This window comes from Cavia porcellus, unplaced genomic scaffold (genome assembly GCF_034190915.1).
Source record: "Cavia porcellus strain 051 isolate PalLab524CR breed Dunkin Hartley unplaced genomic scaffold, mCavPor4.1 scaffold_8, whole genome shotgun sequence".
NCBI lineage: Eukaryota > Metazoa > Chordata > Mammalia > Rodentia > Caviidae > Cavia > Cavia porcellus.
Window position 1 is genome coordinate 39592983 of NW_026947491.1, and position 72089 is coordinate 39665071.

A 72089-nucleotide genomic window follows, 5' to 3' on the forward strand; every position below is an offset into this window, starting at 1 on the left:
AGAAATGGTCAGAATTTAAGTAGGAATCTATGCTAGTGACAGCCACAAAAACATGACTGGATAGGATAAGGCATGTAAGGCATGAAACTGCAAAAGACAGGCTCACAGAGAAGCACAGAGGTTTTTGAGAAGGTTTTATTTAGTTACACAGATCACTGTGAAATTGTCCTGGGTTTACAATCACTTCTTTAGACCATACATGAAGGATTAGGGATAAGAGAGAAAGAATTTAGTGATGTGAGTGAACGATATCATGGGATGTGCTTTGTAAGTAAAACGAGACAAAAAGGAACCTTCAAAAATGTTATATTTAGATTTTACAACACACATTCAGCAACAATATTTTAAATGTACAAACATGTTGAAATACTCTTGTTTCAGCATTGTATAATGCAGATGATGCTCAAATATTCCTGACTCTAAGACACTGTATTACTATATAGCTTGAACACCCAATTGCAGTCTAAGGCAATTGTTACCCTCAGGCTTTTTCTTTTTTCTCTCCTCTTTTTTATTTATACTCATGAATCTGGCATACAGCACTTCCTCTTGATAGCTTTGGTTATTGATTTTCACTTTTTCTGAAAACTTAATGGAAGAACTTCAGGGTCACCATGGAGGGGTAATGACCATATTTCATAGCATATTTCCTCAACCTGCTGCAACTCAACATCAATTACATCCTCTTATGGCTCTCAGTCTCTTCCTTTCCCAAAGCCAACACTCCTACTGATTGACTTTGCCACTAAGAAATAATGTCCTTAAGAGCAGGATCTGTTTTTTTCTTTAATTACTTTCTCTTTAGAGGCATGACTGCCTTTTCACTGGTTCTCAAATTGCATTGAATTGTGCTCGTCCATCCAGTCGTGAACTGTATTTCTAACAAAGGTTATGGAGGATGGGCTTGCTGGAAGTGAAGTCAGAGTCCAACTTTAAATATCAGGAAAAACATTCAGGCCCAAATCTGGTGCCCAGGAAGTTAAGAATTCTCTTTCCTGGAGTTTTTCAGCATTGGAGAGTTATGTAACTGGGAAAGAGGCGACTACCCTTCTCAAACCACAGGGGTGGTCATTTCTTCTCCAGGGGTTTCCTGCTAGACAGACTCTGCCTGGGCCACTGTGGTTCTCCTAAAGGCCCTCACCATGGCTCCTTTCATTTCCTTGTTACGCAAACTGTAGATGATGGGGTTGCACATGGGGGTGATGATGGTGTAGAGAAGTGAGAAAGGCTTGTCTTTCTCAGGCCCATGTGTGCTGCGGGGATTCATGTAAGAGAACATAGCGGAAGTGTAGAAAAAGATGACCACAGTCAGGTGGGAGGCGCAAGTAGAGAAGGTCTTGCCCCGACCTGAGGAGGAGGAGGTTCTGCCAAGGATGGAGGTCAGGATGCGGGCATAGGAGGTGACAATGAGGACCATGGGACTGAGCAGCACCACAATGGCATCAACAAAGATCACCATCAGACTAAACTGAGGGTCCCCACAAGAGAGATTGATCACAATAGGGGCCTCACAGAAGAAGTTTTCTATATGGTTGTCTCTGCAGAATGGGCCTCTAAATGTCATGTAATCAAGAAGAATACCATTGATCATTCCCAAAGCCCAGGCAGTACTCACTAATCTTACACAGATCTTCCAGCTCATGATCTGGGCATAGCTTAGTGGGTGACAAATAGCAGCATAACGGTCGTAGGCCATGAAAGCCAAGAGGATACACTCAGCCACACCCACACCAAAAACTAGGTACATTTGGGTCAAACAGGAGGCAAAAGATACAGTGTGGTTTGTGATTGCCAGGTGAACCAACATTTGTGGAATGGTGGTGGTGATGAAGCAGACGTCCAAGAAAGAAAGGTGGCCAAGGAAGAAGTATATGGGGCTGTTAAGCCTGGGGTCTGTCCAAGTGATGAAGATGATGAGGCCATTCATGGCCATGGCAAGGCTGTAGAGCGCGAGGAAGAGGGTGAAGAGCAGTGCTTGCGTGGAAGGAGAGCTCTGCTCAAAGCCCACAAGAATGAACTCTGTCACAGTGCTGCTGTTCCGTAGTTCTACTATGTGGGGGCCACTTGAGGAGGAAGGATAGAAAACACAGAGGTGAGCAAGCTGCACATAGCAGCTAACCTTGGCCAACTTATTCCGACAGAAACAGATGCACTCAGCATTAATTAAATGCACAAGACAATAAATGACAATCCAATGTGAGTAAGAAGTGTGAAAGGCAACAGAAAATTCTAGTGTTACTGTAGACTGAAATAGGGGAGCCATGCCACAAGCCAAGGAAGGTTTATCATACTTTGTGTTAAACAAGATTCACCTGAAATACTTTATTCAATTCTGGGCTCTTTTTAAATAGAATTCACTTTTTGGGTAGTTTTAAGTTCACAGTAAAATTGAGCAGAAAATACAGTTTTCATGTGCCCCTGTCCCAGTACATGTACTATCTCCATTACTATCAATATCCAATAGAATAGCACATTTATTCCAACTATTGAACTTACACTGATGTATCATGATCAACAACGTCCACCAATCACACTGGAGTTCAGCCTTGGTGTTGTGTATTCTAAGTATTTGGACAAATGTTCCCAAAGTAATTTCACTGACCTAAAAGTCTTTTGTGTCTGCATATTCATCTGTCTTCCCTCTTAATGTCCTGATTGATCTTGTTATTGATTCTATATGTTTTTTCAACTATGTACCTTACATGAATATCTATCAGTGGAGTTGTGTTTAAAGAAAAAGAGGATGGTGATGGTTCTAGGAACTATGTAACAATCCACTGAAAGAAAATTTAAAAGAAAGACTTAGAATCTGAGAGAGCACTTAAATGTTAATCAGTTTGCCAAGTGGAAGAAGGAATTTACTTTTTCTGTGTAGTCTTAATGAGAGGACCACAACCAGAGGGTGGATCAGATAAATAAATGGCTGTTTTTTAGGTAAAAATTGTCATTATCTTAACTATAATCACATTTGCTTATTTTGCCACATCTGGAAAATTCTGAAATGTAAAAATAAAAAAGGAGATAAAAATGATCATCTAAGAAAAAACACTTTAATGCTTCATTTCATGACTTTTAATTTTGTTTTCTGGTGTAAATACTCCCACCATGACCTATTTCAAACTACTACATAACACTACAAGTTGGGAAGAGAAATACATTAAGTCAGTATAATATTACTTTCCTATACAGATACAATAGATGTAAGTAAACTCGATAGCATAATAAAGTATCATAACAAAATTAACAAGTGATGAGTTTTGAATATTACCTACATTTCTAAGTATAACTTATTCAGCTGTAAATTGATATAATTTTAGAATAATGGCTGTTTAAAAAAATAGTTTTCAAAAATCCCTGAAAATTTGATAATTGACTGTTGAGATTGGGTACAACTGGCTTCAGTAAACATTGAAATGAAAATATATAGGCAAAATTACTGTTTGCAAGTAGCCCTTTTGGGCATAGAGTGCCTTTTTCTTTTTGTCTTTATGTTTCTGCTTCAGCCTGCAAGGAGGCTAGAATTTCTTTTTTTTTTTTTTGTCTTTTTCATTTTTATCGGTACCAGGGATCGAACTCACGACTGCCTGCTTGCAAAGCAGGCACTTATGCCGCTGAGCTAAATCCCCAACCCTGAGGCTAGAATTTCTACCTGAACTTCTCTAAGTAGCAGTGAATGCAAGGAAACAATTCTGACTGGATTGTTCATTTTGGCTCTAGAAATAATATAGTGTCCCTCAGTTTGGCACTCATTATATATGTCATGGTTCATACACAAAATGGGACAAATTTGCAGAAACCAAGTCTTACCTCATTCAGCTGCTATAACTGCAAATGGTACATCACAGAATCACTGCAACTGGTAAGAGACAATCTCGTGGAGTTTGAGGATGTGGTCAGGAAGGGCATCTAATGTTGGGATCCTGTCTGCAAAACAGAAGGTGCACTTAGTAATGTGCATAATCTCTCATATGAAATTCCTCAAACCATTCCAGATAAACATCTACTCAAATAAAAAGTTATTTACTCAAATAATTTGCAAAGTATATGTTATCCCACGTAACTCATAAAAATCCCATGAGACATATTCTATCTCCCTTTACAGAAGTTCAAAAATTGAAAATTATAACAACAGCTTTGGTGCTATATTTTTGGATGGAAAGAAGATTGGCAATGTGCATCAAAAGTCTGCAAAGTGTTCATTCCTTTTAATGAGAGTTCCTTTATAATCCAGGGAGTCCAATTTCTTCCACTTATCAAGTAGGCAAGAAATGTTACTTCATGTAGTTTCTCTACGGTAGACATGTTAGTGTAATGAAAAAAAAAGAGGTATCTAAAGAATGATCACATTGAGATATTTATATATAATGGACACAACTTGAGATCATGCTCATAAGCCAAATAAATCAGACTCACATGTATAAATACCATATAGTCTCCCTAGGGCAAGAAATGATGAGTACATAAGAATTTATGGTAATCATGATTCCCCATTACATTGCTTTGAAGCCTTATAATGTTTGCGTTCATTAGTTGGAATGATTTTATACTGGTTTGTTTGATTTTATTATCTGTGATAGTATGAACAGCTATTTTGAAGAAAACAAGACATTATATTAGCCAGTGCTGATGTAATATTATCTTACTCTGAAGTGCTACCATGCTTTTGTTCTTCTGTTTCTACACTTTAGCCTTGTCTCTAAAATAAGAATAATACTACAGCCTAATTGTTGGATTAATAGAAGTAAATTAATAATTCTCATGAAGTTCTTGGAATAGTGCCTGGCATATAGTGTTGCTGTAGAAATTTGCTAAGTGAATAGATTTACCCACTTTAAAAAATTTGCACTAAAACCCAAATTACCAGCTGAGAAAAAAGCTTTGTGTACAGAATTGTTCACTATAATATTTATGATGGCAAAAATTAGGAACTGTAATAGAAGAGTAGTTAATTGCAATACAAAATTAAATTAGTAAAATGTTATGCAGGTATTAAATTACATTTACAAACTCTGAAAAGATGTTGAAATATATTATAAATTAAAGTCAAGCAAAAAAAAATACCAGTATATTTAGTGTATTCATGATGACATGAATTTAAAAAAAACTTTCTTTGCACTGATGAAAGATTGGAAAGAAATTCACCAAAATGATGAGTGGCCACTTATAATTGGTTGAGTATGAAAGATGTATTTTTAATTCTCTTCTCGCTCTTCTACTTTTAAAACCTTAACATTTTTTCATTTGATACTTATGCATTTTTAATATAGAAAATGATGTGTGAAAAGATACAGAAAAAGTCATGTTATAGTTAACCATAATGCATCATATTTAATAACTATAAAAACTTCAGTTATATTGTAAGATGATTTCTTTAAACATTTAAATTAAGAGAAATAAAGATAAATCCTTAAGAAGATGCAAAACAGAGCTGAAGTATTCTAATTACCTACAAAAAGTTAGAAGTCAATAAATGTGAATTTTAGGTGAGCTTATCATGATGACAATTAATCACTAGGCTAATAGGAGGATTAGTTTCAGGATATTTGGCTGCCCTCTGTTAACCCATAATGGGAACATTTAAAAAACTTTTGAGATTGTTTATGGAACTAGAAGTGGTACCCCGTCAAATGCCTAGCAGGATCTGAACTATATCTCTTCTGATACTATTTATTTTGTACTGGCATCAGTAAAGATTAGGATTTATTTTTAAATTTTTCTTCACTATGTGGTAGTAAATTAAATATTTGCTAAATTTTAATAGTATTTTCTATTTTGTTAGCCTAGATCTTTCACAAGGCAAATGTGGTTCCTTTTCCTTTCATCTATCCATTCTACTTTCTATTCTCTCGTAGTAGGATCATCTATAAACACTTATCTCTGCCATGCAGGGCTCCAAACTATGCTTCACATTAAATGATTATCTGACTGGTGTGGGGCTTTTGCTTACATGCCAATGTTTTATTACTATTGAGAATATGAAAGCACAAGCTCTGTTCACAAGAAAACTTCTCTAGATCCATGCAAATGAGAGACAGCACAGATAACCTTATAGCGGGTCTTTTTTCAATCTATTTTCCTCATATTAGATGATTCTCATTTTCACTATTCTTCCCACTAAAATATTTGATAGTTGTTCTTCAGCTTCCCACCAGAGTCTGAATCTAAATTGCACATAAACCAAAAATAAAACAAACTAGAAAACTAGTTTTTATCTAAACAATAAATATCCTGGAAAATGTTTTAGACAATTTGGAAAAACAAGCCTCCCCAAATATACCATGGGACAGAGATAAACATAATTTGAAAAAATTACCAGTTATTTTACACATAAAATTTGACCTTCAATAAGGTTTGGTTTTTGTACAAGATGAGGTTGTAAGAAATTATACAGAAGGCTTCTGTTGATGATAGCAAGTCTGAACATTAGATTGGCTCTTTTAGGCAGTCTTAGCAATTATTATGGCTAAGTGCCATTTATGTTCTTTCAAGTAATTATATTGATAGTAAATAATCAGTATCACAAATGTAAGGGGATGAAATAATATCTAAAAATACAGGAGAAGTGACTAACTATGTAGAGTTGGAACAACAGAGAAAGGCTAGGTACCTCAAGAGGAAAAAACTGGTAGAGGTTAACAGAGCCAGTATCTGTGACATTTCCTCCATAGCCACTGAAACAGAGTCCTGGTGTGATCTGAACACAGGAATCAGGGAGTATTCATCTCAGGAAGTTCACAGAGGCAGGGTCAGCTTTCACTGAGAAATAAGCACATTAACTAACCTTGACCATGAACGTTAGCAAATGCTGGCGAGAACATTGGCTGTGCTGATCTCAGGTCCAGAGCAAAGGGTAAAATGAGTTCTGCTGCAAACAAATACATTATTTAGAGTTGTGAGCTCCCAGTTCTTTGTATGCACATACATACACACATGTGCACACACACAGATAACAATATAGAGGCTACTTCTCATTGATGAGTCGTGGAAAACGGACACATGATCAATCCCTTCTTGAAGTCTGTCTTAATTTGATGAGAATGCAGGAGTTTAATCAAAGTTGTAGGATCTCTAGGGAAACATGTTCACTGGCAAAGAGCCCTGGAATTTCTGAGTTAGTTTCAATTTCCCAGATAGAATCTTTTCCTCACTCAAGAGTGCTGTTCAGAAGAAGCACGGGTACTATTATTTCCATGTTTTCTGCCTTCTTTTGATCTCATTTCTGATGGAAGAACATACCTAAAACTTATCACCCTAACCTGTAACCCAACATGTTTAAGGAGATTTAGTCCAGTATGAGAAGCCAGAAAATGAAAAGGATAGTAGGTTTGGTATTACATCATTATGTAGTGCTTCAGTCACCTCTTTTGGATAGAAAGAGGAAACAGAGGCAGAGAAACGTGGAAGGCTGTGCTGTCTATATAATCCACACTAGCTCATTTACCTTACCAATAATTTGCTCTAGACAAACTTTCCTAACTGAGTGGAGCTACTAGAAACCTCAGAAGAAATTACTGATTAAACGTTGTTTTTCTCCATTTCTCTTACATATTTCTTGACAAGATTCAGAAAGATTAAGTAACTTGCTTAACATTACATACCTGAGTAGAAGTGCAACAAAGCATTGATTTCAGATGGAGCATGAGGTATGATCTTTGGACCAGGCCTAGCTAATATTCTATTTCTTCTCTGTTCAGAAGACTCCAGGAAAGAAGAATCCATGTCTCTGTGGAGCATTATTTTTCTATGTGCTACCTGAATTGTCTACATTGGAATCTAATAGTGATACTTGTTGAAAGAGAAGATTCTTTGGTCTAACTTCAGGACCAATTTAATTAGAATCTTTGAGACTATGCCAGGAAGAAAATGTCAGCAAATTTTTTAAGCAAGAATCAAGCATGTTACTTTTATTGAACACAGTGAAATACAGTCAAAACACATACACACATGACTTAAAAATAAACACTAGATGAATATGTTTATGGCATTAATTGTAGTGATGTTTCATGGAGGTATACGTATCTCCAAACTTATCAAGTATAAACGTTGAATATGTAGCATTTATTAGGTCAATCACACCTAAATAAAGTGGTTTAAAACAAATAGCAAAGATCCAAGCATATAAGACAAAAAGTTGTCACACTCACTCAGTTAGCTTTTTTTCACACGGTTAACTTAATGCTACTATAGAACAAGAACTTTAGAAGAAAAGCAATTTGTAAAAAATTTCACTATGAACATAGATTAAAATATGTCATCATTTAGTAGGTTTATTTCTAGAAATACAAAGATAAATAAACATTAGATAATACTTAAATATAATTAACAACCCACACAACACATACATGTGTATCTGTTCATGTTTGTATATATAGAGAGGAAAAGATAACTGAAGGCAAATGCCAGTGAATTGTAAAGTTCAGCTTGCTTGGGTGATAAAACCTCTTATCAGATCAGAAATGGAAATTTCTTTAGCTTGATAAAGAATATTTACTAAAAAAGAGGAAGATAATAAACTCTAGAGTACAAAACAATTTAACTAAAATTAGAAATAAGATAACCAAGACAAGAATGTCCATCAGAATGTTAATATTCAACTTTGTGTTTGAAGTGTTAAGCAATACAATAAGATCAAAGAAATATGTGGTACATAGATTAAGGAAATAAACTTTTTACCCTGAAAAAAGTGTGGAAATCAAATGAAATATGGAACTCAGTAGAATAATTAGATAGAATATCAATATTAAAATGCAATAGAGATAAACCAAACAAAAATAATAAAAAGAATCCCATTAAAATCAGGAATGTCATAAAATAAATATAATATTACAGAATGTATATGAATTATATGAAATAATCCATACAACCTTGTTTAAGAACACAAAGGACCTTCATAATGTAGAGCTATAGAATAGTTCTCCACAATATTAATAACTACAATTAAACACAATTAAAATGTCAACAACTATCTTTCTAGAACTTGATAATATAATTTTAATTGGACCTGGAAAAGTACGTGGGCAAACTGTTTAAAAGGTATACTTTAAAAGTATAGTTAGGGTTGGAGGAAAAACTCAGTGATAAGAGTGTTTGCTCAGCATCTATGAAGCTCTGAGTTTGATTCCCAGAAGCATTTTCACATCCTACTATTAAATCAAACATATCACAGTAAAAAACAGAGCAGCACTGACAAAGAGATAGAACAATGAACAGAATAAATTGCATAGAAACAGATCTTTGTATATGTAAGATATGATATACATATGGCATATGAGAATATAGCATTTCAGATCAACAGAGAAATAAACAATTAACTTAATAAATAATGCCAGAATGATTAGGCACCCAGTTAATCAGAAAAGTACAATTTCTACTACTTACAAGACAAATTCCAAGTGGATTAAAGAGCCAAACATAGGAATGAGGATGTGGCTTAGTGGCAGGGTGTGTTCCTATCCAGGCCCTGGGGTTGATACCCAGATTCCCAATTAAACCAAACCCATCAATCAATCAACCAAACAAGGAACACATAGCATAGGTTCTCTTAAAGTATTAGAAAAAATTAACATTGACATTGAAAAGCCATTTTAATTATTTTTTAAATTTTACTTACTTATTTTGTTTTTTTGGGACAGTCTCACTATGTAGTTGAGGCTAGCTCTGAACTCACTGTGTAGCCCAGGCCAGCTTTGAATTCATGGTAAGCCTCCTGCCAAAATTATGGATTTGATGAAATTACTATGCTTAGCCTTTTATCAAAAGGCACAACATTTCTAAAAAAACAATGAACAGAGTTTTAAAAAATTTTATTTTAAAGAGATTAAGACAAAAGAGGACAGAACAAAGCATATCAGAACAGAACAATGTAAGCAACACAACACTTCACAACAAGACAACTGGATATTAACAGTAGCTTCCTTAATGTCTCATTCTTTGAAACAGTTGAGCATATCTTCACATACAATAATATCAAACATAACAAAAAGTATAAAACCATTCAAGAGAATGAAAGTATTGCATTCAGAACCAAATAACAGAAAATGAACAATGGCTACTTTATTATCTCATTTTCCACATAAAATTTGTTTATACTATCACACATATTAAAATCCAGTAAGACACAACATGACAGAACCATTGGAAATAGAAGGACAAAACCATGGTAGGACTTCAAGACAAGATGATATTAAATCAGCAATGACTGCTATAATGTCTTGTTTTCTTCAAAGTATCTGTTCATACCATCACACATGATAAAATCAAACAAAACACAATAAAATCACTCGAACTAATGAATGAAAACATTATAAGGCTTCAAAGTAATATAATGGGGAATCATGATTACCATAAACTCTTCTGTACTCTTACCATTTCTCACACTATACGGTATTTATACATGTGAGTTTGATTTATTTCATTTATGAGTATGGTCTCAAGTTGCATCCATTTATTTATAAATATCTCAATGTGATCATTCTTTATAGCTGAGTAGTACTCCATTGTATGAAAATACAACAACTTTTTTTATCCATTCCTCAGTTGATGAACACTTAGGTTGCTTCCAAGATGTGGCTATTACAAATTGTGCTACTATAAACATGGGTGCACGTATATCACTGTGGTATGATGTTTCCAGTTCTTCTGGGACTATACCCAAAACTGGAATAACTGGGTCAAATGTCTTTTGAGGAATCTCCAGACTGAGCTCCACAGTCTTTGCACCAGTCTACACTCTCACCAACAGTGCGGAAGAGTTCTGTTTTCCCCACAGGCTCTCCAGCATTGGTTGTTGGTGGTTTTCTTTATACTGGCCATACTTTCTGGAGTGAGATGAAATCTCAGTGTGGTTTTAATCTGCATTTCTCTAATGACTAGTGATGATGAACATTTCTTCATGTATTTATTTACCATATGTATTTCTTCATCTGAGAAATGTGTATTCATCTAGGATGCCCATTTTTTGATTGGGTCTTTGAATTTTGGGGGTCTGATTTTTTAAAAATTCATTATATGTTTTATACAGAAGTCCTTTGTCTGAGGGACAGTTCACTAAGATTTTTTCCCAGTTTGTGAGTTTTCTTTTCACTATGCTGGAGATTTATTTTGACATGCAGAAACTCTTTAATAAAATGTGGTACCAGTTATTGATTCTGGGAAGTATTCCCTGTGCAGTTTGATTCCTGTTCATGAATTCTCTCCTACCCCTATGTCTTCAAGATTTTTGTCTACTTGGAGTGGAGTGAAGATGGCGGATAGATAACAGCTGGCTACAGAGGCTCTCTGAGATAGTCAACTTAGAATTAAACATAACACAGCGTGGGGAGCCCTGAACAGAGAGAGATGAATTCTCTTGTCCCAAGAAGAAACTAAGGTGAGAAGAACCAGTCATACAGTCCCAGTGCTATTATTAGAACAGCTAAAGGTTCAGTGCTCCTGCCGCAGCAGGCGACTTGCCAAGCCATCTAAGGTCCCACCACTTCTACTCACTGGAGGTGCAATAACACAGAGGTCAGGGGTCAGCCAGGCTGAATGGATTGCTGAGCTGGTGGGGAGCCTGCTTCGACCTGTGGTGAGTGATGGGAGTGGAGCCATCCCACAGAAAGGGGGGCTCCTGCAGACAACATTCTGGGACTGGGCAGAACTGGCAAGTACAAGGGGCAGCAGTGACTTCAGTCAGTTGTTCCCTTCCTGAATGGGATTGGTGGAGTGAGCTAGGCCTGGGTCACGTGATCTGGCTAAGACCCAATAGGTTATCTGAAATCAATTCCCTACAGTGGTGGCACACACTAATGCAGTGAAGCCTCAGAAGTTTGATTGACCTAGAAGGTCAGATTTTATTCAAAACTGGAAGGGAGGTGGTACACAGTAATACACTGCAGGTCTCAGCAGCTTGACTGATCCAGAGGGGAGGCGTCAGTATATGCTGCCCCTGTTTGCAACTCACTAGCACACTGCAATGGGAAGAGTCATCTAGCCAGTGTTCTTCAGAAGAATTGTAACCAACAAAGAAAGAAACTGGGACCTCCTGGAAGAAACAAAAAAGATATGAAGAGGAAGCAACAACAAAAAGTCCCCAGGTTCCAACCCTGAGAACATTGACCCAGGACAGGTAAATACAAAGGAGAATGAGAACAGCAAACATGCAATATAAGAAATGTTACCAGTGGACATAAAAAGATATCTTTGGGACCTCATAGATGAGTTCAAATGTGAAATATTTAGCCAAGTAAAGCAAAATATAAGAAGATTAGTAAAAGAGATGCTAAATACCCTTCAAGCAGATACAGATGGAAGAAGGGAGGAACTCAAACAAAGGAGAGAACCATTGGATGAAGAATATAAAAAAATATAGAATACATGAATTCAAAGAGATTCAAAGAGATCACAAGGAAATTAAAAACTCTATGGAAAGATGGCAAATCTGCTTGAAAGAAACTAAGGATAGGTTATCCAAACTGCAGGACAGTTTTACAATGTGGGATTATGGAAGGAAAAACTTTTTAAAAATAACAAGGAAAGAAGCAGTAAAAATACAAAGGCTAGAAGACAACAAAAGGATCTATAACTTGAGAATAAAGAATGTGAATGAAGAAGGAACTACAAAGGCTATTCACAGAAATAATTAATGAAAAATGCCCAAACATAGGAAAAGGAAATGTATGAGGCATACAGAACTCCAGCCACCTACAACCAAAATAGAGCTATACCCAGGAATATAATAATCAAGATCCCATAAATTCAATATAAGAATAGAATATTAAAAGCTGTTAGAGACAAGAAACAGATAACCTATAAAGGAAGGCCCATCAGAATAATGGCAGACTTCTTGACACAAACCACCAAGTCAAGAAGAGCCTGGAGCAAAATATTCCAAGCCCTGAAAGAAAATAACCTCCAACCCAAATTGATATACCCTGCTAAACTGTCTCTAGAAATTAATGGAGAAACAAGAGGCTCAAGACAAAGAGGAACTTGGGAAATTCACAGTCACCAATCCAACTCTACAGAGAATACTGCAGGGCATTCTAAAGAGAGAGAAAAATACTAGGATCCCAGGAACAGTGGCAGAGAAGCCTCAATGAATGGAGCAGAAAACATAATGAAGAAGACATGCAGACAACTTATGGCAAAAAAGGCATAACAGAAATGAGGCAGAATAGGTTGGTTATAATCTCTAATGTAGATGGTCTTGATACACAAAATTCAGGAAAAAAAGCACCACATTTGGGGTAGATCAGGAGGTAGGGTCCACTGAGATGCCTTTTATAGGAAATATAATTAACATGAAAAAGAGTACATGGACTGAAAATCAAACATGAGAAACAATGCTCTATGTGACAGAGAACTAGAGAGTAATAGGGGCAACTAGACCAGTATTTGTGGATAGGTTGGAAAGACAGGCTTTAATAGGTAAAGGAATACAATTAGAGATCAAGTCCAGGAGAGAGAAGATTCAGAACCACTTAGGTAAATAGTAGGTTGCCACCCTCCCCCATTTAAAACCAAATGTCTTGGTCAGACCCAAAAATGTACAGTGTACCCTAGGGAAGTGAAAGGGGAGGGAGAGTCTTAAAAAAGATGGCAGAAGATGTTGTTAATAGTGTATTAGGATTTAAAACCCACGTTACTCACATCACTCTGCTTAGGTAGATTTTATTCTTTTTTTGATAGATTTTACTCTGTCCCAGTTTGTCTACTTGCATTAGATTTGAGGCCACAGACAGCTATCCCAAAAACATCAGGATATAGCACAATAATCATCTTTAATTTCCTATTATCTTAATCTGGAATCCTGTATGACTTATACTGTTTTATCATGACTGATCTTAGTTGAATCTTGCTTGTTTGATTTCTGTTTGGTATCGACAGATTTTATTCAAAACTGATATGATGGATAGTATCAAGTATGAGAGTATAGGCAACTACACTGAAGATGACAAGACTCTACAATACATATTTTGGTTTGATAACTGCCTGTTTTTGAAGTTTTATACTATAGGCAAAGTTGTAGTTTTATTAATACTGTCATATACTGATATATTCAATTATACTGTGCCTGATGATATAGCCAATTCTACTGAAATAACAAGAGACAACACAGGAACTATAGTAGAACGCCTTGTACAATGGTCTTATATGTCTTTTTCATTTCATGTGTTTATAGGAATATGTTTTGTTTTGCCTTGCTTTGTTTTGTTTCTCCCTCTAATACAGAAAGGATAGAAATACATGTTAAGATTCATGCATGTGTAGAACCTATAAACAGTTTATGAGAAATGACCTTATGACACATGATGAAATGAACAGATACTTTGAAGAAAAAGAGACACTAAAGTACCCAGTGCCGATCCTGGAGTGTCATAGTGTGACACCCAGAAATAGTATTATTCTTTGTTCAGAGTGATATTAGCCTGCTTGGGTTTGTTCAATCTCAACATAATTGAAGATATGGATAATTGCATGTATCTTTAAGTGTATAGGATTGGTAACCATATTTCTAAGTTTTTTGGATAGTTGAACAGAATTGGTTGCAATCTTACTGTTTGAATCCCCACTTTATATGTTCTACTTTAGTATCTTGAATAACTATTTGTAAGAGGACAATCTGTAATCATCAACTGGTGATTCCTTACTGTTTATTTTCTTTGAAAGTATGTATTATTTCTACCCATTTTCTGTTTTGTTTAGTCTTTCTTTAAATAAAATTTTTAAAAAAGACACTAAAGTACCCAGTGCTAATCCCAGAGTGTTAGGATGTAAAATCCAGCAATACTGTTATTCTTTGTTCAGAATGACTTTAGCCTGCTTTAGTTTGTTTAATCTCAACATAAATGAAGATATGGATAACTGCATGTATGTTTAAGTGTATAGGATTGCAAACCATATTACTAAGTTTCTGTTGGATAGTTGAAGAGAACTGTTTGCAGTCTCGCTGTTTGAATTCCCACTTTATATGTTCCATTTTTGTATCTTGAACAACTATTTGTAAAAGGACAGTATGTAAACATTAACTAGCGATTTCTTACTGTTTATTTTTTCTCTGAACATATGTATTATTTCTATCAATTTTCTGCTTTGTTTAGTCTTCCTTTACATAAAAATTTAAAAAAGATTTTTGTCTTCCAACAGATTTAATGTTTCTGCTTTAATATTTAGATCATTGAGCCACTTAAATTTTAATTTAGTACATGGCGATAGGCATGGGTCTAGTTTTAGTTTTTGGCATATGGAGAGTCAATCTTTTTTAAAATTTATTTAAGGAGGAAAAAAAAAACAGAAAAAGGGTACAAGTTATACAGAATTTCAGAAAAAAAACCCAGTAGGAAATCAGTAGTTAATACATTACATGTTCTCATCTTAGAAATAGTTGTTCAAGTTACAAAATTGAAGCATATAAAGTGGACTTTCAAACAGTGAGAGTGCAAGCAGTTTTGTTCAATGATCCAACAAAACTCAGTAATATGGCTATCTATCTTATACACTTAAATATACACGCAGTTATATCATTTAGAGCACTTTCTTTTCCTCTCTTTTGTACAATGACAATTACACATTTTGGGTTTTATTAGTCACACAGTTCTTTTTAGTTTTTTTGAAGAGAATAAAGCCAAATGTGCCATAACAAAACAGAGTCAGTCAAATCAAAAGGATGGACATAATACATAATGTAAAAACAAAATATAAAGTGATCAACAATGGTTACCATAATGCCTCTTGCTATCTTAAAAAGAATGGCCTATATCATCAGTTATAATAAAATTGAACAAAACAGTAAAGAATAAAATCAATAAAACCAAAACATTGGAGACATTACAGGACTTCAAAAGAAGAAAATAGTCCAACCAGAATGGGCATCATAATGAATCTTATTGTCTTCACAGTTGTTGCCTATACTCTTGAACTTGGTATTATCAAGCAAAACAGAATAGAGGAAAACCAATCCAAACAAGATGGTGAGAGCAATACTGGGTTTCAAATCAAGTTAATAGGAAATCAAAGTGGGTTACTATAACATATCCTGCTATTTTTTATTTTTCCCTTAGTTAAAAAGATAAAAATAAAAAAGTAAATAATAAAAAAAGGAGATTGAGATAAAAGAGGACATAACAACAAACAGCACAGGTCAAAACATAACCATTTAAGCAAAATAGTGTTTTACCACAAAATATCCAACATAAAAGTAGTTACCATAGTATCTCTTTCCTTGAAATCTTTGAGTATAACTTCATATACTGTAGCATCAAACAGGATATTTAGAATCAACTAACAGAAAATGAACAATGGTTTCTGTATAACTTCCTTGTCTGTAAGTTTTTGTTTATATTATCACATATTATAAAATCCAATAAGATACAACATGCTAAGACCAATGGAGACAGAAGAGCAAAAGCTTGATGGAACTTCAAAACATGATGACATTAAATCAGCACTAGCTATTATGATGTCTTGTTTTCTCCAAAATAGCTGTTTCTACCATCCAATCTTCTCTGCTTCATTTCTGTTGAGCTCTTTTTCTGTCATTGGTTGTCAGTTTGTCTTCTTCATTTTGCTTTCTGCTCCATTCATTGTGGCCTCTCTGCCACTGTTTCTGAAATCTTGGTATTCTTCTTTTTTTAGAATGTCCTGCAGTATTCTCTGTAGAGTTGAATTGGTGGTTGCAGATTCTCCTAGTTCCTCTTTATCCTGGAAGCACCTTGTTTTTCCACCAATTTCTAGGGACAGTTGTGCAGGATATATCAATCTTGGCTGGAGGTTATTATCTTTCAAAGCTTGAATTATTTCCCCCCATGCTCTTTGTGATTTGATGGTTTGTGCTGAGAAGTCTGCTGTAATTCTTATGGGTGTTCCCTTGTAAGTGATCTGTTTCTTGTCTCTGAAGGCTTTTAATATTCTGTTCTTATATTGAATTTCTGGAATTTTGATTATTGTGTGCCTGGGTGTAGTTCTGTTTGGGTTGTAGATGGCTAGCATCCTGTATGCCTCATACATCTGAGTATCTTTATCTTTTGGCAAATTAGGGAAATTCTCCTGGATTATTTCTGTGAGTAGCTTTTGTAGTTCATTTGTTTGTGTCCCTACTTCTACTTTTACATTCTTAATTCTTAAGTTATAGATCCTCTGATCATCCTCTAGCCTTTGTATTATTGCTGTTTGTTTTCTTGTTATTTTAAAGAAGTTTTTCATTTGATGCTCCCACATTACAAATCTGTCCTCCAGTTCAGATAATCTATCCTTAGTTTCTTTCAAGTTGCTATGCCAGCTTTCAATAGAGTTGTTATTTCCTGGTAATCTCTTTGAACCTGCTTCATGTATTCTATGTTTTCTCTATTTTCTCCATCAAAGAATTCTCCCTTTTTTTCTGTTCTTCCATTCCACCATCTGTTTTTTCTTGGGCGATGCTTAGCATTTCTCTAATTATTCTACTTATATCTTCCTTTACTTCGTTAAATACTTCAGTTTTGAACTCGTTTATGAGGCTCCGGAGATATCACTTTATGTCTATTGGTTCCGTGTCTGATATTGCATATTTTCTGTCCTCATTTTCCTTTGCATTTACCTTTGCTGGATCAGTGTTCTCAGGATTGGGGGCCAAGGACCCTTTCTTGTTGCTCTTCCCATACTTTTTGTTCCTTCCGTACAAGCATATATAGGAGGCCCAGTTTCTTTCTTTGTCGGTTACAGTTTGTTTGAATTGTGCTGGCTATGTGTTCCTGCCCACTGTAGTGTACTAGGGAGACACAGACCTGGGCAGCCTCTGCTGGGCCCACCCCTCCAGATCAACCTACTGAAGGCTTCACTGCTAGGGTGCACCACCATGCGCTGGGACCTGGTTTGGGCTAGCCTACTGGGTCTTAGTCTGGGGCTTCACCCAGGCCAAGTGATCCCCACCAATCCCTCTTGAGAGAGCAATATGCGACTAAATTTACTGCAGCACCCTGTTCTGGATAGTCTGCCTGGTCCCAGAATGTCTTCTGTTGGAGCCTCCTAGACTATGGAAGGGTCCCCATTCCTCTCATTCACTGCAGGTCAATGCAGGGCTCCCTGCCAGTCCCGCTCTCAACTCTGTTCACCAATTCCTGCTCTCAGAGGTTTCGTGTCTCTGTCCCTGCTGTGCCAATTCAGACAGAGCAGTGGCAGCAGGAAATTCGAATTGTGGCTTTCAGAGACGCGGGTCCAGCTTTGGTGTTGAGATTTTGTCTGTTTTGGTTATAGCACTAGAATTGCATTTCCAGTTGGTTTCTCTCAGCTTAGTTTATTCCTGGGTCAGTGGGGTATATCTCCCCTTGCTTAAGACTCCTCACACTGCACCATTTCTGTTTTTTTTTTTAATCTTTTTTGTTTTTATCAGTACCAGGGATCGAACTCACGACTGCCTGCTTGCAAGGCAGGTGCTTATGACGCTGTGCTAAATCTCCAGCCCCTCACTGCACCATTTCTGGATTCAATGCTGGCTATCTCAGAGAGCTTCCATAGCTGCTGTTATCTATCTGTCACGTTCTCCCGTAAGTCTCTGGAGAGCCAATTTTTCCAGCACCATTTATTAAAGAGATTGTCATTTTTCCAGTGAACATGTTTGGCCCCTTTATCAAAGATAAGGTCAATGAACAGAGTTTAAGACAATATGTGACTGTAAAATTAAAAAACTTTCATATGACAAAGATATATTTAAAATATTAAAGAGATAATGTCTATATCCAAAAAAACTCCTTGTAATATAATTCGTGTAAAACTAATATCACAAATATCTATTAGTAAGAAGAAGCAACAATAAAATGGGCGGCAGAAGCTAAACAGAAAATTCATTCAAAGAAAATACATACAAGAAACAAGTATGTGAAAAGATGTTTATCCCAAAAGAAATCAAGGACATGTAAGTTAAAACAAGAAACAATATTTCACCCATCATCAGTTTGGAAAACTATAATGAATAATGATAGCAACATAGACCAGAGTCTCACACATTTTTTTGCTAGTGTAAATTGTAATGACCATTTTGGAGGGCAATTTGGCAGTATCTCCTTCTCAAGAAATACCTACACAAATGTGTAAAGAAGTATTTATAAGAATTTTTACTCAGAACTGTTTGTGACTGCTAAATATTAGAAGCCATTGAAATAGCCATTAAAGCTGAATGAATTAACCAATGTACTAAAAAATGTTCTGATAAAGAGGAACTGGGGGAATTTGCAACCACCAATTCAACTCTACAGAGAGTACTGCAGGATATTCTAAGAAAAGAAAAATACAAAGAATCCAGAAATAGTGGCGGGGAGGCCACAACGAATGGAGCAGAGAACAAAATGAAGAAGACAAACTGACAGCTAATGACAGAAAAAAAGCTCAACAGAAATGAGGCAGAGAAGATTGGATGATAGGAGCAGCTATTTTGGAGAAAATGACGTCTTAATAGGTAATATTGATTTAGTATTATCTTGTTTTGAAGTCTCAGCAAGCTTTTGTTCTTCTGTCTCCATTGGTCTAAACAGGTTGTATCTTACTGGATTTTATTATGTACGATAGTATAAGCAAAAACATTTAAAGACAAGGAGATTATACAGAAACCATTGTTCATTTTCTGTTAGTTGATTCTAAATACCCTGTAGTACTGTCATTCTCTTGAATGGTTTTACATTGTTTTGGTATATTTGATGCTACAGTATACGAAGCTATACTCAAAGATTTTAAGGAAAGAGACAATATGGTAACTACTTTTATGTCAAGATTATCTTGTGGTGAAATACTATTCTGCTTAAATGGTTTTGTTTTGATCTGCGCTGTTTTGCTGTTATGCCCTCTTTTATCTCAATCTCCACTTCATTATTTACTTTTTTATTTTTATCCTTTTAATTAAGGGAAAAATAAATAAAAAAATAGCAGGATATATTATAGTAACCCACTTTGACTTTCCATTATCTTGATTTAAAGCCCTGTATTACTCTCACCATCTTGTTTTTGACTGATGTCCCCCTATTCTGTTTTGCTTGATAATACCAGGTTCTAAAGTTTAGGCAACAGCTGTGAAAATAGTGAGATTCATTATGACGCCCATTCTCGTTGACTTTTATCTATTTTTGAAGACCTATAATGTCTCCAATGTTTTGGTTTTGTCAGTTTTGTTCTTTACTGTTTTGTTCAATTTCATTATAACTGATGATATAGGCAATTCTTTTAGAGATAGCGGGAGGCATTATGGTAACCATTATTGATCACTTTGTATTATGCTTTTACATTATCTATTATGTCCACCCTTTTGATTTGATTGACTCTGTTCTGTTATGTCACATTTGGTTTTACTCTCTTCCAAAAAAGTAATAAGAACTGTGGGAGCAACAAAACCCAAAATGTGTAATTGTCATTGTACAAAAGAGAGGAAAAGAAAGTGCTCTAAATGATATAACTGCATGTATATTTAAGTGTATAAGATAGAAAATGGTATCACTGAGTTTTATTGGATCATTGAACAGAACTGTTTGCAGTCTCACTGTTGGAATGTCCACTTTACAAGCTTTAATTTTGTGACTTGAACAATTATTTCTAAGATGACCATATGTAATCCATTAACTAGTGATTTCCTACTGTTTATTTTTTTCTGTAAATCTGTATAACTTGTACCCTTTCTCTGCTTTTTTTTCTCCTTAAGTAAAATTTTAAAAAATGTTCTAATTGTATAAAAACAACAGAATAATGATAGAATATTTTCTCAGACTGCTGAATGAAAACAGCATGTGGCAAAAAACCATACAGATTGAATGACATCAGTGATATAAAAATACTCCACATGCCCTAGAAGTCATTTTTTTCTGTCCTGTACATGAAAAAGATCTAGAAGCATAGATACAATGAGGGTATCTTTGGGTAGTGGGTAGTTTCTTTCCCTTTTTCAATACCTATTGCAGATTTTATATCTTACTTACTCCTTTAGTTTCTTACACTAGGGAGATGAGATATGCTTCCACATGTGACTTTGATTTATTTCCCTTATGAATATGGTGTCTAGTTGCATCCATATACCTATAAAAGCTTTGAGCCTATCCTTCTTGGTAGCTGAGTAGTACTCCACTATATAAAAATATCATATCTTTTAAATATTAAAACAATAACACTGAATCTACTGGAAGAGAAAGTAGGTATAAATCTAGAAGACATAGTAGTAGGTAGAGAGTTCATGAACATAACCCAAACTATACAGGAAATACTTTAAAGAATCAGCAATTGGGATCTCATCTTATTAAAAAGTTTTTGCACATCAAAAGAAATCAGCAACAAAATGAAAACAAAACCCAGAGTGGGAAAAAATTTTAGCCAAATGTCCCTTAGACAAAGGCCTTTTATATAGAACATACAAACAATTGAAAAACTTCAGAATGCCCAGACTCAAAGTCCAAAAATGGGCATCTGAGATAACCATGTACTTCTCAGATGAAGAAATAGACATGGCAAATAAATATATGAAAAAATGTTCAACATCATTGGTCATTTGAGAAGTGCAATTTAAAACACTGAGATTCTGTCTCACCCTGAAGAAATGTCTATTATCAAGAAATCAACCAATAACAAATGCTGGCATGGCTGTGGGAAAAAAGGAACCCTTCTCCACCATTGGTAGGATTGTAGTCTGGTGTAACCATGAGGAAATTAGTGTAGAGATTTCTGAATAAACTAGCATTGGAAGTCCTGTATGACCCAGCTATCACTCTTCTGGATATTTTCCCAGAAGAACTGAAAGCATCATGCCACAGCGATAAATGTACACCCATACTTATAGCAGCACATTGTATAATAGCAAAATCTTAGAAAAAACCCAAATGCCTAGTATTAACTATTTCTTCTAAACTGTTCTTTCTGTAGTTCCTCCTTCCATCTTTTCCACTAGTATAGAAATCTCCACTGGAGAGTTAGGTGTAGGTAGAAGGAGATGGTTTTAAAAAGAGGAACAAAAAATGCACTGCTTTCAAAATTTAAGATTATGAAAATGTAACTGCACTTTGGGGGAGAATGGTCTCTCTCTTTCAAGTAACCTTTTCCCATTTGCTAATGGTGTTTTATAATCAGGGCTACTTATTAACTTCAGTAGATAACTATATTGCAGCTTGAGTGCTCAACCATACACATTAAGTAGCATGTAAATTACATGTAAAATCACAAAGAAAATTATTAAACTGTTATATGAACATCATAATGTGCAAGAACTTCAGAAGCATTGAAATATTGGGATGGCTTACAAAGAGAATTGCTGTCATGAAGACTGAAGGAAACAATAATACACATACCCTCACCGCCACTCTACATCAGACATGGGAGGCCTTTGCTGGGCTCCTCAGTTCTTTTTGGAGGAGGCAGGAGATGACAGTGGAGAACATGAATAATTCATCTGTGGGCACTGGTGAGGAGATGAAGGCTATGTATGAGGCTTGCAACACTTGATCAATCTTGGTACAACCAAGGAGGGCAGTCACAGCAACAGCTCCCCATCTAAATAGAAACTTGGCTTCAGCTCTCCAACTGAGAAAGCTGTACACTTGATGGAGAAATCTCTTGGAAGTCAGGCAGGTTATGCTTGGAAAGAAAATTGCCTTACTTGGAAGATAATCTTTCAGATCAGAGGAAAAAGAAAAGCTCTGTGGGTGGTTCTGAGAGTAGATCCAGCTATAGAGGAATGTTAAGTAATAGGCATAGCTCTGCAAGGTGGTTGTAGTTGACACATGGAACAACCAAAAATTGTGGTAGTTTTTGGAAGCTGTGTTCTGACTGGCACTATCAGCAGTGTTGGAGTATCCCCAGAGAAAGCAGGTAGACTGAGAGGAAGTTTGTGTAAATTATATATCTATCATGGGAGAGAGAAGCAGGTCTATAGGTTATTGGGAAGAATATAAGAACAGTGAGAAAACTATTAACCCAACCAGAATGAATTGTAGCCAAGGATCTCAGTTGATGGTGATTGAAGCCTACCCCTCCCTCAGGGCTGTTGCATCTTTTAAAAATAAGAATTTCATTGAGATTGCCTGCTAAGACTTGTAGACACTCATTCATTCATTCCACAAAATTTTGTTTCAGGAACTCAACATTGTGTTAGGTGCTGGGAACACAAAGATGCAGTGACCTGGTTCTTCTTCCCGAGAGACTTAGACTGAAAGAGTCATAATATTTGGATCACTTTTCTTCTTAGACTTTGTCATGGTTTATGGCAGTGGTGCCCCAAGCCTCATGCAATTATGGACTTGACCAAATCTATCATTTGTGATTGACTCATTGTCTAGTGCTCAGATGGGTGGTGTGAGTGCTATACCCACCTAGGGGTTGGAGCCAGCATATGATGTATCTGTGAAAAGAAGGTATCTCTCTCTCTCTCTTGCCAGTCATGTTTGCAGCCAGCTATGTACCACAGCTAGCCATGCCATCCTGCCTCTTGGAGCTAGCTGAGTATGGGCTGAAATCTCCAAGAACCATAAGAAATAAACCTTTTCTTCCCTAACTTTGGGAATCAGATATCTTATCTAAGCCATGAGTAAAACATAACGAAGACAATTCTTCTATGTTCCCTGGTCTAATAAAGGAGAAGTCCTAAAATGCTAACATGGCATACAAAGTTCTTTATTCCACAATCTTGCTTAAAGGAATGAATTCTGGGGTTGCATTGTCTGTGCTCAAATACAAGCTGTATCACCTCTTAGCTGTGTAAGTCTCAGTGAATGACCAAGTGCCTCCTTTTCCTCATCTGAATAAATATAAATATTGATGATTAAATTATATAAAACATATACAAAATGTTTAATGTGGCAAAGGGCACACAACATATCAATAAGTAAAAATATCTATCTAGAGGATTAATTTATCTTGACATTATAAAAGTTAATTGTAACAAAAATTAAGATTATACAATGACATTAATCATTAAGAGGCTAAATTTCTGTTTGTTTATTTATTTGGTACTGGGAATCGAACTCAGGACCTCACACTTGTCAGGCAGGCACTGTGCCACTGAGTTACATCCCTGAAATTTCCCTACACTGAAATTTTAAAAAGAATTAACCAACAGACTCTCAGATTATTCAGTAATCCAATAATAAATCTTATGGGCGAGTTGGAGAAGATTCAATTATGTTGCTGATGTGACAAGAAATATTGGTATCTGTGAAGACTATATTAAATCATTCCACTGCAGCACTTTGGACTCCAACGACAAATTGATTAATGAGGAGAGTAAAAGAGTGTCAAGGACAACTCATTGTACTAGAGCATTTGTAAAATCTTGAAATTTCACAGTAACAAAAATATGGGAGATCTATATTTTCCCAAATGTGTGACAATCACTCTAAAATTTAACATGACATTTCCAATAATTTGAGATATGAAGCTAAAGAATCTTTTCTAAACTATTGATAATCAAAAATAGATTTTAACTAACTATGGAAAAAAGCTTACCTATTTTTATTGAACATAATTTCCCTAAATGTACATATTATGTTAGCAACTTTTTACATTAATGTTCAATTTTTGTGTTTATTTTTCACAGTGGAAAAATAGATTAAAATTATCTCATTCTCTTGTTGAAAAGCTTTTTGATTTTCCTGGAGTTAATAATTTTTCATTTGGTTCATTTTCTATTTATTACTAATTTATTTAATTTATTACTAATCTACACAAGGAAACATTTTTTAAAAGTTTTATTATTTTAATTTATTTTTCCAACTAATACATAAAACCAAATTGCATATTTATGGTATATCATATGACATTTGTATATATGTATATAGTGTAAATGTCTATTTTTATTTTGGGTGAAATGAAAAGTTTGTTTTTATTCATTAATTTTGATCACTAAAAATTTTTACCATTCCATACACTCTGAATTATAACTAAATGACTAGAGATTACTCACAATTTTATTAAAGTGATAGAAAAAATTTTGTGACTTTTTGAATCACAACAACACAGGAACTGAAAGATTCCATTTTCAATCTATATACAGTAAAGAGTCAACTTATGAACATTTGAGTTGTGAAGTTTCACAGATATTGATGGACCTCACATTATAAATATTCATAAATGTGAACAAATTATGAAGTAGCTCCATGTCTTCCAGACACTGTCACAGTTGTGCAGCTGTGTGTTTACTGTATAGTGAGATAGTGTACAGCAGTATAGTGCTCAATCAAAGCTGAGGATGTCTTGAAGCAAGAGGAAAAGTAGTGGTGATGTGGAGAGGACTGCTAGGGAGTGCAAGTGCAAAGCAGTAACTATGGAAACAAAAGTGAAAATAGTTAGATTGGACAAAGGCAAAAACATGGTAGACATTGCTTGTTATTAAAACAAGAATATTCAACCTTTGGCACAATTCTAAAGATCATGGAACATGTGAAGTCTGCTATGACAATGAAGTCAACACGAATATCCAAAAAGCATATTCAGATGACAGAGGGTATGTAGAAACTCCTCAATGTGTGGATGCAGGATCATGGCATCAAGCTTCACTCAGTTGAATGCTTATTCAAGAAAAAGCAAAATGCCTGTTTGAAGACTTAAAGAAAAAAACTGGGGTGAACAGGATGTATCTTTTGCTGCCAGCCCCAAATAGTTTAACAGAGTCAAGACTAGAGCCAAACTTCACAATGTAAAAGTAAGTGGCAAGATTGTAAGCTGCCCGAGAATTTTTAGCAACACTTAAGAGAAATTATTGATGAAGGTTCTTATCTACTCTACAGAATTTTAATGTTGATAAGATAGGAATTCTGACATCCTGGAAGAGGATGTCAGAATGAAATTACATCAGTAAAGAGAAAGAATTGATACCAGGTTTTAAAGCAGCAAAGGACAGACTTACTTGGTTGTTTGGTGGCAATGCCTCTAAGCAATATGAGCCTAACACCTGTTTTGGTTTACCAGTCACAGAACACAAGAGCCCTCAAAACATAGCCATGTGCTCTCTTCTTGTTGTATAAAAGTATAACTTTAAAGCCTGGGTTACACAACTCATTTTCCAGGACTGGTTTGTCCACTGGTTTATGCCAGAGATAGAGAAATATTGTTTGGAGAAAGATACCCAGGCAAAGTTCTTTTGATTGTTGAGAGTGCACCAGATCACCCCCAATTCATGGATTACTTTCATCCTAAAGTCAAAGCATTGCATCTGCCACCTAATACAATGGAACTCACCCATGGATCAAAGAGTTATTACAACTTTTGAGAAATATTATTTACATTATACTTTTTGTCAGGCAGCGAAGGCAACTGATGAAACAGGAACAACAATTTTGGAACTGATAACTACTATACTGTACTATACTACACTATTTTGTACTATACTATACTGATAGATACTATACTGTACTGTAGATACTATAGTATCTACAAGGCCATAAGAAAGATCAGCTTTGCTTGCTGTGAGGTTGCAGCTGTCACCATAAATGTGGTTTGGAAGAACTTTTGCCTACAGTTTTTCATGAAGTTCACAGACTTGAGAAGATAGATAAGGAGTCCAAAAAATCTTTAATAACTTAGTGACCTGCAGCTAAATTTGCAAGAGGATAACTTCACTGAACTCTTTGTTGTGCAACAGGAGGAGTTCACTGATGAGGGCCCAATGGAATTAGAGCAAGAAGAGGAAAGCACAAAGAGAGAGACAAGATGAGGTCACAACTTAAGAACCAGATTTGCAACTCAGAATTTGGCTAAAGGATTTTTCTTTTTTACTTGAAGAAACACTGTTAGTTTTTCAGATACAGGACCCCAATGTAGAACAATATGCAAAGGTTGCAGCAGTCTTTCAGAATGTCATCTGGTCTGACAGTCATCTAAGATCAAAGAAGAAGAAAAGAAGAAGAGGGAGAAGGAAAAGGAGAAAGAAAAGAAGAAAGAGAAAAAGGAGGAGGAGGAAAGGAAGAAGGAGGATGAGGCAAAGAAGAAGAAGAAGACAAAGACGATGACGATGATGAAAGAAGAAAAGAAGGAGAAGAAGAAGAAGAAGAAGAAGAAGAAGAAGAAGAAGAAGAAGAAGAAGAAGAAGAAGAAGAAATCAGACATCACCAGATCATTTTTAAAGAGGGTAGACAAAATTGAATCCATCAAAAACAAAAACAAAAACACCCCTGTGTCATCAACATCAGATATGAAATTCCACCCCACCCTCCATCTCCTATTGCTCATCATCTTTTAGCTTTATCATTTCCCACCTACCCTCTCTCACCCAGTTAGTAACTCTCTTCTTGTCAGTTCACTTCATGCAATCCCCTATAGCCAATTGAAAGGAAACTATAAAAGTGAAAATAGTTTGTTTACAGTTATGGTGTACTGTACAACTATTTTAAAGTAACTGTAAAAATATTTTAGTTATAGTATTTTTGAATGTGTTTTTTGATGCTTTACATTGTATGTTTATGTCAAAGATATATTAGACTCACTTTGTCAGACTTACAAATGAATCCAACATATGAACATTCTCCTTGAATAGAAAACATTTGTAAGCCAGGGACTTACTGTTCTTGGTTTTCTTACAAAAATAACTTCAGCCTCTGACAGCATGTATTTCATAAAGGCAACTTCTGACAGTTAGTTAATAACTAGAACAGTCACAGTATCATTATGGGCTAGTGCAAAATAAATCTATAAAATTGTTTTTCCTATTTGAATAAAAGTTGGAGTGATAATTCACAGCTAAGGAAAAAAATCAAAAGAAACCAATAGCAGAAAACCAAAAAGCAAATACACAAATAACAGAAGGATACTTCAAACAATTAATGATCAGTGGGAAAAATTTTCATGAAAGCAATTTCAAAAAATATCTGCACAAATATTTTTAAAAATATAGAATTGGGATTTTTTTCAACTCGAAAAGATGGCAGATCAGTAAGCAGCAGAGTAAACAGCTTCTCTGGGAAAAATGGTCCAGATGCTGGAATATAGCATTCTGTTGAAGACAAGAAGGAGGAAATGGGTTCCCTCAATCCAGGAAGAAACTAAAGTGAGAATTGAAGCCCACAGAGAGAATTAAAAAAAGAAAAACGTAAACAGAAGAAAGCAGGAGTTGGCAGTGCTTTCAACCAGAACCTGAACCACTGTGCAAGAAGTGCTGTTGGAACCTGGAGATTCATGGTCACAGTGAAGCTGGTGATTGGCAAGCCCAAAGGCTTCTCTGGGGGAACTTGGTGGCAGAGGGGAGCAGTGGCCAGAGAATTGCACTGGCTGACAGTGAGTGTGGAGGACTCAGTCCTCCTACAGGAATGGATGATTATCCAGGAGCCATTTTGGAATCAGGCAGTATAAGCCCAGAGCCAGAACTGCATCCAGCTTCATTCAGCCACTCCTAGTTTGGAGTAAATTGGTGGAAATTGCTTGAGTCCTGCCCCTAGGCATGGTCCAATAACCACCACTGAGGTTTCCCTAAAGCTAACCCCAACCAACCCTGTCCACCTGGCACATACTAATCTGGTGAAAGACTACCTGTAGTTAACCAGTTTGGAAGGGAGGGGCCAACTTGCCCCACCCTTGCTTACACTTCAGTAGCTGCTGGGAAAAGCAACAAAGAGCAGAAATCCTTAACCAGCACACTTCAGAGTAATTATAACCAATACAGGAAGTGCAAGGGACCCCACTACCCACTTATCTAGAAGAAACCAGGAACATAAAAGGAAAAAACAAAATGCAGTCTCTGGCCTCAACCCAAGCAATACTGGTCCAGGAGATGTAAACATGGAAGAGATTGGGAGTGACATACCTGCAGTTTCTGAAGCAGCAGCAACTGAAATAAAGAAACAATTTCATGAAGTTATAAAAGAATTTTAAAAAGAAATACTATTACAGGTAAAAGAAGAAATGAGAAACATAATAAATGAATTGCTAAGTGCCTCTAAAGAAGACATAGAGGGAAGAATAAAGAAGTATAGAAAAAGGAGAGAAACCTTCAATGAAGAATATAAAAAATTTAGAATACTTGAAACAGATTCAAAGAGATGACCAGGAAATTAAAAACTTCACTGAAAGCTAGCAAAATTGCTTGAAAGAAACTAAAGTTAGGCTATCAAGCCTTGAAGACAGGTTTGCAGCTTGTGATCATGAAAAAAATCTCTTAAAAACAACAGGAATCAGGAAGTAACAATACAAAAGCTACAAGATGACAAGAGGAACTATAACTTAAAAATAAAAAATGGGACTCTGGAGATTTGGGCCTGCTGGAGCCCTCAATTCCAGAGACTGGGCTGACTGGGATGAATGTCCCTGCACCATCCCAAACCTGGGAGTTTGGGATCATGGCTCCCACCAGCCAAGGGACTTCACAGTTCCCTGCCACCTTCAACCTGCTCCACAGGTCTTGGGCCTGCCTGCCCCACCCCCAGTGACCCACTCTCAATCCAAGGAACTGGGCAGCCAGAGTCCCAGGAGCAGAGGGCACAGAAGAGGATTTGCAACAGGCCCTAGGGAAGCCTTGGAATAACACTTGAAACACAGAAATATAGGAAAATGACAAAACAAAAGAACAAAATACAATTTCAAACCTCCAGCCCATCCTAAGAAACCTTAGGACCTATGTACATAGAAGAAAATATATGCCATAAACCTGAAATAAGAGCAACTGAAATAAAGAAGCAACTCTGGGAAGCTTTAAAGGAATTCAAACTAGAAATAATCTTCCAGGTAAAAGAAGAAATGATAAAAGAAATGAAAGAGATGATGAACATATCTAAAGAAGACACAGTTAAAAAAATTGGAGGAACTAAACAAAAAGATAGAATCCCTGGGTGAACAATATAAGAAACAAACAGAATACATGAAGCAGATTCAAAGAGATATATAGGAAATGAAAAATTCCATTGAAAGTTGTAAAAACCACCTCAATGAAAGTGAAGATAGAATTTCAGACCTCGAAGACAAGATTGCAGCTAGTGAACAGAAAAGGAAAGATCTTTTAAAAATAACAAAGAATCAGGAAATAACAATTCAACAGCTGCAAGATGATGCAAAGAAAAACATATGATTGATAGGGATAAATGAAAAAGAAGGGAACAACATAAAGGATGTCAAGAGGATATTTAAAGAAGTAATAGCTGAATATTTCCCAAACATGAGAACAGAAACTGACATCATATCAGTGAAGCATATAGAACTCCAAATAGCTACAACCAAAATAAAATGACACAAAGATATATAATAATCACATTCCAGAAATCCAACATCAGAATAGAATATTAAAAGCTGTCAGAGAGAAAAGACAAATTACCTCTAAAGTAAAACTTATCAGAATCAAAGCAGACTTCTCAGCACAAACAATGAAGTCAAGAAGAGTATGGAGTGAAGTATACCACATCCTAAAGGAAAATGATTTCCAACCTAGACTGATATACCCTGCAAAGCTGTCCTTCAGAATCGATGGAGAAATAAGATACTTCCATGTCAAAGAATAGCTGAAGAACTTCATGATCACCAAGCCAACCCTGCAAAGAATACTGAAAGACAGTTTAGATACACGTAGGAAAAAAACTCTAAGCAAAGCAGAAAATTAAACAGAACGGAAAGATAAAGATTCAACAGCAGAAAGATAACTTGTCAACAATAAGCCAACATATAATAGTTATAACCATTAATGTAAATGGTCTCAATGCACCAATTAAACAAACTGGCAGAATGGATCAAGAAACAATATCCAACCGTATACTGTCTACAAGAAACTGATCTAAACCAAAAGGATACTCACAGACTGAAAGTCAAAAGATGGAAAACAAAACTTCATGCAACAGGAACTACGAAAAAAGTGGGGGTAGCTATTCTGTTTTCAGACAATGTGAACTTCAAACCAATAATGATCAGAAGAGATAAAGAAGGTCATTACATACTGGTCAGGGGAAAACTTCAAGTGGAAAAGATAACAATCTTAAATATATATGCACCAAATTCCAGAGCACCCAGTTATATAAATCGTGTTAATAGAAATGAAAAAAAAAAATAGCAATAACACAATTGTAACAGGAGACCCTAACACACCACTGACACTAAGGGACAGATCATTCAGACAGAAAATCAGCAATGAAATAACAGAACTGAATCACACCTGTGAACAAATGGACTTGATAGACATATACAGAGTGTTCCATCCAACAACATCAGAATATACATTCTTCTCATCAGTACATGGGACATTCTCTAAAATAAAACATATACTAGCCCACAGAACATATTTAAATAAATGCAAAAGAGTTGAAATTATCCCACATATGTTATCGGACGACAGCACCATGAAACTAGAAATTAATGATAAAAGAAACTGCAAAAAATCCCACAAACATATGGAAATTGAATAACACACTTTTGAGCAATCAGCAGGTCACAGGGGAAACTAAAGAAGAAATTAAACAATACCTACAAGCAAACAAAAGCACAAATACAACTTATCAGAATCTGTGGGATGCAATGAAAACAATCCTCAGAGGAAAATTTATTGCACTGAGTTCCCACATCAGGAAAACAGAATGAATACAAATAAACAACTGATACTACACCTCAATCATCTAGAAAAGGAAGAGCAAGTCAAGCCAAAGCCTATAGAAGGGAGGAAATTATAAAAATCAGAGCAGAAATTAATGCAATAGAGATTAAGAAAACAATCCAAAGAATCAAAGAGTTGGTTCTTTGAAAGAATAAATAAAATTGATAAGCTCCTAGCCAACCTTATTAAAAAAGGGATGAAAAAGCTCAAACTCATGCAATAAGGAATGAAAAAGGTGAACACACTAAAGATTCTGTGGAAATACAGATCATCAACACTTATTTTGAAAACCTCCACTTCCATAGGTTCGATAACAGAAGAAATAGATAGATTCCTAGAAACATATGAAGTACCAAAGCTGGGTCAAGAAGATGTAAAACTGCTGAATAACCCAATTTCTATAAATGAAACTGAAAATGTAAGTAAGTCCTTACCTACAAAGAAAAGCCCGGGCCCAGACGGATTCACTGTGGAATTCTACAAGAAATACAAAGACTTAATGCCAACACTCCTCAAACTCTTCAATGAAACAAAAGGTAAGCAATCTTTCCTAAATCATTCCTGGAAGCTAATATTACTGCAATATCAAAACCAGAGAAAGGCCCAACTAAAAAAGAGAACTGCAGGCCAATCTCCCTAAACACAGATGCAAAAATCCTCAATAAAATATTGGCAAATAGGATGCAGCAAGTCATCAAGAAGATATTACACCACGACCAACTGGGATTCATCCCAGGCATGTAGGGATGGTTCAACATACGTAAATCAATAAATGTAATCCACCATATCAATAAAGCCAAAAGTAAGAATCGCATGATCATTTCTATAGATGCAGATAAAGCTTTTGATAAGGTCCAACATTCATTTATGACAAGAACCTTACAGAAAATTGGAACAGATAGTCCTTACCTCAATATAATAAAGGCCTTCTATGACAAACCAGCAGCTAGTATCATACTAAATGGCCCAAAACTGAAGGTCTTTACCTTAAAATCAGGCACAAGACAAAGATGTCCCTTATCACTGCTCCTATTTAATACAGTACTGGAAACACTAGCCAGAGCAATTAGACAAGAGAGAGAAATAAAAGGGGTAAAGACAGGAAAAGAAGAAGTTAAATTATCGTTATTTGCAGATGACATGAAACTCTACATAGAAGACCCTCCAAACTCCATTGAAAGACTCCTACATATAATAAATAAATTCAGCAATATAGCTGGATACAAAATCAATACTATACACTAACAACAAAATCACTGAAAGAGAAATAAGACAAGCCACACCCTTTATACTAGCACCCAAAAAATGAAATAATTATGAATTAATCTAATAAAAGAAGGGAAAATTATAATAGCCTGAAAAGGAAATTGAAGAGGGCCTCAGAAAATGGAAAGACATCCCTTGCTCATGGATAGGAAGAATAAATACTGTGAAAAATGGCCATTTTCCCAAAACTTTTACACAGATTCAAAGCAATCCCAATGAAAATACCATCAGCATACCTCATAGATCTAGAGAAATCACTCCTAAAATTCATGTGGAAGCAGAAGAGACCTAGAATACCAAAGGCAGTTCTAAGCAGCAAAGGCAAGACAGGAGGCATCACAATCCCTGACTTGAAGTTATACTACAAAGCTACTGTAATAGAATCAACATGGTACTGGAATAAAAACAGATCTGAAGAACAATGGAATAGATTAGAAGATACAACCAAAACTACCAACACACTCAATCACCTTATCTTTGATAAAGGGGCCAAACATGTTCACTGGAAGAAAGACATTGTCTTTAATAGATGGTGCTGGGAAAACCGACTCTCCATATGCTAAAATCTAAAACTAGACCCATGCCTATCACCATGTAGTAAACTAAAATATAAATGGATCAAAGATCTGAATATTAAAACAGAAACACTAAATCTGTTGGAAGACAAATTAGACAAAAATCTTGAAGACATAGGGGTAGATAGAGAATTCATGAACTGGTATCAGTCACATGGGAAATACTTCACAGAATCAATAACTGGTACCAGATCTTATTAAAGAGTTTCTGCATATCAAAAGAAATCTCCAGCATAGTGAAAAGAAAACCCAAAAACTAGGAAAAAAATCTTAGTGAAATTTCCCTCAGACAAAAGACTTCTGTATAAAACATATAAAGAATTTTAAAAAATCAGACCCTCTAAATTCAAAGACCCAATCCAAAAACGGGCATCTGATAGGAAAACACAGTTCTCAGATGAAGAAATACAAATGGCAAATAAATACATGAAAAAATGTTCATCATCAGTAGTCATTAGAGAAATGCAAATTAAAAAAACACTGAGATTCCATCTCACTCCAGAAAGAATCGCCTGGATCAAGAAAACTACCAACAACAAATGCTGGGGAAGCTGTGGGGAAAATGGAGCTCTTCTACACTGTTGGTGGGAGTGTAGACTGGTGCAAAGACTGTGGAGGTCAGTTTGGAGATTCCTCATTAAGCTGGGATTGGAAGCCCCATTTGTTCCAGCTATTCCACTTCTAGGCATATTCCCAGAAGAACTGAAAATATCATACCACGGTGATGTATGTGCACCCATGTTTATAGCAGCACAATTTGTAATTGCTAGATCTTGGAAGCAATCTAAGTGTCCATCAACTGAGAAGTGGATAAAAAAGTTGTGGTATTTTTATGCAATGGAGTACGACTCAGCTATAAGAAATATTCACAGTGAGATATTTATAAATAAACGATGCAACTTGAAACCATATCATAAGCAAAATAAATCAAACTCACATGGATAAATACCATATAGTTTCCCTAAGTGTAAGAAATGATAAGAGAATATAAGATTTTATGGTATTTGTTATTCCCCATTGTATTGTTTTGAAGCCTTATAATGTTTTCATTCATTAGTTGGAATGATTTTATTCTGTTTTGTTTGACTTTATTACGTGTGATGGTACAAACAGTTATTTTGAAGAAAACAAGACAATGTAAAATACCCATTGCTGATTTAATATCATCTTGATTTGAAGTCCTACCATTCTTTTGTCCTTCTATTTCCATTGGTTTATCATGTTGTATCTTATTGGATTTTATTATGTGTGATAGTGTAAAGAAATTTTTAATGGAAAACGAGATAATATAGTAGCCATTGTTCATTTTCGGTTATTTGGTTCTGTAATACTTTCATTCTCTTGAATTGTTTTATACTATTTTGTTATGTTTGATACTATTATATGTGAAGGTGGGTTCAACTATTTCAAAGAAAGAGACATGGTAGCTTCTGTTACTATCATGTTGTCTTGTGGTGAAGTACTGCGCTGCTTACATTGTTCTGTTCTGATCTGCTTTGTTCTGTCCTCTCTTGTCTTAATCTTTTTAAAATAAAAAAATTTGATAAAAGAAAAGTAGTGGTGCTAATGGATATTCTTGTCTTGTTCCTGATTTCAGAGTAAAAGCTTTTTGGTTTTATCCATTTATTATGGTTTTGGCTGTTTATCATAAATGAGTTTTATCAGATTGAGGTAAAGACCATTCATTCTTGTTTTCTCCAAAGTTTTATCATGAATGAATTTTGGGCTTTATCAAAAACTGTTTGTGCAACTATTGAGATTATCATGTGATTTTTCTCTGTGGCTCTGTTGATATGGTGTATTATACTTACTGATTTTCACACGTTGAACCACTCCTGTATTCCTGGGATGAATCCCACTTGGTCATGGTGTATAATCTCCTTAACTATTTGCTGTATTTTGTTTGCTACTATTTTATTGAGGATTTTAGCATCTATGCTGACTAGGAGATTGGTCTGTAATTTTCTTTTTTGTATGGGTCTTACTTTGATTTTGGTGTCAGAGTAATATTTGCCTCCCAGAATGAATTAGGGAGAATTGCTTCCCTTTCAATTTTATTAAAGAGTTTGGGGGAGTATTGGCATTAACTCATTTCTAAATTTCTTGTGGAATTCAGCAGTGAATGTATCAGGAATTGAGTTTTTTTGTTGTTGTTGTTGCTGTTGTTGGCAAGTGCTTAATTACATTTTCAGTTTTATTAATTGAAATTGGGTTATTCAGAATTTTTATTTCTTCATGGTCTAGCTTTGCCAATTCATATGTGTCTAGGAGTATGTTCATTTCTTCTGTGTTTCCAATCCTAAGAGGAAAAGTTTTCAAAGGTGTTGATGATCTTCCTGTATTTTCAGGGGTCTGTAGTGATTTTACCATTTTCATTTCTTATTGCATGAGTTTGACTTCTTTCTTTTTTAAAATAAGGTTGGCTAGGGGCTTACCAATTTTATTTATACTTTCAAAGAAACAACTTTTTGATTCATTAATTCTTTGTATTGTTTAGTTTCAGTTGCATTAATTTCTGCTCTAATTTCTATAATTTCCTCCTTTTTGGGGGCTTTGGGCCTGGCTTGCTCTTATTCTAGAAGATGAGGTGCAGCATTACGTTGTATATTTGTGTTGGTTTCATTTTCCTCATGTGGGAATTTAATGCTATAAATTTTCCTCTGAGGACTGCTTTCATTGTGTCCCACAGGTCTGGTAAATTGTATTTCCACTTTCATTCAATTGTGGATATTGTTTAATTTCTTCTGTGACCTATTGGTTGTTTAGGATACTGTTATTTAATTTCCACATGTTTATGAGATTCTTGTGGGAGTTTTTGTCATTAATTTCCAATTTTATTGCATTATGGTCTGGTAATATGATGAGAGTATTTTAACTCCTTTGCATTTGTAAAACAAATTCTGTGGACTAGTATGTGATCTATTTTAGAGAATGTCCCATATGCAGCTGAGAAGAATGTGTATTCTGATGTTGGGTGGGACACTCAGTGCACATCTACTATATTCATTTGTTCGCAAGTTTGACTTAATCCTGTTATTTCTTTGCTGATTTTTTGTTTGATTGATCTGTGTCTTTGTGAAACTGGGGTGTTAAGATCCCCTGTTATAACTGTATTATTGCTTATTTGATTTTTCATGTTTATTAATATTTGTCTTACATAGTTGTGTGCTCCCATATTTGGTGCATATATATTTATGATTGTAATTTCTTCCTCTTGAAGTTTTCTCTTAACAAGTATCTAGTGACCTTCTTTATCTCTTTGGATCATTCTTGGTTTGACGTTCACATTGTCTGTAAACAGAATACCTATCACTGCTTTTTTCTGTGTTCCTATCATATGCAGTATTGTTTTCCATCCTTTGACTTGTAGTTATGAATTTCCTTTTGAGTTCAATGTGTTTCTTGTACACTGCATATTGTTGAATTTATTTTCTTAATCCACTTTGTCAGTCTGTTTCTTTTTATTGGTGAGTTGAGACCATTTACATTGATGGATATATCTGATGTATACTGACTATTCCTATCATGTTATCTTTCTGCTGTTGGTTTCCACTTTTTCTGTTCAATTTTTGCCATGCTTAGTGATTTCTTTCTGCTGTTGTTCTTGGAAATGCAGTTGTGTTTATCTCTTTTTAGTGTATCTTTCAGTACTCTTTCTAGTGTTGGTTTGGTGGTCATGAATTTCTTCATTTGTTCTTCATCACAGAAGTATCTTATTTATCCATCAGTTTTCAAAGATGGTTTTTCAGGTTACATCAATCTGTGTTGGAAGTTGTTTTTTTTCAGGATTTGAAATACTTCACTCCAAGCTCTTTTTGACTTGAAGATTTGTGTTGAGAAGTCTGCTGTGATTCTGACATGCTTTCCTTCATCGGTGATCTGTTTGTTTTCTCTGACAGCTTTTAGTATTCTGTTCTTATGCTAAATTTCTGAGATCCTAATTATTATATGTGTGTTAAGACATTTTAGTTATGTCTAATTGCGGTTCTATACGCCTCACTTACCTACATATCAGATTCTTTCACCATGTTTGGAAATTTTTCTGCTATTATTTCTGTAAATAGTCTCCTTATGTCATTTGTGCTGACCCCTGCCTTTTCATGACAGTATCAGTCTTATATTGTTTCTCTTTGCATCATCTTTCAGCTGTTGAAGTGTTGTTTCCTGTTTCCTTAATATTTTTAAGAGATATTCTACTTTGCAATCAAAGGCTTCAATCCTGTCTTCAAAGTTTGAGTCTGTCTTCAACTCTGTTCAAGCAACTCTGCCCACTTTCAATGGAATTTTTAATCTCCTGAATATCCCTTGAATCTGTTTCATGCATTCTAATTCTGTCTTATATTGTTCACTTAAGGTTTCCACCATTTTCTTATGTTCCTCTAGTTTTTAAAAAGTAGATCTTTAGATATACTCAACATTTGTTTCATAATATTTGTCATTCTTTTTTACGTGGAAAATTATTTCTGATCTGATTTTCTCTATAGCTTCATGATATTGTTTCTTTACTTCAGTTGCTATCATTTCAGAATGTTCAGTTGTATGATTTCTAGTGTCTTCTATTTGAATGTCTCCTTGGTTTGTTTTCAGTGAGTTGGAGGACTGAGACTGCACCTTGTGCTTTCATTTGGTCATTTTCCTCTGGGACCTGTGCAGCTGGCTAGGCACCCTCCCAATTGTTTGTACTGGAATGCTGCACTGGGCAGAACTTCAATCCTCCAATACCCATAAGGCTAGCAGAGATGCATTCCCAAACTGTGGAACAGAAATCTTGCACTGCAATGTGAAGAGTTCATAGTCTTCAGGACTCATTGGCTAGGCTGATCACTCTCTGATGGATGGCTTTGGGGCTCTAGGCTGGGAAGAGCTTAATATCTTTGTGACCTGTGAGGCTGAGTGGGCATTCCCGCAATGGATTGCACTGGGAAGCTGGGCTGGGCAGAGCTAGGATCCTCCATGCAACCAGCAGGAATGCACCCCCAGAGTGTGGTGTCAGGGCCTTGTGTCTGGCTGGGTGGAGTTCAGAACCTCTGAGATGCAGGTGGCTAGCAAGGATACAACCCTGTTTTATGGCATGGGGGCCTTGTGCCTATCCGGGGGGAGTTCAGAGCCTCTGGATCACGTGGCTTAGCTGGGATGCATCTCTGGAGTATGGCACCTGGAGCTGCTCCTTGCTGGGTGGAGTTCAGAACCTCTGGGACTTGTGGGGCTAGCTGGGATTCTTTGAAGCACTATTTTAAAACTAAGTCCCAAGCAGAAAAAAGATGATGGAACAACAGTCCCTCTGCCCCCCAGTTTAAACCCTCTAGGTTTGCTCAATCAGATAAGAAAAAAACTGCCTTTGATCAGTTTCTTTACTCTTCTCTAGAGAGAGGGGTCCACTTCACCTCAGATTTTGTATTCTGACTGTTGCCTTTATTCATTCTCTGCCATCTTCCTCCCAGGAAGTATGAGAGCTACACTGTGTTCAGCATATGAAAAACAAATGGCAAAGAAATAATTGGGAAAACATTCAACATCACTGGACCTTTGAGAGATGTAAGTTAAAACAACACTAAGATTTCACCTAACTCCAGAAGAATAGCTATGATCAAGATATCAACCAATAACAATGCTGGTGGGGTTGTGGAGAAAAAAATTCCTTTTTTATTGCTGGTGGGAGTGTAAACTGGTGCAACCACTGTGAAAATCAGTGTAGCGATTCCTTAAAAAGCTAGGGTTAGAGGTACCATTTGACCCAACTATTTCCCTTTTGGGTATCTTCCTGGAAGAATTACAAACCTTATACCACAGAAATATATGTGCAGACATGTTTAGAGCAGCTCAATGTGTAAATGATGGAAACAACCCAAATGCCTATAAACTGAGGAATGAATAAAGATACATGTCTTTTTTATACAATGGAATATTACTCAGCTACAAAGAAGGATAAATTTGAGACATTTTCAAGGAAATGGATGCTCCTTGAGGCAATACTTGGAAGTGAAACAAATGGGACACACATGTGTAAGTATTGCACAGCTTTTTTGGTGTGAGAACCTGAAAAAATAAACAAAGACCAAAATGAAAAAATAGAAACTGTGAAGTAGGAAGAAGTTATTCAAAAAGAAAGAGGAACTAGGGAGTTGGGATGGGGAAAGAGAAGAAGGAAAAAGAAAAAATGTAAAGGAAGTAAAAATTGGAAACAAATATTTGTAAATAGGAGTGGAAGAAGGGTTGAAATGACGAGAAGAAATAAAAGAAAGAGGAATAAATATATCATACTTAGGTATGAATTCCCTATGATCCGTATGGTTATGTATATTTAAACTGTACCAATAAATTTAAAAAATTAGAACTAAAAAATATAAAAATAAAAAGTATGAAAACTTGTCACTTGCAAAAAACATGTGTGGGACTGGAGATCATTATTAAGTGACTAACCAGTATTTTAAAATATTTTAATAGCAATGATCAAATATTTATTTATTTATTTATTTATTGGTACTGGGGATCAAACTCATGATCTCGCACTTGTTAGGCAGGCATTTATGCTGCTGAGCTAAATCCCCAGCCCCAAATATTTAAAAATAGAACAGTATATGAATTTCCATGTTCATGGCTTTTGACTTCAACAGTGGTAAACACAATTGTGTTTCACTTATTTAGGCATGTCCAACCTGAAGCCCACTGGCTGCATGCAACTGGACAGGCAATAACGCAGTTCCATAAGTCTGTAAACTTTTAACCTTACCATATGACTTTTAGTGATAATTTTCATGATTTGACTTCATCGTGCTTGAGCATAGACCACGTAGGAATAATGGAACGCTCTGTGGGAGAGGATGTAGTGTCATGGAAACTCCTCCTCTCCTACTTACAACATAGTCAGTCTGACAGAAGCTGTCTTGTATGAAACATTATATCCAATTGTTCAACTTGGTATGTAAGATGAGGCAGTTACTAATAATGGTATTTTAATCTCTGTATATATGTAATGCCTGCCAAAACAGACATTTATTGTTTTTAAGTAATCATGTATATTTTCATATTTAATTATTAAAGTTGACAATGTGTTATTTAGTAAAATAATTTTGTAATTTCAAAGTAAATTTTTACTACCTGTGTTATAGGGATTACAAAAATATATCAAAGTTTTTGTTTGGAAATTGTTATTACATATACATTCTTAATACTAGAAATATTATAATAAATACAAAGCTTTGCTATTTGTATACATTAAATATATCATATATTTTATATGTGGCTTAAAGCAATTTCTTCTCTCAGTGTGGCCCAGGCAGGGCACAAAGCTGGACTTTACGATCCCTGCCCTCACTACACTCACTTATCCCTTCTAAATTATTTTGAATAAAATGCCAATCACCATATTATTTCACCCACATGACTTCAATATATTTCTGAATGATAAGAAACCCTAAAGGCATCACAATGCTATTACAGACTTAAAACTATTTTAAAATCCCTTAATAGCTTCAAGTATCTAATCAATGTCCATATTTCCTAATTATCTTACGTTGTATGATTCATAGTTGCAGTTCTCAGAATCTTTTTTTATCTGTACTGTTGCTTACCTATCTTTTGTTCCCTCTCTTTCTAACTTCTGTTGAATAAATCAATTATTTGTCCTGAATGAGATTTTACATTTTGGACACTACATTCATAGATAATAATGAAGGCATTACAGCCTTCAAACCAGACAATAGGAAAATCAACAATGGCTACCGTAATGTCTCTTATTCTCTTCAAAATAGCTGTCCATACTTTCAAGTATATTGAAATTAAATGATATAAAATAGATTTAAGCCACTCTAAACAAAGAATAAAAGCATTACTAGATTTCACAGTGTGATGATAGGAAATCATCAATGGATACCATAATGTCTCTTTTTCTTCAGAGTACCTGTTCATATCATGATGTATAATACAATCAGTTCTCATAAACTGATTAGGAGAAGTTCTAGGCATGTATAAGCTTCCACATGTACATCTATCCTTTCTGCATTAGAGGGAAAAACAAAACAAAACAAAAGAAAATGAGTTACTAGAAAAACAAGGAAAAAAAGACAAATAAATAACAATAGCAAGGAACCCAAAACAATAACAATATAGGCCTTAAAAACAAGGTGGTAGGAATGTACATAACATTGTTATTTTACATAGTGATCTTCAAGAGTTCCTCAGATCACCAGACACAAACATGCAAAACTGCTCCAATCCTACGAATGTTAACTATTTTGTTCCAAAAACTAATAGAATTTGTAGCACAATCATCTTAGCTATCTTAAGTGTGTTTACATAAATTTAGATTTTTTTTCTCTTTTCCCCTGAGATATTATTTTTTTCCCTTTGAGCAGATTCTTACCCTTTCATAGTATTTGTTGAGGATTTTGTATCTTATGTACTCTTACCATTTATTACACTAGGAAGATGATACAGTATTTACACGTATGAGTTTGATTTATTTCACTTATGTGTACGGTCTCAAGTTGTACCCATTTACCTATAACAAACTCAATGTGATCATTCTTTATAGCTGATCCATTGTTTAAAAGTACCGTATCTTTTTTTATCCATTCCTCAGTTGATGGGCATTTAGATTGTTTCCAAGATCTGGCTATTACAAATGGTACTGCTATAAACATGGGTGTACATGTATCACTGTGATATGATGTTTTCAGTTCTTCTGGGAATATGCCCAGAAGTGGAATAGCTGGGTCAAATGGGATTTCCAATCCCAGGTTTGTGAGGAACTTCCAGATGGACCTCCACAGTGTGCCAGTCTACACTCCCACCAACAGTGCAGAAGAGTTCCTTTATCCCCACAACCCCTCCAGCATTTGTTGTTGGTAGTTTTCTTTATCCTGGCCATTGTTTCTGCAGATAGAATCTCAGTGTTGTAATTTGCATTTCTCTAGTGATCAGTGATGCTGAACATTTTTTCATGTATTTATTTGTCATTCATATTTCTTTATGTGAGAACTGTTATTCATCTCAGATGCCCATTTTTTGACTGGGTCTTTGAATTTTGGGGGTTTGATTTTTTTTGAAATTCTTTATATGTCCTAGACAGAAGCCCTTTGTCTGAGGGACAGTTGACTAAGATTTTTTCAAAATTCATGTGTTTCCTTTTTGCTCTGCAAAAAATTTTTTGACATGCAAAAACTTTTTAATAAGATGAGATTCCAGTTATTGATTCTGGGAAGTATTTTTCATGCACATTGATTTTTTGCTCATGAATTCTCTGCCTACCCCTATGTCTTCAGGGGTTCTACCTACTCTGTCTTTCAGAAAATTTAGTGTTTCTGTCTTAATATTTAGATCTTTGATCTATTTTGATTTTAATTTAGCACATGGTGATAGTTACGGGTCTAATTTTAGTTTTTGTTGTATGGAAAGCCAGTTTTTCCGGCACCACTTATTAAAGAGGCTATCTTTATTCCAGGGAATGTGTTTGGTCTCTTTGTCAAAGATGGGTGGCTGGGTGTGTTTGTAGTTGTAATTGCATCTTCTAATCTATTCCATTGATTGTTAGGTCTGTTTCTATTCCTGTACCATGCTGATTTTATTACAATGCCTTTGTGGTATAACTTGAAGTCAGGGATTGTGATGCCTCCTGCCTTGCCTTTATTGCCCAGAACTGCCTTTGCTATCCTACGTCTCTTCTGACTCCAGATGAATTTTAGGAGTGCTTTCTCTAGATCTGTGAGGTATGCTCATGGTATTTTATTTGGGATTGCATTAAATCTGTATAACAATTTTGGAAGAGTGGCCACTTTCACAATGTTTGTTCTTCCTATTCATGAACAAAGAATGTCTTTCTATTTTATGAGATCCTTTTCAATTTATTTTTTCAGATTATTATAATTTTCTCTGAATAGATCTTTTACTTCTTTTGTTAGATTGATTCATAAATATTTCATTTTTTGGATGCTATTGTGAAGGATGTGGCTTCTCTTATTTCTCTATCATTGAGTTTGTTGTTTGTGTGTAGGAATGCTGTTGATTTCTGAGTATTGACTTTGTATCCAGCTACATTAAAATTTAGTTATTATTCCTAGGAGTCTTTTCAATGGACTGTTGGGGGTCTTCCATGTAGAATATCATATCATCTGCAAATAATAATAATTTAACTTCTTTTATATTTCTCTCTCTTGTTTAATTGCTCTGCTTAGTATTTCCAGCACTGTATTGAATAGGAGTGGTGATAATGGACATCTTTGTCTTGTTCATGATTTTAAAGTAAAAGCTTTCAGTTTTTGGCCACTTAATATGATGCTGGCTGTTGGTTTGTCATAGATGGTTTGTCATACAGAGGTAAGGACACTCTATTTGATTTTCTTTAGGTTTCTTATTATCAATGAGTGTTGGATCTTATCAAAAGATTTTTATGCCTGTATACCAATGATCATGTGGCTCTCATTTTTGGCTCTATTGATATGGTGGATTACATTTATTGATATGTATATGTTGAACCAACCCTGCATTCCTGGGATGAATCCCATTTGGAAGTAGTATATAATCTTCTTGATGATTTTATGAACTCTATTTGCCAGTATTTTATTGTGAATTTTTGCATGTATGTTCATGAGGGAGATTGGCCTGTAGTTCTCTTTTTTGGTTGGGTCTTGATTATTATATGTCTATTATATGTCTCTGGTTTTGTTATTAGAGTAATACTTGCTTCCAGGAATGGATTAGGGAGAAGTGCTTCCCTTTCAATTTCATTGAGTAGTTTGAGGAATGCCAGCATTAAGTCCTTGCTGTATTTCTTGTATAATTCCACAGTGAATCCATCTGGACCTGGGCTTTTCTTTGTTGGTAAGGTTTTAATTACATTTTCAATTTCATTAACTTAAATTAGGTTATACAGTAGTTTTACATCTTCTTGATTGGTAATTCATATGTTTCTAGAAATCTGTCCATTTCTTCTGTGTTATCAAACCTATGATAGTAAAGATTTTCAAAGTAGGTATCGATGATCTTCTGTATTTCCACAGGATTTCACCCTTTTCATTCCTCATTGTGTGAATTTGAGTTTTTTCTTTCCTTTTTAAAGTAAGGTTGGCTAGGGGCTTATCAATTTTATTTATTCTTTCAAACAACCAATTCTTTTATTCACTGATTGTTTGTATTGTTTTCTTAGTCTCTTTTGCACTAATTTTTGCTCTGATTTTTATAATTTCTTCCCTTCTTTTGGCTTTGAGCTTGACTTACTTTTCTTTTTCTAAATGTTTGTGGTGTAGCATAAGGTTATTTATTTGTGTTTGTTCTGTTTTCCTCATATGGGAATTCCCTGCAATAAATTTTCCTCGAGGAATGCTTTCATTGCATCCCACAGGATCCAGTAAGTTGTATTTGTATTTTCATTTGCTTGTAGATATTGTTTAATTTCTTCTGTGACCCACTGATTGCTCAGTAGTGCATTGTTCAATTTCTATATGTCTGAGGGGTTTTTGCAGTTACTTTTGTCATTATTTTCTAGTTTCATGGCACTATGATCTGATAACATACATGGGATAATGTCAATTCTTTTGCATTTATTTAAGCATGTTCTGTGGGATAGTATATGGTCTATTTTAGAGAATGTCCCATGTGCTGCTGAGAAGAATGTATACTCAGATGTTGTTGAGTGAGACACTCTATGTGCGTCCAATAAGTAAATTTGTTCACAGGTGTGATTTAGTTCTGTTATTTCTTTGCTGATTTTCTGTCCAATTGATTTGTCTCTTTGTGTCAATGGGCTGTTAAGGTCTCCCATTATGATTATATTATTGTTTGATCTTTCGTTTTTGCTAATATTTGTTTTGTATAGCTGGGTGCTCCCAATTTAGGTGCATACATATTTAAGATTGTTATTTCTTACTCTTGAAGTTTTCCCTAACTAGTATGTAGTGACCTTTTTTATCTTTTTTTATTTATTTAAAGAAAAGGAAACAAAAAAATACACGGAGATAAAAAAGGGGTAGAAATAATACAAAATTACAGAAAAACAAATGGTAAGAAATTGCCGGTTGATAAATTACACATTGTCATCTTAGAAATAGCTGTTCAGGTTATAGAATTAAAGTATTTAGAATGACATTCAAAAAGTGACACTACAAACCGTTCTGCTCTATGATTGAACAAAAGCTCAGTAATATGGTTATCAGTCCTACACATTTGTTTTACATCTCAAAGAGGATAAGATTAAACATATCAAAACAGAACAAAACATTTAAAAAGACAATTTAAATAAATACAGATTTCAAAGCAAGTCCACTGGAGATCTTCACTGTCTATCTAACTGCCTCTAGTTTCTTACAAATAGTTGTCTCTATCTTCACCCACTTTATATACTTATTGCATATTATAGAACTAATCAAATCATTACAGGATGATGAAGGCTTTTTAGGTCCTCAAGTTCCAAATTAGGGAAGACAATAATAACTACCATCGCATCTCTCATTCTCTTTGTGATAGTTGTCCCCATCTCTACATATGCTAAAATTGAACTCAAGAAACCAGTCCAATGTCATTCTAATCAGCGAACAATAGTATGGCTAGAATTTATATCAATGCTACAAAATTAGCCTCAGGTTTCTTAGCATCTCTTCCTCAGAGTATCTGTTCATTACATCTTGCATTATATAATCTGTTCCCATAAATAATTTTTTTAAAAACCCATGTGTGAATTTCTACCTATATATCTATCCTCTCTGTATTATAGGGAAAACCAAGTCATAGCAAGACAGCAAAACAATTTCCTATGCAGTGGATAAGACATGTAAGACTACAATATAGATGATCTTCCGTAGTTACTATGTTTTCTCTTGTTATTTTCAATAGATTTGTCCACAACACTGGCTTATTATAGTTAAACATAGTATCACCTATTTTTATAAAAACTTAACTTTGACAGCATTGTAGGATTTGAGAGCTGTTACTAGTTAATACCAGTATGGATATCCTTTACATCTTGTCATGCTCAGAGTAGTTGCCTCTACTTTTAGGGTTGATACTAATAAGCATACCAAATTCAAATAAAATCAGCCAAGGCCAACCCATAGTCTTATTATTCAGATTCAATTAAGATCAGTCATAGTAAGACAATGTAAGTAATACAGGATTTCAGTTTAAGTTAATAGGAAAGTAAGGATAGTTACCATGGTATAACCTGCTATTTTTGGGTCAAGATGTCTGTGCTCTCAAATCTGACATGAGTGGACAGACCAGAACAAATTAAATTCAATCTAAATATGGCACTAGGACTACTGTGTCTTTTAAATTCTTATATACCATTAACAATGACCTCTGCCTTTTTTAAATAATGTTTCAGAGCTGTCTATACTAAAGACTATAGCTTACCATCTCTGCCTCATGCCTGCTACTCCACTTTTCTGCTATAATTTGTCCACCTTATTCCCTCATTCCCTTGTCTGCCCCATTCACTGAGGCCTCTCTGCCACTGTTGCTGGAATCCTGGCATCCCTTCCTCTCTTTCTCTGTAACGTCCTTCAGCACTCTCTGTAGGGTTGGATTGGTGGCCACAAACTCCCACAGTTCCTCCTTGTCTTGGAAGTATCTTATTTCTCCATTAATTTTGAGAGAGAGTTTTGACTGGTATATGAGCTTTGGTTGCATATTATTTTCTTTCAGGACTTGAAATATTTCTCCCCACTCCCTTCTTGACTTAAGAGTTTGTGTTGATAAGTCTGCTGTTATTTTGATAATTTTCCCATTGTAGGTAATCTGCATCTTTTCTCTGGCTGCTTTTAATATTCTGTTCTTTTGGTGGATTTCTGGAATCTTGATTATTATATGTCTAGGCATAGATCTGTTTTGGTTGTAGGTAGCTGGTGTTCTGTATGCCTCTTTTATCTGGATATCATTTCTTTTTGCTATACATGGGAATTTTTGCTTTAATATGTCTGTGAATATTTTTTGTATTTCATTTTTGGTTGCTCCTGCTTCCTCACTCACATTCTTTATTCTTAAGTTATGTATCCTTTTGTCATCTTCTAGTTTTTGAATTGTTTCTTTCTGGTTCCTTGTTATTTTTAAGAGGCTTTTTCTTTCACGATCATATGCCATAAATCTCTCTTCAAGTTTCAGAAGGTTGTCTTTAGTTTCTGTCAAGGCATTTTTCCAGTGTTCAATGGAGTTTTTAGTTTCCTGGTATTCTCTTTGGATCTGTTTCATGTATTCTAAGTTATGTTTAAATTCTTCTTCAGAAGTTTCTCTTTCTTTTCTGATTTCCTCAGTTCTTCCATCTGTGTTCTCTTGGGTGGGGCTTGTCATTTCTTTAATTAATCTCTTTATATCTTGCCTCACTTGGATCAGGAGTACAGCTTTAAATTCATCTATGAGATCATGAAGGTATTTTTTAATTTCAGCTGATGCTGTGTCAAGCAATGGATGGTTACTGTGCTTATTCTCTTCAGTGTTTACTTCTCCTGGGCTTATTTTCTCATGTTGGGCAGCTGGAGATTTTTTTTAATTTTTATCTCTTGTCCTGTTTCTGGTTTCTTTCAGACTGGAGTGTCCTTGGGGTCTCTGGCCCTCTCCAAATTGCTTAAGACCTTTCAGAAGCGTGCTGACTTGAGTTTTTGCTGTCCTCCCCAATTTGCTGTTATCTGGGGTAGGCTGGGATGCAGGGGCGGTACAGGCTAGTCTCCAGCCTCTGTGCCAGTCAATCCATAAATTAGGCTGTACTTTCTGAATGTCACTGAGTTGTGACTATTTTGTATCTGCTTATTGGGCCCCAAGAAGGGGCTTGGTTTAGCCCCAGTAGCTCCTGCCAGTTCTCTTTGTACCAGAAGCAGCTGACTAATGTCACTATGGCACAGGGTTCTGCCCAAATCCCAGCTGTTCTCTTCCAGACCTCTCTGTGACAGGAGCACCAGAACAGAAGATCTGCCCAAATCCAAGATGTCTCCCACTAGTTCTCTGTATGACGCTGAAGCCAGCACGCACTCAGGCTCTGCCCAATTTCAGGATGTCTTCCACCAGACCTCCCTATAGGGGGACTCGGTGATGTCACCGAGCTGTAGGTTCTGCCCAACTCTAAGATGTCTGCCACCAGACTCTCTGTGTTATTGATGTCCCCGTGGTGGCAGGCACTGCCCAGTTCCAAGATGTTCTCTGGCCAACCCCAGCAGCCGTGGGGTCCCCAGTACTCACCAGGGTTCGGCACAGGTCCTCCTCTGCGGTCCACCACACACCATGCTACCCACCTTTCCTGCGCTCCCCGCACAGTGCGGAACAGTCAGAAATCTGCACAGCATGCGCTCCCGGCACAGCGTGGAACGGTCAGAAATCTGCACAGCGTTCAGCTTCGGAGCTCCAGAGCCTTTCACGATCTCCTCTGGTGCAGCGGGGCAGTCCTGGCTCTTCTCGGGGTCCCAGGTCTCAGTTTCCAGCAGTCACGAAAAGCCAACACAGCTTTTCCTGTTGGGTCCACGGGTCAGTTTGTTGATTTAAAGGCGCGGGATTTGCAGCCTCCCATCATCAGCCTTCACACGACTCAGCACGACTTTAAATCCTCCAGCTGCACTGTCTTGGTTAATAAGAATTGTTATCCATTTGTCTGGCCCTCTCCATGTTGTCATATTCTAGCTTCTAATACGATTTCTCCGGAGAGACTCTCCGCCCAATCCCCTAGCAAGCCGCCATTTTTTTTCTCCTCCGACCTTCTTTATCTTTTTTGATCATTCTTGGTTTGAAATTCACATTGTCTGCAAACACAATAGCTACCTCTGCTTTGTGGGGAGGTTCCCATTGCACGAAGTATCGTTTTTCATCCTTTGACTTTCAGTCTATGAGTTTCTTTTTGCGTTAGATGGGTTTCCTGTATACTGTATATGGTTGGATGTTACTTGATCAATTCTGCCAGTCTGTTTCTTTTAATTCATGAATTGATGCCATTTATATTAATGCTTATAAATGATATATGTTGGAGTTTTTTCTTTTTTTGGTCATGTTACCTTTCTGCTGTTGGTTTATTACCTTTCCAGTCTGTTTAAATGTTTGCCTTACTTAGTGGTCTTTTCCTATGTCTATCTAAAATGTCTTCCAGTATTCTTTGCAGGGTTGGTTTGGTGGTCATGAAGTTCTTCAGCTGTCCTTTGTCATGGAAGTATCTTATTTCTCCATCAGTTTTGAAGGATAGTTTTGCAAGGTACATGAATGTGCGTTAAAAGTTGTTATCTTTTAGGATCTGAAATACTTCACTCCATGCTCTTCTTGACTTTATTGTTTGTATTGAGAAATCTGCAGTAATTCTGATATATTTTCCTTTATAGGTGATCTTTCTCTTTTTTTCTAACATCTTTTAATATTTTGTTCTTATGTTGCATTTTTGGGATGTTAATTATTATATGTCTGTGTGTAATTATATTTTGGTTATGGCTATTTGGAGTTCAACATTCTTCATTTATGTGTATGTTAGTTTTCATTTATATTTTTGTGAAATATTTGGCTATCACTTCTGTAAATTGTCTTTTGATGTCATTTGTGTTGTCACTTTTTTTCTTCATACCTATCAATCTTATCTTGTTTTTCTTTGCACCATCTTGCAGCTGTTGAATTGTTGTTTCCTGATTCCTTATTTTTAAAGATCTTCGCTTTCCTGTTCACTAGCAGCAATCTTGTCTTTGAGGTCTGAAAGTCTATCTTCACTTTCATTGAGGTGGTTTTGCCAACTTTTGATTTTTTTTTTGATTTCCTGGATATCTCTTTGAATCTGTTTCATGCATTGTTTGTTTCTTACATTGTTCATTCAAGGTTGCTATCTTTTTGCAGTGTCCCTCTAATTTTTTAACTGTGTCTTAAGCATTTCTTTCATTACATTTATCATTTCTTCTTTTATTTGGAAGATTATTCCTGATCTCTGAGTTTTTTTTTTTATAGCTTCCTGGAGTTGTTTCTTTACTTCAGTCGGTATCATTTCAGGAATTTAAGGTGTATGGCTTACATTTTCTTCTATGTCCATGTCTCTTAGGCTTGCTTGGGATGGACTGGAGGTTTGAGATTGCATTTTGCTCTTTCATGTTGTCATTTTCTTATATACCCTTAGGGAAGCTGAAGGCAAGGCCTCAGTCATTTCTTGGGTTGAGAATATTCCTTACTGTAGGAAGTTTCCCCAGTTGAGTGGAGGTCATCAAACAGGCCTTACCAGGTGCCTTCCAGCTACCAGGTTCTGAGACTGTAAGACTGGATGGAGATCATTGCTCATGCTTTTGGCTCACAAGGTGGCGTGCAGGCGGCTCTGGCCTACTTGGGTGCTGCTGCTCGGGGGAATTTCCTGGGGGCCCTCCAGTGATGCTGGATGCTGGGCGGGGTCCTACCAGGCTCAGAGCGATCCACGGAAGCTGCACCATGGGATGAAACTCTCAGCACACAGTTTAAATAGTATTGTCACTTTGCTTGTAGACTAATACCTTTAAAAGTATATTAAATTCTTCCCTCTCATTTTTGTGGATCATTATATCATTGTATTTTCCATATGCTCAAAATCTATTATACATGGATCCGGGTATTTTAGACTATGCATTGTCTAATAATATGATCAAAAGAAAAAAGCTTTTATACTTATCTTCATGTTAGCAATTGTCAAAGATCTCTATAGGGATATAGATATCTGTGTGATATTGTATTCCTATCTCCTAAATAACTTTCCTTAATATTTTTTAATTTTTATTTTAAAGAGAATAAAACAAAGCAAAATAGAACAAAGCAGAACAAAGTACAACAATGCAAATAACACAGGATTTCAGAAAAAGCAGGAAATGAACAGTGGCTACCATAGTGTCTCTTGTTTTCTTCAAAATAGTTGTCCATACCTTCACACTCTTTTCTTAATATTTCTTGTGGGCCGGTCTACTGGTAACAAATTCTCTCAGATTTGGTTTGTATGAAAAGTATATTTTTCTTTCATTTTGAAAGGTATTTTCATTTGGCATAGAATTCAGCATTAACATTTTATTTTAGCACTTCAAAGATGTTACTATGATCATTTCTAATGAAAAGTCATTTTAATCTCTGATGTAATTTTAATATTTTGTTCCTCCATATGTAACGTATCTTTTTCTTCTGATTTCCTTCAAGATTTTCTCTCTCTCTTTTTTATTTTCCCATGTGTTGTGGCTTGTATCTAGATGTCCCCTCAAAAACCTCATGCAGTCATAAGCAGGGCTTCTTCAGAGGTTGCTAGATCTAGAATGTGTGCTGCTGGATTAAGGATGTGTGATTACTGAATTAGTCTACTGGTTTATTTGGCATAGTTATGGGTGTGAATGTTACCTGCCCTTAAGGGGCAGAAATAAGCTGCCATTGCCACTTGTTGTCATTTGTTTCTTGCTGCCATAGTGTCATCTGCCTTCTTCCTGGCTTGCTTTACCAGGAACTGTTTCTCCTCTGTGTTATCTTTCTGCCATGCCATGCTGCTGCGGAGCCAGCTGACTATGAACTGAAACCTCTACAAACTGACCCAACCTTTGTTCCTTTAACTTTCAGTGTCAGGTATTTTGTCTCAGGAAAGAGAAAAATAACTAAGACATCATGCTTGACTATGATACATATAATTTTGTATAATAGTGTGTAGTGGTATTTATACTTCTGTGATGAGGTAAAGTCCTAGCTGGCTATAGTATCACATCAATAGTGCAAAATGTATAATGGCTTCTGTCTTAAATCTTATTTTACTTGTATATGGACCCGAGTATCATAATCAGGTAGATAAGTTCACAAATAATAGTTTAAAAATGCATGTAATTTGCATATACAATAATCAGCTATTTCTTCTGGCTCAAGAAAACATGAAAGCAAGTCTGGTGCTGCTAGTAACACTCAGGACACAGAATCTTTACCCCTTACATTACAATGGGAGCTTTAAGTCTTTATGTTTTCTTTTAACTCTTGGGAGTGAGGTGCTACTTAGAGTGGCTAAGAAAGAACTGAGCCTTGAATTCATAGAAAATGGAAATAAAAATATTCACCTTATCTTATACTCTTACACTATCTGTCCATAGTTTTTTAGGTACAATTATTAAGTTTTCTCCTAGGGGCCAAAGAAAGCATTCAATGCAGCGAGAAGATTTTTTTTGTCTTCCATATTTGAGATTTTATTGGTTGTGTTGAAGATCAGTACAAGCGTTTCACTTTGTACACATATTTACTTGTTTGTTTGTCTGTCTTTGGTATCAGGGATCGAATTCCTGACCATGTAATTGCCAAACAAGCACTTATATGCCGCTGAACTAAATCCCCGATGCACACAATTCTTAACACACATACCAAAAATCTAAAAAGCCAAGTCCAGTGACTTTCCATCTTGAAATTTGGAAGCAAATTTTCTGTAAGATTATGTACCAGTATCTTCAAATATCAATAAACTGTTACTGAAGTCCCACTGATTCTTAATTTCATATTATATACACTGCATACTCAAGTTTCCGATCTTTCACAGCACGTTAACAAAATTAGGCAAATTGGAATACCACTACCAAAGGTGTTTTGGAGTGCACAGGATTCTGGGAGTAGCAGTCAGGAAGTAGTTTTCTTTAGGAAACAATTATACTAAAAACAACATAGAAATTTAAGTCATTTAAAATATTCAAGACATATTAAACGCATGATTGGGATGTCAATTTGCCATTTACTATGTTTGATATTGCAGGATATAGAACTAGCCCCCCTGGAATGTTAAACTGACACCCAAGACGGTCAAAGCCTACCCATAACTCAATATTCTACTATTTTCTGGTTGTACCAAAAGATAAACAACCACAAATGATTTCATGGGAAAAAAACCATATATACTTAAAAAATGTGACGAGGTGGGATTTCCTTTTAAAAAAATGTTTCTAGAACTACTAAAAATTTGCACTTACAAAATAGTTGATAAAAATATTCCTCTGGGTTATGTAGCAAGGGAGACAAGGGCCAATGATAAAACACGGTGTATGTGATTAATCAGACTTGGCTTCTTTGTCTTCCGCTTCATCAGAGGGTGCACACTCGTCGCTTTTGGTTTCTCCATTTTCTGCGGGTAAATCTTTGGTTTCTTAATTAGACACTTCGGCCTGTTTTCCCAATTGTTCCCCTTTTCCCTTTTGCATGCACGCGCACACGTGTGTGTGTGTGTGTGTGTGTGTGTGTGTGAAGATTTATCCTTTTCCACTGCCTTTTTTGCCTTCATTTCCACTTTTGCAGGAGCAGGTTTAGCCGAAAACCTTGCGAATCTCCTCTTGGGCTTCTGCTTTCCAGCCCCTTCAGCCAGCTGGCCTTCCTCTGGGCATTTTGGCGATGGGATGAGCTGAAGTGGGTGAGGAGGGGTGGGGTGGGGGCCGCACGTGAAACCTGTCAAGCTGAGGTACACGAGCACCTCACAGTGAAACGATTCATGATAGTAAGACTCAGTAACAATGGCAAAATTACTCATAATATGTACTACATACTTTAAAAATGTATAAAATCTAAATTTTAAACATGCTTTTAAAATATTCTTTGTGTAATACAAGTACAAACAGAGAACACTGCTCTGTATTTTAAAAGTATAGGCATTTGCAGGCTTCTATTTGAGTACTCTTGGTTATGTAAGAAAGGTGCCTAAACTCAGATGTAAAGAAACTGAAGAAAGCAACAGTTTCTTTGGAGAAGCCCATTTTACATACAATGCACTAAAAACTTTTTCTTCAAGGGGGAGTAACACACCCTTTGGTCAACATTACTCTTTAAAGAAATCCTAACACACTTAATATGCTCTCTAGCTTTCTGGTACCGGTCACCAGAGGACTGTATTTCATCAAAGCTCTTGAAACACTTTTTAAAGGTAAACAGCGACATGCAGCTTAAAACTATGATTCCTAATTACTGAATACTGTTCAGAATACAATGATTCTGACAACTAATTTCTGTATGAATGGTTATATAAAAATCACATAATTCATTCTTCATAACGTAAAGCATAGTAAGTGCAAAGATCTAGGCTGGTTTTGCTTGTAAGTTTCCTCTGTCCCACCATTTGTCTTTTACTAGACCTTCCCTGAAACTAGATGAATAAAACATAATAGTAAAGTACTTCAGGACAGTAACAGTTTCTGTTTAGATTTCCATGAGCAAAACAGTTATAGTCTGTGAAAATTTTGTAGTGCTGTAAAAGGTACATTTTTACCTGTGTTGCTAAATCAGTTCATAAAGTATAAAACTGTACACCACTGGAATCCTGTTTCCAAAACATTAAAACCCTATTAAAAGACCATTGGAAAGATAAATCATAGTGATTGCTATAGCCTGAGAAAGATGCACCAGTAAATCCTTCACAAAAGGCCGAAGTGCTGGAATTAAATAAGACACTTTATCAGAGAAGTCACAATGGAGCACATATAGGAAAGGGAGATTAGGGAACTTCACAGAATCTTAACTCAATAAAGTAGAGATGTCAGCCCTGCACAATGCTCAGTATGCAAAGTTCTTTTCTCAAGTGTGTGAGTTTTAACTGGCATCACAGTTTGCACTCTGGGGTTCTCTGAAATGCAGCCATCATATGGCTGGGATCTATGCTCTGTCTCCCAGCTCATTTAATTACTTTCCTACTAGTTATGTACAATCTATTTGTGAGTTTATTGAAGGCACTTTTACACTACTGTTACCATAACTTTTCAAATAAATTTTTTCTTCTTTTTTTATTTAAAGGAAAAAAAAACAGTATAAGGGTACAAGTAATACAGAATTTCAAAAAAAAACAGTAAGAAATCACTAGTTAATGGATTACATATTGTCATCTTAGAAATAGTTGTTCAACTTACAGGCTTAAAGCATACAAAGTGGACATTCAAACAGTGAGACTACAAACAGTTGTGTTCAATGATCCCACAAAAACTTAGTAATACGGTCATCTATCTTAACACACCTAAACACACTTGCAGTTGTATCCTTTGGAGCACTTTTTTTCCTCTCTTTTTTACAACAAAATTTACACATTTTGGATTTTATTATTCCCATAGCTCTTATTACATTTTTTGGAAGAGAATAAAACCAAATATGACAAAACAAAACAGTCAAAACAAAGGATAGACATAACACATGATGTGAAAACAGAATATAAGGTTATCAACAATGGTTACCATAATGCCTCTTGCTACCTTAAAAAGAATTGCCTGTATCATCAGGTATAATAAAATTGAACAAAACAGTACAGAACAAGACCAATAAAACCTAAACACTGGAAACATTACAGGACTTCAAAAGAAGATGATAGTCAAACCAGAATGGGAATCATAGTGAATCTTACTGCCTTCAAAGTAGATGCCTATACCCTCAAACTTGATACTATCAAACAGAATGGAACAGAGTAAAATCAGTCAAAACAAGATAGTGGGAGTAATACAGGGCTTCAAATCAAGTTAATAGGAAATCAAAAAAGTTACTATAATAAATCCTGCTAATTTTTTTATTTTTTCCCTTAATTAAAAAGATAATAGTAAAAAGTAGATTTTTTTAAGAGAAAGGGAGAGATTGAGATAAAAGAGGACATAACAATGTAACAATACAGGTCAAAGCATAACAATTTCAGCAACCTAGTGCTTCACCACAAGATAACCCGACTTAATAGTAGTTACTATAGTGTTTCTTTCCTTGAAATATTTGAGTAAAACTTCGTATACTATAGCATCAAACATATCAAGACAGTGTGAAACCATTCAAGAGGATTAAAGTATTACAGGGTATTTAGAACCAGCTAATGAAAAATGAACAATGGTTTCTATATAATCTCTTTGCCTATAAAACTTTTTGTTTATACTATCACATGTAATAAAATCCAGTAAGACACAATATGATAAAACCAGTGGAGACAGAAGAACAACAGTTTGGTGGGACTTCAAAACAAGATGTTACTAAATCAGCACTAACTATTATGATCTCTTGTTTTCTTCAAAATAGCAGTTCATTTCATCATAGGCAATAATATCAAGCAGCCCAAAATAAAGCCTTTCCAATTAATGAGTGAAAAGTTCATAAGGCTTCAAAGCCACATAATGGGGAATCATGATTACCACATACTTTTATATATTTGAATCATTTTTTACACTAGGGAAACTATTCAGTATTCATACATGTGAGTTTGATTTATTTCACTTATGAGTATGGTCTCAAGCTGAATCCATTTATTTATAAATATCTCAATGTGATCCTTCTTTATAGCTGAGTAGTACTGCATTGTATAAAAATACACAACTTTTTTATCCATTCCTCAGTTAATGGACACTTGGGTTGTTTCCAAGATCTGGCGATTACAAATTTTGCTGCTATAAACATGGGTGCACATACATCACCGTGGTATGATATTTTCAGTTCTTCTGGGGATATGCCTAGAAGTCGGATAGCTGGAACAAATGGGACTTCCAATCCCAGCTTTTTGAGAAATCTCCAGACTGACTTCCACAATGGTTGCACCAGTCTACACTCTCACCAACAGTGCAGGAGAGTTCCTTTTTCCCCACAGCCTCTCCAGCATTTGTTATTGATGGTTTTCTTGATCCTGGCCATTCTTTCAGGAGTAAGATGGAATCTCAGTGTGGTTTCAATTTCCATTTCTCTAATGACTAATGCTGATGAACATTTTTCATGTATTTATTTGCCATTTGTATTTCTTCATCTGAGAAGTGTGTATTCATCTCAGATGCCCATTTTTGGATTGGATCTTTGAATTTTGGGGTCTGATTTTTTTAATTCTTATATGTTTTAGACAGAAGTCCTTTGTCTGAGGGAGAGTTCACTAAGATTTTTTCCCAGTTTGTGGGTTTTCTTTTCACTATGCTGGAGATTTCTTTTGATATGCAGAAACTTTTTAATAAGAGGTGATCCCAGTTATTGATTTTGGGAAGTATTTCCCATGCGGTTTGAGTCCTATTCATGAATTTCTACCTACCCCTATGTCTTCAAGGTTTCTATCCATTTTGTCTTCCAATAGATTTAGTGTTTCTCTTTTAATATTCAGATCTTTGATCCATTTAGATTTTAATTTAGTACATGGTGATAGGCATGGGTCTAGTTTTAGTTTTTGGCATATGGAGAGCCAGTTTTTCCAACATCAGTTATTAAAGAGACTGTTGTTCTTCCAGTGAACCTGTTTAGCTCCTTTATCAAAGATAAGGTGGTTGAGTGTGTTTGTAGTTATGGTTGTTATCTTCTAATCTATTCCATTTATCTTTGGCTCTGTTTTGATTCCAGTACCATGTTGATTTTACTACTGTTGCTTTGTAGTATAACTTCAAGTCAGGGATTGTGATGCCTCCTGCCATGGCTTTGTTGCTTGGAACTGTCCTTGCTATTCTAGGTCTCTTCTCGCTCCAGATGAATTTTAGGAGTGATTTCTCTAGATCTATCAGATATGTTGATGGTATGTTTATTGGGATTGCATTGAATCTGTAGAAGAGTTTTGGGAGAATGGCCATTTTCACAAGGTTTGTTCTTCCTATCCATGAGCAAGGGATGTCTTTCCATTTCTGAGATCATCTTCAATTTCTTTTTTCAGTGTATTATAATTTTCCCTGTAAAGGTCTTTCACTTCTTTTGTAAGAGTAATTCCTAAATATTTCATTTTTTTGCTTGCTAGTGTCAAGAGTGTGGTTTCTCTTATTTCCCTCTCTGTGATTTTGTTGTTAGTGTATAGGACTCCTATTGATTTCTGAGTATTGATTTTGTATCCAGCTACATTATTGAATTTATTTATTATATCTAAGAGTCTTTCAATGGAGTTTAGGAGGTCTTCTATGTAGAGTATCAAGTCATCTGCAAACAAAGAAAATTTAACTTCTTCTTTTCCTATCTTTACTCCTTTTATTTCTTTCTCTTGTCTAATTGCTCTGGCTATTATTTCCAGTACTATATTAAATAGGAGTGGTGATAAAGGACATCCTTGTGTTGTGCCTGATTTTAAAGTAGAGGCCTTACATTTTTGACCATTTAGTGTGATACTGGCTGTTGGTTTGTCATAGATAGCCTTTATTATATTGAGGTAAAGACCATCTATTTGAATTTTCTATAAAGTTCTTATCATGAAGGAATGTTGAACCTTATCAAAAGCCTTTTCTGCATCTATAGAAATGATCATGTGATTCTAACTTTTGGCTTTTTTGATATGGTGGATTACATTTATTGATTTATGTATGTTGAACCATCCCTGCATGCCTGGGATGAATCCCACTTGGTCATGGTATATAATCTTCTGGATGATTTGCTGCATCCTATTTGCCAATATTTTATTGAGAAATTTTGCATCTGTGTTCATTAGGAAGATTGGTCTATATTTCTCTTTTTCAGTTGGGTCTTTCTCAGGTTTTGGTACTACAGTGATATTTGCTTCCAAGAATGACTTAGGAAGGATTGCTTCCCTTTCAATTTCATTGAAGAGTTTGAAGAGTGTCAGCATTAAGTCTTCTTTGTATTTCTTGTAGAATTCTGCAGTGAATCTGTCTGGGCTTGGGCTCTTCTTTGTAGGTAAGGACTTAATTACATTTTCAATTTCATTAGTAGAAATTGGGTTATTCAGCATTTTTACATCCTCTTGACCCAGCTTTGGTACTTCATATGTTTCTAGGAATCTGTCTATTTCTTCTGTGTTATCAAACCTTTGAGAGTAGAGGTTTTCGAAATAGGTGTTGATGATCTTCTGTATTTCTGTAGAGTCTGTAGTATTTTCACCTTTTTCATTCTGTATTGCATGAATTTGAGCTTTTTCTTCCCTTTTTTAATATGGCTGGCTAGGGGCTTATCAATTTTATTTATTCTTTCAAAGAACCAACTCTTTGATTTGTTGATTCTTTGGATTGTTTTTGTTAGTCTCTATTGCATTGATTTCTGCTCTGATTTTTATAATTTCCTCTCTTCTTTTGGCTTTGGCTTGACTTGCTCTTCTTTTTCTAGCTGTTTGAGGTGTAGCATCAGGTTATTTATTTGTATTTGTTCTGTTTTCCTGATGTGGGAACTTAGTACAATAAATTTTCCTCTGAGGATAGCTTTCATTGCATCCCACAGGTTCCAGTAAGTTGTAGTTGTATTTTCATTTTCTTGTAGGTATTGTTTAATTTCTTCTTTAATTTTCCAGTGACCCACTGATTACTCAAGAGTGTGTTATTCAGTTTCCACATGTTTGTGGGATTTTTGCAGTATCTATTTTCATTAATTTCTAATTTCAAAGCACTATGATCCAGTAACATGCAAGGTATAATTTCAACTCTTTTGCATTTATCTAAATATGTTCTGTGAGTTAATATGTGGTCTATTTTAGAGAATGACCCATGTACTGCTGAGAAGAGTGTGTATTCTGATGTTGTTGGATGGAACACTCTGCATATGTCTATCAAGTCCATTTGTTCACATGTGTAAGTTAGTTCTGTTATTTCTTTGCTGATTTTCTGTCTGGTTGTTCTGTACACTGGTGTCAATGGTATGTTAAGGTCTCCTGTTACAATTGTGTTACTGATAATTTGATTTTTCGTTTCTGTTAATACTTGTTTTATATAACTGAGTGCTCTGAAATTTGGTACATATATAGTTAAGACAGTTATCTCTTCCTCTTGAAGTTTTCTCCTAACAAGTATGTAGTGACCTTCTTTGTCTCTTCTGATAATTATTGGTTTAAAGTACACATTGTCTGCAAACAAGATGGCTATTCCTGCTTTTTGGGGGTTCCTGTTGCATGAAGTTTTGTTTTCCATCCTTTGACTTTCAGTCTGTGAGTATTCTTTTGGGTTAGATGGATTTCTGGTAGACAGCATATGGATTTTGTTTCTTAATCCATTTTTCCCTGTCTCTTTTAATTGGTGCACTGAGAACATTTACATTAATGGTTATAAATGTTATATGCTGGTTTTTTGTTGATTTGTTATTTTCTGCCATTGCATGTTTATCTTTCTGTTTAATTATCTACTTTGCTTAGTGATTTTTTTCCTAAGTGTATCTAAACTGTCTTTCAATATTTTTTGCAGGGTTGGCTTGGTGATCATGAAGTTCTTCTGCTGCTCTTTGTCATGGATGTACCTTATTTCACCATTGATTTTGAAGGACAGGTTTGCAGGGTACATCAGTCTAGGTTTGAAATCATTTTCCTTTAGGATGTGAAATACTTTACTACATGCTCTTCTTGACTACTGTTTGTGCTGAGAAGTCTGCTGTGATTCTGATAGGTTTTGTTTTGTTTTGTTTTGTTTGTCTTTTTTGTCTTTTTCCTTTTAATCGGTACCGGGGACTGAATTCATGACTGTCTGCTTGCAATGCAGGCGCTTATGCCACTGAGCTAAATTCCCAGCCCCTAGGTTTTTCCTTTATAAGTGATCTGTTTTTTCTCTCTGACAGCTTTTAATAATCTATTCTTGTGTTGGACTTCTGGGATGGTGATTATTATATGTCTGGGTGTAGTTTTATTTTGGTTATGATTATTTGGAATTCTGTATGCATTACTGATCCTAATGTCAGTTTTTGATCTCATGTTTGGGAAATTTTCAGCTATTACTTCTCTAAATATCCTCCTGACATCCTTCATGTTGTCCCCTTCTTTTTCATTAATCCCTATCAATCTTATGTTATTTTTCTTTGCATCATCTTACAGTTGTTGAATTGTTGTTTCCTGATTCTTTGTTATTTTTAAAAGATCTTTCCTTTCCTGTTCACTAGCTGCAATCTTGTCTTCACGGTCTGAAATTCTATCTTCACTTTCATTGAGGCAGTTTTTACAGCTTTCAGTGGAATTTTTTATTTCCTGTATATCTCTGTGCATCTGCTTTATGTATTCTGTTTCTTATATTGCTCATCTAGGGATTCTATCTTTTTATTTAATTCCTCCAATTTTTAACTGTGTTTTCTTTAGATATGTTCACATCTCTTTCATTTCTTTTATCATTTCTTCTTTTACCTGGGAGATTATTTCTAGTTTGAATTCCTTTAAAGCTTCCTGGTGTTGCTTGTTTATTTCTGTTGCTATTATGTCCAATATTTTCAGTGTATGGCATATATTTTCTTCTATATACATCACTCTTAAGGTTTCTTTGGATGGGTTGGAAGTTTGAATTGTAAATTTGGTCTTTCATTTTGTCATTTTCCTATATTTCTGTGTTTCAAGTGTTATTCGAAAGCTTCTTCAGGGTCTGTTGGAAATCCTCTTCTATGCCCTCAGCTCCTGGGAGTCTGGCACCCAGTTCCCCCAGGCTGCTGGGCCTCTGGGACCAGGGGCATTTGCCTGCTTGCTTAGAACTCCACAGTTCTCCAAGCACAGCTGAGAATGGGGAGGCAGATGCAGGCACCCCAGATCTGCCGAGCTGTACCAGTGCACCCTGAAGGAGCGAGGGTCCCAAACAATCTGGGCTAGGGGAAAAGTACACAGGGCACTTACCCCAGGATGCCAGGCCTCTGGAACTGGTGGCACTCACCTGCTTGCTTAGAACTTCACAGTCCTCCAAGCACAGCCAGGATTGGGGAGGTGGATGTAGGCGCCTGAGACCCGCCTAGCTGTTCCAGTGCACCCAGAAGGCACAAGGGTCCCAAACAAGCTGGACTCCTCAAACAAATTTTTTTCTAGACTGTCTTTGGTGCTTTTCCTAATTTCTACCTCTGTTCTGAATTTATCAACATGTGATGAATATTGCTCAACTTTCCACAAAGGCTTTCAAAATATTAATTCACTGTTTTAAATTATCTGTATAGTATGCCAAAAATGTAAGTAATTTTTAAAAATTACTTTTAGGCTGGTCCGATGGCAGGGGGTTATCAGAACTTATTAACATTAGTGTCACTAAAGTTGGTATACCACCCCCCCCACACACTGCTAAATTCGACTGGCTTAAAAAAAAAAAGAAAAAAATTACTTTTAAATATATCACTTAATTTTGGATTCAAAGCCAGACACTATATGTAAAACAGAAGAGATACAGTATTGTTTAAAAATAATTGGCTCTGGTACCTACCTATAGTTTGAGAAAAATGTTTAGCTGACCTTGATTTTCTTCTAACTTTTATCTCAATTATTTGCTCTAATTCAAAGAAATTTTAAAAATCTCTATATAAACTGTCTCTACTGTATTTTTCTTTAATCTATTATAATCTGGCTTTCATTTTAATTTTTCTGAAACATTTCATTAAGCTCTCTTTTCTATCCCTGTTTTATTCAGCCTCTCATTTTCATAATCTTTCCTTCTTAAAATAACTTCTTATGATAGAGACAGACACTTGCATAAAAGCTATGCTTACTTTTCTTTTTCTCAAGAAAATTTTAATCTTACAGAGTGTAGGAGTATGCCTGACTTAAAAAAATTTTTTTTGAGGGGGCATCCTTGCTCATAGAGATGGTCCCTTGACTAAGACCTGGTCAAAGAATTAGACAAAATCTGAAGTTTCTGGGAGGGACCTCCTTTGAAAGCAACAAGAGAGGCCTTAGCTGGTTCTTATCCTTTGTTCTTTTCCTTCCCTAGAAGCATCAGTAGAATATAGCAGATTTTTTGAAACTGTAATATGACCTACTGTCACTCTGCCTGCACTGCATTGGTTAAAGCAAGTCACATCATCAAGCCCAGATTTGACCTGTAGGATCATAAAGTCACGTGACAATATTTAAGGATTTTCTTATTATAAGGAGAGAATAACTAGTCCACAAAATCAAGATGTCCAGTTGCTCAGTCTATCATCAGACAGGCACAGAGGAAGTCTCCCTATGTCCAGACAGGGTCTGAGGAAGCCTTTAAACCAGGCATAGAGAGCTGTGACTCATTTCATCAATAGGACAGATTACAGGTTTGCTGACTTCCGTCACTGAAAGGGGATTTTCAGGACACATCAGTAAGAAACATAAAGGAATTTATTAGGCAGAATTTTAAAAATTTTTTTAAAACTTATTAGGCAGAATTTTAAAACTATACACTCAAAAATAGACTGTGAGCCCTCAAAGGAGACAGGCATGTTATTTGTTGGATCTGGGAACATTTTTATGTTTTTCTTGAGGCCTGAAAACCTACAGAAAAGATCATCCACTCCTGTCTTGGTTAATTTTCTCTCATGGCTGAGACAAAATACCCAACACCCAAAATGAAGAAAGAAAAGGTTTGTTTAGCACACAGTTTGTGGAAGTTTCAGTGCGTAATCAACTGGCTCCAAGGCAGGGTGGCATAGCACAGGGGCAACAGTTTAAGGCAGCAATCAGCAAAAGCAACCAGAGAAAAAAGTGGGGAAGAGCAAGTCTCTTTTCCTCCCTTATACTGCACGCAGGCCACCCCTGATCTCCCCACCCCTGCCAGGTTTAGTGTAGCACTCTCAAAAGTTCTGTGCCCTGCTTTTGCTGAGGCTGAGGATATTTACTAAGTAAGGATCTTGGCTTAATGCCGAGTCTCTTAGTTAAACTTCTCAAGTTGACATAATGTATCAATTATAACAATTTAGGATAATGGCCCATTTTACAGGTAAAAGGTATGAACCAAGTTTCTTTAAAAGATGGATATTTAAGCATTCCTTGAATTATCTCAGTCTGCTCCTTTAAGATTGGTTTCCTGCTCATTACTTTCTCAACTAAGCTAATTTATGGACCAATAGTATCCTTAAGGAAGTTTAGGTGTGATAGGTCTGGAAGGGAAGAAGCAGAAATTATCCTAAGGAATGCTTATATGAATAGCCTTGGGTGTCTTCGTGTCTTAGAAATTTCAGGCTTCTTTAATTTTAATTTTAATTTTCTATTAGTGCCTATTTGCAGTACATAATAATGACATTTATTATGGGTAGTTGGTACATGTACATAACACATCTCAATTCTTCTTGACCCCCTTCCTCTATCTCTTAATCTCATTTGCAAAAGATCTATCTTCCCATTTCCTATTATTTATCATTTATTTGGTCTTTATTTATATTTTGGTTTTCTTACATAGCATAAGAAAAGCCATGTGATATTTGAGCTTGTGTGTTTTATTTATTTCACATAACATTTTGATTTCACGATGCATCTATTTTCCTACAAAGTACTCAAATTTGTCCACCTTCTTGGCATAATAGTACTCCATTGTGTATAAATACCACATTTTTTTAACCTGATGATAGGTATACTTTCAAGATTTAGCTATTATGAGTTGAGGTGCTATAAACATGGCAACGAGTATAATACAATGTCAACTCTTTTGGGAAATTACTTACAAGTGGAATAGCTGGGTTGAATTTCTAGTTTTTACTTTTTGAAAAATCTCTATAATGATTTCAAATAGTTGTACTAGTTTGTGTTCCTACCAACAATGTAGGAGGGTTCCTGATTCCCCCACAGTCTAATCAGCATTTCTTATTATTTGACTTTTTGATGATAGCTATTTTTTCTGAGGTAAGATGGAATCTCAGTGTTGTTTTAATTCACATTTCTCTAATGGTCAGAGATGCTGAACAATTTTTCACGTATTTGTTGGCCATTTGACAGACCAATCTTTTTAATAAACATTGATGCAAAAATCTTCCACAAGATCTTGGCAAAAAAATACAACAAATTATCAAAAAGATCATACATCATGACCTAGTATCTTCACTCCAGGGATGTAAGGATGGTCCTATATGTATAAATCAATGCATGTAATGCATCACATGAACAGAAGCAAGGATAAAAATCATAAGCCCTCGTCTTAAACATAGAATCAATTGTCAATTCTCTCTCTCTCTCTCTCTCTCTCTCTCTCTCTCTCTCTCTCTCTCTCTTCCATACTGCCTCACCCCTAAAGAGGAGGTGGAGATCTCAATTTACACCCACTCAGAGAACAAGTTCTTGACTTATCACAGAAAATACTTGCAGGACTCTTCAATGAGAAGCCCAGACAGACTTCTTAAGCAAAGTCAAAAAAGTATACACTCAAAGAAAACAGTATGAGAGCTCAAAGGAGATGGACATTATGCTCCGGGGCTGGGAATATTTATACATTATTGAGGAGACTCTCAAGATGAATTATCTAGGATGTATATTACTAGTGTCTGTTAGGTTATTCACCAGTGGCCTAGGTTAGAACGCTCATCATTTGCATATGTTTGACATGTAGAGATGTGGTACCGAATGAATACTGCTGTTTCTTTCAGGCCAGAAGTTTATGGAATTTGTGAATCTATAGTATTGGGAGAAAAACAAGAGCTTAATTTACAGAGGAGAAGTGTTATAGGTTATAGGCTTATCGTACCTTTGGAATTTTGGAGTGATTTCCTGAAACATAAAGAAGTTTTGTAACCTTGGGTAACCTTGAATGTGTCCTGAAGTACAATTTTAAAATTAAGATTTCCTTTGCTTTCTTTCTACTGGTTTATATTTTCTATCTTACCTCACTCAATTCTGTGACTCTAGGATCTTTGCTTCCTCCATTTCCCCCATTTAATTCATCAGGAAGTCTAGGGGAATCTTTTGTGAAAGTACATATGGTGTGTGTGTGTGTGTGTGTGTGTGTGTGTGTGTGTGTCCTAACCCAATATGTGATTATCTAGTTCCTGGGCTTCAAGCACATCCTAACTGGTCTTTTCATTTTACCTTTGTTCTATCTTTTTTTCCTCACTGAAAGAAGAATCATCATAAAATGTAAATCAGTTCCTATTGTTCATTAACTTAAAAAATAATTTTATATTGCACTTAATATAACATCTGAGGTACTCTGGGTCGTGTTACATCCTCTGTCTTCTGCAGCAGGGCCACTGTCCCTGGGGGCTACAGTGGGAGTGTGAACCCCTGGTGTGCTCAGCCATTCACATGCAGAAAGTCTGGCAGGAAACTTGCATTTCTCTTTGGTGCACTCTGTAAGGCTGGTTGTGACCCCAATCAGCTTTTTGTGTTCGGTTATTTTACTAGCTACTACAGTCAAAATGATCAAATCTTTGTACAATAGAAAAGTATTTAAAATTTATTTTTCTACTAACACTATAATTCTAGTGTAAATGTTTAATAGTAATTACTTAAAAATTTTTTTTGACCTACTAACAATAGCAAGATTATGCATCCTCCTCTGATTTTCAAACCTCATCTCAGTCTGGTGCTTCTTTATTCATTGTATTTCAGAAAGTAATCTTTCAACCTCTTTCCTATTTTATTTGCATATGTTATTTTTATCATTTTAGAATGCTCTTTCTTTACCTTTTGCCAAAATTTGCTCATTCTCATCCCTTAAGTCTTAGTGTATGGGTCTTTTAAAAAATTATTATTATATTGGTTATTTTAGAGATTGAATTTAGGGCTTTCTACACTCAGTTTACTTCGGTGCACCCCACCTGAAAGGATTTTGCCCTGGATAGGACGATGCAGCGGTGGGAGGCCAGGAGGCGGAACCAAGGGGCTTTGTCTTGAGGTCACCTTTCCCATCCCTAGGCAATTTATGAAATAAATTCCAATGGGCTACTTGTGCATCAGTAATGCCCCTTAACCACCACCCCAGACCAAAGCTATACATATGCCTCCCACACCATGTGCCAGGCAGAGAAAGCCAGGCCCCTGCAGTCATGGAACTTCTCTCCACATCTTTAAAATAAAAGGCCACTTTATATTGTCTTCTTTTTTTTTTTAATTTTATTTAAAGAAAAATAAAACAAAATAGTAAAAGGGTACAAGTAATACAGAATTTCAAAAAAAAACTGTAAGAAATCACTAGTTAATAGATTACATATTGTCATCTTAGAAATAGTTGTTTAAGTTACAAAATTAAGCATACAAAGTGGACATTCAAACAGTGAGACTGCAAACAGTTGTGTTCAATGACCCAGCAACAACTTAGTAATATGGTCATCTATGTTACACACCTAAACACACTTGCAGTTGTGTCCTTTAGAGCACTTTCTTTTCCTCTTTTTTTTTTACAATAACATTTACACATTTTGGGTTTTATTCCTCCCACAGTTCTTATTACTATTTTTTTTGGAAGAGAATAAAACCAAATATGACAAAACAAAGCAGTCAGTCAAAACAAAGGATAGACATAGGACATGATGTAAAAACAGAATACAAGGAAATCAACAATGGTTACCATAATGCCTCTTGCTACCTCAAAAAGAATTGCCTGTATCATCAGGTATAATAAAATTGAACAGAACAGTACAGAACAAAACCAATAGAACCTAAACATTGGAGACATTACAGAACTTCAAAAGAAGATAATAGTCAAACCAGAATGGGCATCATAGTGAATCTTAATGCCTTCAAAGTAGTTGCCTATCCCCTCAAACTTGATAATATCAAACAGAACAGAATGGAGTAAAATCAGTCAAAACAAGATGGTGAGAGCAATTCAGGGCTTCAAATCGAGTTAATAGGAAATAAAAAAAGTTACTATAATATACTCTGCTAATTTTAAAAAATTTTTCCCTTAAAAAATAATAATAAAAAAATTTTTTTAAAAAAGGGAAGATTGAGATAAAAGAGGACATAATAATATAACAATACAAAAAAGCAGAACAATTTCAGCAACATAGTGTTTCACCACAAGATAACCCAACTTAATAGTAGTTACCATAGTGTCTCTTTCCTTGAAATATTTGAGTATAACTTTGTATACTATAGCATCAAACATATCAAGACAGTGTGAAACCATTCAAGAGGATGAAAATATTACAGAATATTTAGAACTTAGTTAACAGAAAACGAACAATGGTTTCTGTATTATCTCTTTGCCTCTAAAAAATTTTGTTTATACTATCACACATAATAAAATCCAGTAGGATACATATATTCTGTCTTCTAACTGTGCCGAAAACTCTTTCACCACCCATGAGCCACGTTCAAAGTAGGCCTTTTCTGATCCTTTTTTCTTAGGTGAGTTCCCCTCCTTTTCCTTACCTAGCTCTTTCCTCAATTCTATATTCACTCAAGGTTTTCTGTTTACTTATCTACCCTACCAGAATGTAAACCTCATGAAGGACAAGGGCATTTCTTTGTTTCCACCGTTTTCATTATTTCACTGTTGTATACCTACAACTGACCTTGGCACTTTGTAGGTTATATTATTATAGACAGATAAATGAGATACACTTTAACAAGTAATCGGGGAGGACTGGGCACTTGAAGTCAGCATAAAAAATAAAGAAAGGAAGAAAAAAAAAAGGGAAGAAAGACAGGGGCCGGGGATTTAGCTCCGCGGCATAAGTGCCTGCCCGATCTTTGGTACAAAAAAAAAAAAAAAAAAAAAAAAAAAAAAATTAAAACATTGGAATTAGAATTGGAGTTGGAGGCAAATGTGAGAAGCACTAGCAAGGCCTGCAAGGCCCCCTAAAGATAAACAGCAATTTGAGATTATAATGTAAGTAGGACCACCTGGTCCGGTGGGTCCTGGTAGGCATCAGGCAGGTAACCAGAACATCTGGACACTACTCCTCTCCCTTTCAAAAATGCCGTTGTTCTTTTCATGTACCCTTGCTCTCTGCCGCTGTACTCATGATTTAGTTTGACCCGCATGTGGTTTTGCTTTATATATCACCCTGCCGCAGCGCCTCGATGGACACCCACACAGGAGCCCACCTGAAAATCCAGGAGCTATTCCTCTTCTCCAGTAAAACTCTCATAACTTCCTCCTTTGGCTCGAGACTTTATTCTTCCATGTTGTGAGACTACAAACTTGGTGCATCTGACAGCTAACAGGTTGGGAATTATAGTTTTCCTATATCATTATGAAAAAAATCATTCAATGAATGATTGAAAAAATAAGATAATGGATGTCTGATTTAGGATCTTGTGGATGGAAGGAGAATAAATCTGAAATGTTAGAGATCCAGATTAGATGCCTAATCCTGAGGTGTCTCCTGACCTCTCCATCTCCAGTCAGAAATTGAGTATATAGTCTCACTGCTGAATATCTTCAAATTTCTGCTTATGTTTTGAGTTGTCTTTCTGGTACTGGGGATTGAACCCAGGATCTTTGCACTGAATTATCCCTAGTGCACCCACCCCCAGCCATCTTTTTTTTTTTTTTTTTAACTTGGATCCAGGGTCTAAGTCACAAATTGTCCAGACTTGACTTGAAATTACACTCTTTTTGTCTTGGCCTTGCTGCCAGTGCTGGAGTTACAGATGTGAACCTCAGCTTATTTATGGAACTTAAAACAGCCTTTGTCATAATGTTTGCTTCGAAAGACTTCTCTTCCCTTCTAGAATTTTACTTATCTGAAAGCAAAGACTGTTCTTTATTCTCAGTCTCTGGTAACACTCAGCATCCTGATTGGCACATAGTAGGGTGACTATATGATTTGAAAAAATGAAGGAGTGATGTGATTACTTTTTGGTTCTAGGGAAGGGGTCTCCATAGATCTGAGTCCCTGGATAACTTTCTGTTATTTGACCTGCTTTAAAGAAGTTTTACAATGTCATTGAAGTCTCTGTTCAGGATATGAGTTCTCCATTCTTTGCTTTTTTGAAGTACTCTAAACAAAGACACAAATACTGATTATACCTTTTCCAGGTTTAATAATCTCAAATAAAAGCATTCTTTTCCCCAGTGAATTATAACACAGAGAACTGCCTAACACAGGCTAGTTAAGTCAATAAAAATAACTTTGAACTTGCAAACTTTTCCCCCTGGGAGAGCAGAATAATAGTATTGAGCATACTCTGAGGAGACCCTTGGGTCCCAGCCAGTCCTGCCCAGTATGGACCTCTCATGCTTCCGTTCTCTGTTCTGTCTGTGGGAACAAGTCTAAGGGGAGTGGAAGAAAGCATTGAACTGAAATCCTCAGAGCCTCATTAGCATTTGCTACTTAGATAATCCCAAAGTTTCTAAGTGTAGCAGTCTCTGCAGACATCTTTACTCAGAGCAATTAAAGGCAGCCTGACTTTTGTTTTTACTGTCTCAGGGGATTAGTTAGGAAGATGCTTACAGCAACTCTCTAAGTGACAGATTCAAAGGATGCAAAGCAGCTGGGATTTATTAGAAAAGTAACTCAAGGGCAAATAGCCAGGAGATGTTGTTCCAAATATTCAGAGTAAGCTGGCAATTCCAGCACTAGTTTTTCTTGCTATGTAAAGAAGGGCTACAGACTATTTTTGGTAGGCCCTATCAACTTTCATCCTATATCTTCCCCTTACCTTTGTACTCATTTCTGGATTAATCAGGAGAGATTGGTTTTTCACTTTGTGAACATATGTGCACTTCTCCTCTAATCTAACCTACTCATTCTGGCAGGAAAGCCTCCAGAGAAAGTAGGTGTCAATTAAAACCCGACATGTCCTGGCTATGGGAGGAGGGTATCAATATTCATTATGTACACACACAATTAAAGCCAGTTGTACTCTTTACAAAGAGTAAAAATGTTAAAAGAAAACATAGGGTATGTTTTTTATAATCTAAGGTAAGGAAACAAGTTATGAAGTTAAAAAGATATAAAAGGAGAAGGTCGATAAAACTGGCAACAAAAAATTAGATATAATCAGTGCGGAGATTCTTTAAAAAACTAGGATAGAGTCCCATTCAACTCAGCTATTTCCCTTCTAGGTGTTTTTCCAGAAGAACTGAAGACATCATTCCACAATGTTAGTGCACTTATGTTTATAATAGCACAATTTGTAATAGCCAGATCTTGGAAACAACTCCATTGCCCAAGAACTAAGCAATGAGTTAAAAAAGGTGCAACATTTTTATACAATGCAGTATTACTGAGCTGTAACGAAAGATAAACTCAAGGCTTTTATAGGTAAATGCTTACAACTAGGGACTACACTCAGAAGTGAAATAAAACAGTAAACATTGTATTGTCGTCCTAGTGTAAGAAACTGAAAGAGTAAATAAGATCCAAAATATACAATGGATATTGTGAAAAGGAGAGAAACTGCTCAAAAGGAAAGAACAACTGGAAGGAGGGAAAGGAGAAAAGGAAGAAAAAAGAAAAAAATACATGTAAGTACACCATAGCTAAGATAATTATAGTGCTAATTTCTTCTAGCTCATCGAAAAGAATGAATTGTGCTTATATTGTTTGATTAGTTTTACACACATATAGCTTGTAATCTGAGCATCTACTTTGAAGATAACAATGTGCAATATATTAACCATTGTTAACTTCCTATTATCTTGCTTTGAAATTCTGTATCATTGTTTTTGTTTCCCTCTCTATAAAATAAAATGATTAAATTAAAAAGCGTACTTTTAAAAAAATTCATTTATTTATTTTTAATAATAAATAATAACTATATGTATATAATATGTAATATTTTGATCTATGTACACATTAATATATCAATCAAATATATCCATCTCATCTTTCAGAGGAAGAATGTAAAAATCCACCTAAATGATATATCTTTAAATGTATAATATATTATTATTATTATTATTATTATTATACCATTATGTGTTATCATACCATTATGAGTGGATATGCAGCACAATAGCTCACAAAAATCTATTCCTCCAGTCTTATTGAACATTTACTCCCATTGATCAGTATCTTTCTGCCTTCCCATCCCTTCGCCTTACCTTTAACCTCTGGTACATGGGTCACTACTCTCCATTTCTGTGGCGTACACATTTTTAGATTCCACAGGCAAGTGAGATCGTCAGCATTTTTTTTTTGTGACTGACTTATTTACTTGGCATAATGCCCACCAGTTTTATGCGTTTGGTCACAAATGACAGAATGTCATTAATTTTTAGAGATTTTATAGTTTTTCTGTATATGGACAATATTTTTTTATCCATATATTCACTGATGTACAGTTATGGTTCTCTCATATCTTGACCATTATGTATGATGTGTCCGTCAGTCTACATAGATATACAGGTATCTCTTCAATATAGAGCTCTCTATTCCAGTAAATGTATACCCAAAAGTGGAATTCT

At 35.6% G+C, this 72089-nt stretch overlaps 1 protein-coding gene and 1 pseudogene across 1 annotated transcript; both read right to left on the bottom strand.

The window, feature by feature from the left end:
- Positions 1-1093: 1093 nt before the first annotated feature.
- Positions 1094-50669, bottom strand: LOC100722568 (olfactory receptor 10AD1-like). Its single transcript, XM_003476075.2, has 3 exons — positions 50538-50669; positions 48472-48608; positions 1094-2063 (listed from the first exon to the last, which is right to left on the bottom strand). Exons 1-3 carry the CDS (start codon positions 50667-50669, stop codon positions 1094-1096), a joined length of 1239 nt encoding a protein of 412 aa, XP_003476123.2.
- Positions 50670-53258: 2589 nt separating this feature from the next.
- On the bottom strand, positions 53259-53731 carry LOC100722289 (non-histone chromosomal protein HMG-14-like; annotated as a pseudogene).
- Between the last annotated feature and the right edge of the window lie 18358 nt (positions 53732-72089).

Excerpts from the sequence above, each read along its gene's own strand:
- LOC100722568 (XM_003476075.2), bottom strand. The coding sequence starts at position 50,669 with ATGGTGCAGCTTCCGTGGATCGCTCTGAGCCTGGTAGGACCCCGCCCA. Across the intron at positions 48,609-50,537 it reads AGCCGCCTGCACGCCACCTT|ATTTCTGACCGTTCCACGCT; the intron begins GTGAGCCAAAAG and ends AACGCTGTGCAG. Across the intron at positions 2,064-48,471 it reads AGGACCTGTGCCGAACCCTG|TGGCCCCCACATAGTAGAAC; the intron begins GTGAGTACTGGG and ends TTCCTCCTCAAG.